The 69,263-nt window shown below is 39.7% G+C and overlaps 8 protein-coding genes across 9 annotated transcripts in view; 5 read left to right on the top strand and 3 right to left on the bottom strand.

Annotated features, from left to right (window-relative positions):
- Positions 1–120, bottom strand: part of ssh1b (slingshot protein phosphatase 1b) — a 15,685-nt gene extending 15,565 nt beyond the window's left edge. The window contains exon 1 of the mRNA XM_044012959.1: positions 1–120. This exon is cut by the window's left edge and continues 333 nt beyond it. The gene's annotated coding sequence lies outside the window, so the exon portion shown is untranslated.
- A 684-nt stretch (positions 121–804) lies between these two features.
- On the bottom strand, positions 805–8,769 carry svopb (SV2 related protein b). The gene is made up of 16 exons (XM_044011797.1): positions 8,639–8,769; positions 8,356–8,477; positions 7,426–7,511; positions 7,213–7,311; positions 7,055–7,126; positions 6,822–6,946; positions 5,834–5,897; positions 5,594–5,719; positions 5,383–5,511; positions 5,196–5,269; positions 4,489–4,565; positions 4,307–4,411; positions 2,782–2,893; positions 2,612–2,693; positions 2,297–2,386; positions 805–1,361 (listed from the first exon to the last, which is right to left on the bottom strand). The coding sequence occupies exons 1-16, from the start codon at positions 8,698–8,700 to the stop codon at positions 1,167–1,169; spliced, it is 1,620 nt and encodes a 539-aa protein (XP_043867732.1). The 5' UTR covers positions 8,701–8,769; the 3' UTR covers positions 805–1,166.
- Positions 8,770–15,114: 6,345 nt separating this feature from the next.
- On the top strand, positions 15,115–24,947 carry myo1hb (myosin IHb). The gene is made up of 32 exons (XM_044053535.1): positions 15,115–15,175; positions 16,167–16,328; positions 16,732–16,847; positions 16,960–17,158; positions 17,248–17,328; positions 17,429–17,608; positions 17,678–17,776; positions 17,870–17,983; positions 18,832–18,903; positions 18,983–19,102; positions 19,237–19,304; positions 19,401–19,506; positions 19,602–19,682; positions 19,764–19,855; positions 19,976–20,070; positions 20,272–20,318; positions 20,507–20,587; positions 20,678–20,783; positions 20,863–20,980; positions 21,086–21,199; positions 21,282–21,358; positions 21,441–21,509; positions 21,588–21,672; positions 21,746–21,908; positions 21,988–22,071; positions 22,234–22,327; positions 22,832–22,887; positions 22,984–23,119; positions 23,208–23,278; positions 24,161–24,258; positions 24,371–24,470; positions 24,547–24,947. Exons 2-32 carry the CDS (start codon positions 16,203–16,205, stop codon positions 24,574–24,576), a joined length of 3,078 nt encoding a protein of 1,025 aa, XP_043909470.1. The 5' UTR covers positions 15,115–15,175; positions 16,167–16,202; the 3' UTR covers positions 24,577–24,947.
- A 2,924-nt stretch (positions 24,948–27,871) lies between these two features.
- On the top strand, positions 27,872–36,400 carry LOC122787012 (sushi domain-containing protein 2-like). Its single transcript, XM_044053540.1, has 16 exons — positions 27,872–27,972; positions 28,621–28,819; positions 28,915–29,066; positions 29,159–29,326; positions 29,402–29,573; positions 30,364–30,565; positions 31,241–31,326; positions 32,229–32,497; positions 32,586–32,720; positions 32,806–32,961; positions 33,624–33,872; positions 34,316–34,499; positions 35,195–35,289; positions 35,371–35,550; positions 35,820–35,916; positions 35,994–36,400. The coding sequence occupies exons 1-16, from the start codon at positions 27,912–27,914 to the stop codon at positions 36,037–36,039; spliced, it is 2,451 nt and encodes an 816-aa protein (XP_043909475.1). The 5' UTR covers positions 27,872–27,911; the 3' UTR covers positions 36,040–36,400.
- Positions 36,401–37,513: 1,113 nt separating this feature from the next.
- LOC122758491 (heat shock protein beta-1-like) lies at positions 37,514–39,480 on the top strand. The gene is made up of 3 exons (XM_044012712.1): positions 37,514–38,161; positions 38,636–38,699; positions 38,974–39,480. Exons 1-3 carry the CDS (start codon positions 37,771–37,773, stop codon positions 39,134–39,136), a joined length of 618 nt encoding a protein of 205 aa, XP_043868647.1. The 5' UTR covers positions 37,514–37,770; the 3' UTR covers positions 39,137–39,480.
- A 2,195-nt stretch (positions 39,481–41,675) lies between these two features.
- taok3b (TAO kinase 3b) lies at positions 41,676–50,022 on the top strand. Of its 2 annotated transcripts, XM_044012872.1 has the most exons (8): positions 41,676–42,439; positions 43,712–43,948; positions 44,043–44,171; positions 44,280–44,483; positions 45,238–45,477; positions 45,929–46,141; positions 46,271–46,453; positions 48,058–50,022. In XM_044012872.1, the coding sequence occupies exons 2-8, from the start codon at positions 43,763–43,765 to the stop codon at positions 48,217–48,219; spliced, it is 1,317 nt and encodes a 438-aa protein (XP_043868807.1). In that variant the 5' UTR covers positions 41,676–42,439; positions 43,712–43,762; the 3' UTR covers positions 48,220–50,022. The 2 variants fall into 2 exon arrangements, with proteins under 2 accessions (XP_043868807.1, XP_043868808.1); XM_044012873.1 differs by lacking the exon at positions 41,676–42,439 and having other exon boundaries at positions 42,685–43,948.
- Positions 50,023–52,380: 2,358 nt separating this feature from the next.
- On the top strand, positions 52,381–53,992 carry m17 (IL-6 subfamily cytokine M17). Its single transcript, XM_044012737.1, has 3 exons — positions 52,381–52,456; positions 52,941–53,089; positions 53,224–53,992. The coding sequence occupies exons 1-3, from the start codon at positions 52,402–52,404 to the stop codon at positions 53,686–53,688; spliced, it is 669 nt and encodes a 222-aa protein (XP_043868672.1). The 5' UTR covers positions 52,381–52,401; the 3' UTR covers positions 53,689–53,992.
- A 2,589-nt stretch (positions 53,993–56,581) lies between these two features.
- tescb (tescalcin b) lies at positions 56,582–60,649 on the bottom strand. Its single transcript, XM_044011771.1, has 8 exons — positions 60,366–60,649; positions 59,446–59,515; positions 59,211–59,291; positions 58,981–59,120; positions 58,848–58,909; positions 57,379–57,486; positions 57,246–57,293; positions 56,582–57,131 (listed from the first exon to the last, which is right to left on the bottom strand). Exons 1-8 carry the CDS (start codon positions 60,427–60,429, stop codon positions 57,054–57,056), a joined length of 651 nt encoding a protein of 216 aa, XP_043867706.1. The 5' UTR covers positions 60,430–60,649; the 3' UTR covers positions 56,582–57,053.
- Between the last annotated feature and the right edge of the window lie 8,614 nt (positions 60,650–69,263).

Raw genomic sequence — 69,263 nt, 5'->3', positions numbered from 1 at the left:
TCTGCGGTTCTAGTCCTCACGTGCGGGAGGTCACGACAGATTCCCTTCGCTTGTGCCGAGACAGAAGTAGCAGCTGCAGCAGCAACAGCAACGAAACAGTCGGGGATTTCATCACAGACAAACAAAACATCGGTGCAGGTTGGAAGCGGGGCAGAAATGACATGCAGCTCCAGCGGCTGCCTGTGATTGGCTGGCCTAGTTCAGTGTGCGCTGTCATTGGGCCAATGTTGTCAAGGTGACTGTGCCAGACTAGGAACTCCCAAATACAAATATGTTGATGAAATAATATTCATAGTCGTTATGAAACATAGAGACGATGACAAATATTCGACATTATTCAATAGAAGAAATTTGTAATTGTGGATTTATAAGATTACATTGGATTTTCTATCTATCTATCTATCTATCTATCTATCTATCTATCTATCTATCTATCTATCTATCTACCTATCTATCTATCTATCTATCTATCTATCTATCTATCTAAAATATAGTGATTAAATTGTCAAATTATAATTATTTACTCAAATGTGGGTATAAAAAAGATAAATCCAGTTTGTTCTTTGCCAAATAAATCTATCTATCTATCCATCTTTTACACACAGTATACATACATACATATATGGTATTTGGTAATAAAGTTCTTATTTTCATTCCTCTTGCTTTTGGTTTGTGTGGTTGAGAGAATAAAAGTCTCGCTGTGTCCTATTTGATAATTACTGTAACACATGCGTGACCTATAGAGAATGTTACCATCTAAAAAGAATCACACGTCTCTTTAAAAGAGAAATAAGACGAAGCCTATACAGCAGAACAAACCACTTTAATCATCAAAGGTGTTTGGGCTTCATATTTAATAAATAACAAAGTAAAACATTATAAAACATATATATAAAAAAAATGTAATTTTTCTATCTTGTCTGGGAAGTGCATTTTCCAAAAATATTCCCTATTTCCATTCTTAAATGGAAGAGAGGATAAACAAAACAAGCAGACGCAGGTTTTCTTCCACTCTCGTTGGACAGTCGTTGCTCCTCACCTATCTCCGCTCACATGACTGAGTCTGTCGTGAAGAGAAAACAGCAGCCGCACATAGGAGGTGATCATTCAATAAGTAAAACACTCCGTCCTTTCTCCCCCATGTTTGTTTCCGTTCCTCCTTCAGTCTAAACGGTTTTGCTGGACTGTGACCCCTCACTGGTCATGGCGGTTGTCTGACCTGTTGCCTCCTGGTTGACGCTGGACTCCTGCAGACCGCGGCCTAACGTCTCGATGGGCAGCAACAAGGACGCGACCCCGGCGAGCACGGAGCAGCCACAGTAGAGAGCAAGTGTCAGATTCACGGATGATCTGAGCATCACCTGAAACCAAACACAAACACACAGGAGTCAAAACCAGTGCTGCAAATGATTCTCCACAGCTATACAGGATCACAATAACAATACTGCTATTATCTATAAATATATACTGTGCTTAACAAATTTATGAGACTACCACCCAAAGCCACAGCTGTACTAAATTAACAACATTGGTAATAATACAAATAATTGTTCTGTTTCTGTAATGGTTAATACACCAGTATATAGAAGCTCTTTAACCAAAATGACATTTTTAATGCTAAAAATACAATGTTTATTGTTATCCATACATTTTGAAATGTAAAAAATAAATAGTAAAAAATAATGGTAAAGCACATTATTATTTCTTGATTAAGATGTCAAAATGTAGTGATGTACTTGCATTCCTGAACAGTAAAATTAGTTTTTGTGGTTTAATTAATAGGGCTTGATTCATTTCTGACTTCTCAGAGAAGAAGTCCAGTGAGTCCGGCTCAGATTTGGGTAAAAAAAAGATGAATTCAGTTTGTTATTTGCAAAATAAATAATAGAGTTTTTGGAAGATTTCTAAACTATTTATGTCTTCTCATTTTTATTGTGTAATATTTGCACATTGAATTTGCACATTGTACTGCACACTTTAAACTTGCACTGACAAGGAAAAAAACATAACAAAAAATATATACATTTACATGTACATTCGATGTTTTAAGTCATGTTTTAATGTTTTAATATTAAGAATTCCTATTCTTTTCATAAAACTAACACTCCTGCTGTAATCACTATGTGATCGAAAAAATACATTCTAATGTTCTTTTGACTGTTTTTTTTGTATTGCACTGATGTATGAAATTAAGCTAAAACCATTATACAAAAACTACAAAGAACCAGAACAGTAAAAGTTGAATTTTGCCATTTCTAATAGTCATTTCTCAGATATTGTATGTTTGACTTTGTACCTGTGCTATAAACGGTGTGATTAAAGCGCCGACCCTGGCCATCGTGCTGGCAATCCCCATCGCCAAGGCTCGGTTTTCTGTGGGAAACACCTGATGAACAATGAGGGGGTGAGAATATTTCATCGTTATTGAATCACATTATTTGTGATTTTGCTTTACGAGCAACTGCAGTGTGGGTAAATTAGAAACAATCCCCACTTAGCATCCATAATATAATAACGACACAAAACAACAACAACGTATGAACTATTAAAACACCCAAACTATTAAAACACACAATTAAAGTGCCAGATACTCAAAAATAGAAAAGCCTACCTCTGGTGTATACACAAAAACAACTTGGTATCCTCCAGCGATGAAGGCTCTGGCAATGAAGATGGAGATTGTAAGAGCCGTCCTATACGAGAACAAAAATATAATATATATAATATCATATCATGTTCTTCCAGTGTATGATGAAATGACGCACACAGGAAATAACTTACCTTCCAATACAAGCGTATAAGGGCAGGAGGAAGAGTGAAAACATGAGGAAACACAGAGCCATGCTCTTCTTCCTGCCAAGATACTCGATTGCAAAAATTATAACTAGGAGACCTGAAAAACACAGAAAATATACATAAAACACATGCAATCAACAGTTACAGTATAAAAATACAAATCAGACTATGTGTAGATGTGTAGATATTTGCGTTATAGATTCATGAGAACACTGAAGCACTGAGTGAACATACAGTTTAGTATTTTTACTTATTGGATTAATGGACATTGGATTATAGCTGTTGATCTGATATATAGATAATGGTCTGTATTTATATAGAGCTTTTCTAGTCCTGATGAGCTGCAACATGCTCAAGGACACATATAGACTATCAGAGCCAGGAATTGAACCCACAACCTTCCAGTTAAAAGACAACACACCCTGAGCTACCATGGCTCAATTTTAACTACTCACTTTTTAAATACTTTTAATTATAGAATTTAAGTACATATTATATCAGAAAATGACTTTTACTTACTTATTATACTTAAGGACAGTAAATGTCACATACTTGTACTTAAAGGGGACATATTATGTAAAATCAACTTTTTAACCATTTTAATACTTATATTTGGGACTCTGGAGGCCCTACCTGTCGCCAAAGTGTGGAAAAAGAATACTCAGTCATGTTTTCGTGGTCCCCCTTAGTGTAAGTATAGGCGATAAAACACTCGATGTTGAATTCCCTGCGCTTATGACGGCAGCATGCGCATTTCACCGCAAATGTTACCGCCCCACCAGTAAGTTTACTTTGAGAACAAACACACACATTGTTAAGAAAAGGTCACACGGAGCTCATAACTGACCATTCTGACACGTCCTAATTAAAAACGTTTGTTCAGTACGTCCTCCATGACCGGAGCACAGACTCAGTCTGATACAGTCACATACAGCAGCAGTTTATGCAGCTTGCCGCTGGCGATCAGCGGTGCTGCACTCTCTGTGAAAATCAATTAGGGGCATAGGGACAGCACCACTGATCGCCACCGCTGATCTCTTCCTGTGACGGCACTCTCACTGTTTTCTGCGCACGCTGCCATGTTGATATTGTCAGAGAACTAGTGGAGGGAGGGGGAGAGGAATAGAGCGGAGAGAACAGAAGCTGAACGAGAGCACTGTAAAGAGGACAAATCAGAAACCCCCTGGAAGAAGTGGGTGTGTGTTTGCCTGTGTCTCATTTGCATGTAAAGGGACCATGCACCAAAACCGAGCGTTCTGAAAGGGGCGGGTTTAGCAGAGTTATTGAACTACTATGATGCTTCATCCTTATGGTATTTTGACCAAAGCATGTCACTGACATGTTCATTAGGACACCAGGGAACTATTATAATAGGGGCAATAGGGTATAATATGTCCCCTTTAAGTAATATTGTAAAAAAAAAAGTGACTTCCAGTTCTACCAAAGTCATTTTCTGCTAAGATACTTGTACTTTTACGGCTCATAAATATTTTGATACACAGCCTCTCACCTGGGAATTCGGCCAGCGTCGTCCATAAAAGATCTTTGTAGTCAGCTGATGTCAAATATTTGCACTCCAGACTACAGCTCGGCTCGATCTTGGCCCCCTGGGTCGCTGCGAGTTTGAAGAGTTTGATTTTAAACATTTTGCTAAACGTGTGAAAAGGTTCAAAGCAGCTGTTGTCGTCTTACCCCCACACGAATCTCCAGCTTGGAACATTTCAGTTGTCAACAGGATGACTCCATAGTAGCAGAAGGCATTTGCAAACCTATGGATAATATTATTATAATAATTACATTATATGTCATTTAGCCGACACTTTTACTCAAAGCGACTTACAATGGAACTGAGTACAATCTGCCAGGGGTGGAGTCAAACTTTCGCACACAGGTTACCGGCTTTAACCACTGAGCCACTCCACCCCCTAATAATAATAATACAGTTATTCTCAAAGTGTAGTCATGCAGAAGTTTAAAGTAAAGAATTAAATGAACAATGTTTATTGTGCATTTCACTGAACACGAGATAATCTCAGAGTTACTTTACTTTTGAAACATCACTTTTCCCCCTGTGTTTGTGATTCAAAGAAATAAACATCATAAACTGAAAGAAAAAAACTCAATACAAAAACATTGTAACATGTAAATGCTCTTGTATAATATTATACCCCCCCCCAAAAAAAAAAACTGTTAAATGAAGCGCAATGAAGTGCACATTTTTAATTAAACCAATTTAAGTTCTGACTTATAAATGTTTATTTCCGTGGGGCAATCTTGTGTAACTTCAGCCATAGAAACATACATACAGGTCTATTCTCGAACCATTTTCCTGTTTGATTAATGCTTAAATAAATTAATCTGATCAAGTAGAAGGTAGAAAATGTGTCAGTTGACCTCACCATATAAACCACAGGAGAAGAGTGGTCCTGCAGTACTGAGGGCTGAAGAGGTCTCTGATCCGTCCACGGTTTTTCTGAAACATTACAAACAGGAGACGCACGTGTCAATCAATCTAAAGAAAAAAAAGCATGATATTGTTATATTGGAGAAACACATTTTTGTTTTTTCACACGTTTTTCACGTCACCTGTTTATGGACGATCAGCGTCCCTCGAGGCATGACCGTGCCGTTCTGTTTGGCGATGGATCTTAAAGTCGCCTCAGCTTTGTCTCTTCTCCCCATCAGCACGTCAAAGCGAGGACTCTCCGGCAGCCACTGTGTGACACAGAACGTTCAGCTTCAAGCTGCTGGTTTTTCTTTTGACAGTCGCTATTAAAAAGCACAGTCGACTACGTACAAAGCAAAAGCAGAGAAAGAGGACCATGGGTAGAGTGGACAAGCCGAGCAGCCACCTCCAGCCGAGTATGGGCATTATCCACAGAGCCAGGAGGACCTCGAACATGGCACCGATTGCCCAGAATGACTGAAACACACAAACAGACCAAATGAGAGCTGGTTATTAATGAGCACAGGTTCCTGGATCAGATTAAATAATCCATAATATGTAATGCATTAACAACAAAAATCATCACAGTACCGCAATCAGCATGATGCAGATACCTCTTGCCTTCGCTGGGAGAAACTCGGAGTAGAGTGTCACCCTGAAAAAGAGACAAGTCATTTGACATTAAAACTGCAGTATGTAGCTTTGTAATACAAGAAAAGTTGTGGTTGGAAGAGTTCACATAGACACAACTCTGTACAGTGGTGATCTGATCTCTTGTTGGGCGACATTCCAGTCGGGTTTGATAGTGTTGCATAATCAAAAACCTGTGACCAAAAGTTACGCACTGTAGCTTTAACAAATCAGGCAGAGTTCACATAGACACGTGGGTTAGCACAGCGGTGATTAGGTCTCTTGTTGGGCAGCGTTGTAATGTAACAAAGTACAAATACTTTGTTAACGTATTTAAGTACAAAATTCACACATCCGTACTTCACTTTGTTATTTATGTTTAACTTTTACTTTTACTCCACTACATTTCCTCTCACTATCTTTGTTTCTTGTTGCTACCAAGTGACCTGAAAGGCGCTTTTAAATTAAATGTATTATTATTATTATTATAAAATCAGAAGAAGAAGAGTTGGCACATTCACACGCTGCAACATTGGGTTAAGCGTCTTGCTCAAGGACACATATAGACCAGGAATTAAACCCTCAACCTTACCGCTGAAAGACAACTCACCCTACCACTGAGCCACTATGGCTCAATCCTAACTCCTTGTGTTCTTTTATACTTTTACTTCTAAAACTTAAGTACATTTTATTTCATAAAATTACTTTTGATACTTACGTACGGTAAATGTCAAATACTTTAAGACTTTCACTTATATTACAAAAAGTGACTTCAACTTCTACCAAAGTCATTTTCTGGTGAGATACTTGTACTTTTACTCAAGTATCCCTTATACAAGACCAAGATCAGGGACGCAGCAACACAAACTACCAAAGGTTACGCACTGCAGCTTTAATCAGTCAGTAATCAGGAGTCTCATTATGTAAGAGAGAGCAGCGGTGAACTTACGCCTGCGGCGCTCCTCCGATGCCGAATCCTACGAGGCCCCGCAAGACCAGCAGCCAGCCGTACACTGGAGTGAAGGCACTCAACACACCGTAGTACAGAGTCCAGCTCATACAGATAAACAGACCCTGTTATCAAAGTGTTCAATGTGAGATAATGTACAAAAATCACACTCAGACTATATAAATATATATATATATATATATAGGCTATATATATGATAAACCAAGACTCACAGTTTTCCTGCCATACTTGTCAGACAAATTCCCCCATGCAGATGAGCTGAGGCCCATCCCGACAAACACGACCTGAGGCAAAATGGAGAAGCGGTCTGTCTAAGTATGAGCCCGAACAAACAAAGAATCCCAAAAGTACTGCAAAAAGGAGACGTTACCGATGTGATGAGAGCCGTCTGATAGCTGGGCAGCCTCCACTCACAGTGCAGCTCAGGCCCCAAGATGCTGAGGATCATCATCTCCATGGCGTCGGCTACCTGCACTCAGAGAGAGGGAGAGAGAGAGAGCGGCAAGGCGTTACATGACAGACACAGAGTAACTCGCAGTAGATGTTACTGTTTCCTCCCTCCTGTTTGTTTCTGGAGTCTCACCCATGACAGTCCAGTGATGAGAGACATCTTCCACTGGAATATCCCAAAACCAATGGCGTCCAGTGCAGCTTCCACAGTGAAGGTTTCTGAAAGAGATGTGACAGTTGCTGTAATCCACACACAGAAGAATAAATGCAATTACAGTGTATATACAGTATGTTACTATACTTTATATATAATACACAAAGGATGAGTGAGTCCTGCTCTAACTATTTTGATAATGGATCAACATTACAAGTTCTTTGTGAATGTTTTCACAAACTGAAATTAACAAAACGAGAGACAAACAACCGACTAAATTCAGGTCATCATTTCCATGGACCAAACAACTAATCCATTCATCGTAAAAGAATAAATAAAATAACAAATCAGCTGATTGGCCGACAATAAAGAGGCCTTTCTGCATGGAGTTGCATGCTCTCCCTGTGTTTCCCACGGTACAAAAACACACAGATTTGGGGATTGTAGGTAAGTTGGACACTCTAAATTGACTGTAGGTGTGAGAGTGCACGGTTGTTTGTCTCCATATGTGTCCCTATGATGGACTGGGTTAGGGTTAGGACCTGTCCACAGTTTACCTTTCACACTATGTCAGCTGGGATTGGCAACAGCGACCCTCATGCAGAGGATAAAGTGGTTTAAGATGAATGAATGAAAAATAATTGTTACTTCTGACAAGTAACAATTAACATAATACTTCTACTTCTACTGTATCCAACTACTACATTTCACAGAAATATGATGTAGTTTTCCATTTTTTAAACACACATCTCATTCACAGTGAAAGGATAGCACAGTATTATATACTATTCAAGTAGATAAAGATAAAGATAAAGGAACTGATATGAGTGCAAACACGCTTAATACTTTCAATCAAACGAAAAACCTGTAAAGACACTAAATATGAAGAAAGCACAGCTGACGTTAAACCTTCAGTGTCTGTGGCGTCATGGCCCGGTGCAGACCGTGTGATCCTCGGTGAGGTGATGGTGCAGATCTCAGTGTCCGTGGACTGCGACTCATCGCTGTGACCCGTTAGATCCACCTCGCCCCTAAATGCCAGGACACAGACACAAACTGGAAATGTCATCTAAGGAAGGGCAATGCCTTCATGATGACAACACCGTGTCAGAGCACGACCAGCCGGACAGGTTATCTCCACCGACCAGAGTCAGAACAAATATAACATCATGTCAGTGTTTTGGTTTTTTACCGTCGCCCTGGATTTGTCCATCTGCTGTAAGTGACCGACGATGGACTGACGAAGTGATTCATCCCAGCTTCAGTGTCAGTGACAGACTAAGGACAGTCAGAACACAACACAACACAACACAACAGCGTGACTGCGTCTATGAAGGATTTTGGGATTGGTTACCTTTCTCTCCAGGTCAAACAATGTAACCCACTAAACCTGCTTTTTTGGTTTCAGGTTTCAGCAAGACATCCAATTAGAGAATAAAGTACCTGTAGGTAAAGGGGAGGAGTCACACAACAATGTGATCAACAACACAGATCACATTCACACCTGTAAAGATGTGAGACTTTGTCTCTGGGGGGGTGAAAGTGTATTTGTGTCTCTGTGTAAATAGTTACCGTGTTTCTTAGTTAGTTGTTTGGCTGAATCGTGGGGGAAGGTCTATAAAAGCAGTGTTTTCTGTTTGTTTTTTTAAGATTACAGTGAACACAGATCTCATAAGAAATCACGATGAGCGTTCATTCCAAAAGATAATCATGTGTCATTTCGGTGACACCTGATTTTATTTTGAACGGGTAAACAAGCCAGATAATAAAGGTCACTCAAGGTCACTTTACACCTTAAATAAGAAGATAAATCAAACAGACGGTACGGTAAGATCAAATAAAACGAACAATATACATGTTGTATATATATTTATATTGAATATAAATCTTCAGGATCAGTCTGCAATGTATTTGACCCAACACTAAAATCTCCAGGGGCCCATCTGTGTGTTCCAACCCAGTCTGTGTTCACTGAACTACAGGGAAAAAAAGTAGATGACCATTTTAGCTTCAAGTACAGGATATAAAAAGGTTGTGATATAGACTGGATATTCTGTCTAGAGGGTCGTTATGTTAAACAACACATGTCGTTCACCCTCTTAATGTACCCAGCTTCGGGTTGTTAGTTTCACCCGATGCGAAGGTGTGAAAGAGAGATTTCAGCCTTAACAGCCAAAGAAAATAGGTTAAGATGCAGCAAAGGAAATACACAGGCAAGCACTTCAGCTGAAATACAAATAAATAAATAAATAAATAAATAAATAAATAAATAAATAAATAAAATGCATTGAAACTTAACTAGTATCAGTATCCCACACAGAGAAACTGTAAAACACAAGGATACAAGAACAGAAAGGCGTCCTGTCTTATTACAGGTGCAATCAAATGTTCAGTTTGCCGTGAAGACATGAAACTCATTTTAATGTTTTAATGTGTTTAAATGATAATATTACAGGTTACTTATCCCACAGGGCAATATACTTTACATAAGTGCAGTACACATATACAATATCTCATGTTCAATCCTTGTTTATACTGTAAATATCAACTGTCTATAATGTACTTTCTATTCTAACTTTTTATAGTTAATACAAAGTCTGTTCTGTATTGTTCATATCCTCCCATATTGTACTTTCACACATGTGGAAATGCACGTTTATTATTTATTATCTAGGAAGAGGAAGAGGAGGAGGAGGAAGACGGGCAGTGTCACAGCAGCTGTGTGGCTGCAGGGCTGTTATAGCATGTAGCTGTCAGCAGGCTGTGCCCTCAGACTGTTGTTGGTGCAGAGAAATCTCCTTTTTACTGTCTGTTGTGAGCGGCAACACTTCTTCACAGGTGTGTGTCTGGCTGCTGTGTCCAGTGTCTTCATTGGTAATCTCATAAGAGACTTTATGGAGACGTTTTTTTTTGGTTTAACTGAAAGGTTTGAAATCTTTGCAAACTGAGATAAAGTGAAATTTGGGGGAGTGTTACAGTGGTACAGTGACATAAGACGTACTCCGATCCTTTACTTACATAAATGTACAGAATTTTGCTTTCAACATCATGTGACGTTCTGTTTTCCACAGTTGAAATGTCTGTGGCGACAGTTTTATTCATGAGTCAATGTGGATTTAGTTAGAAACAGTGGTAGAGCGTCCCTGCAGGCGCTTGAAAGATGACAAACAGGATCTGCTGGAAGCAACTTATCCTGCTTCCCTTGCCTTTGTTCAAATAAAGCAACAACTGTAAAAGTGTAAGTTTTATAGATTTAAAATGTAAATACATATCTGATAAATCATGTAGCACCGTGTTTTCCTCAGACATGTGATGGGGGAAACAAAAGTGACTGTGTTTCAATGCCGCAAGATTATATGACTGATAACATGTAACCTGTAACCCTTATCTTTGTTAAGAATCTTTGTTTAGCTGTTGGTGTCTTTCAAACCTCTGTCTGCACAGTTTTTAATTGAATAAGGTCGATATTAAAAAAAGTAGGACAGAGAGCGAGGACATGCTGAGGCTGCTGCATTATGGGACAGTCATAAATACACATATACTGTACAGCCTCTCGTCCTCATCCTCCGGTCACATCAGCTGCTGGGACAGAACACAGAAGAATACAGAACTCCAGCACAGCTTTACATCAAGAACATGGACTCACAGGTCAGTTTTTGACATGCACATGCTTAAAAACTAAGAGCCCTTGTTAGCAGCTACATTTTCATTCCGGGCAATGTAATGTCTTTGCACAGTGAACGGTTTGTGGAAATCAGTGAAACCCTTGGCTCCGGTGAATGCTCTGCTTCTGAAACTAATACAGCAGTCGTTCTCCTGCAACAGCAATCTGTTTGCTCACATGAATAAAGGATCAGTGGGAAGTTTAGTTGTTTTGGACTAATTGAGCCTGTGAATATTTATTTGGACAAGCATCGAGGACACTTGGTCTTCACTAACCTACTGCAGGAGGCCACGTTGTTTAACTCTTATTGGAAGTGTGTGGAGGCTCGGATGTGTGGGTCTCCTTTGAAGAAGAAGCTTTTCACAATAAAACCCACTGAAAATGAATATAGAAAATAAAGGGATATAATTCAAGAAGCTTAATTGACAGAAAATAAGCTGTCGCCAAAGCATTTCATCAACACCACAAAAGTTACCAAGGACTGAAGCTTGTCCACCACCAAGTGCTTAAGGAAGTTACTATTTTATATTTTATGTATTGATTAATGCTCAGATTCTTTGTCTTCTTGACTGTCATTGATTTCAAAAAGCAAAATGTAATTTTGAATAGGCTTTCATTTGGGATCCAGCTGTAGCACTTTTTCCTGTCTGAAAGTGTTTGCGAAAAAATAACACTTTATCTGTAACTGAAATAATTTTCATTTTGCAGAAATTGAAGATAAAATAATTGTTTAGTCTTTTGTTAGTTTACTAGTTGTATGTATTGTATGAATTGTTGTTTTTCATAACCACAAGACGGGTCTTTTATACATATTACAATACAAACAAGTGAAGGTTACATAAGTTCTCCAGTACAGTTTTAAAGGAAGGTTTGGATGAGGTGAGGTTATTCTGCTGCAATATGACACATTTTAGCTCATATGATCACGGCAGCAACATTCTTACAGCCTGTGCTTTGTGAAGTATTTATGTGATATTTAGGGTTTTATGTTTTGCTTTAGCTTTGATCACATGTTGATTTCAAATTTCATTGAACAATTGCATGCTGTCTTGTTATTGGATAGAGTCTGTAGAATAAGTGGTGTGGACAAAAAAAAAACAATGGATGTAAGAGGTTTGTATATTAATTTCAGTGAGGACATACAGGATGTTAATGCACTCACTAATTTGACATAATATCAGACAATTTTTACCAACCCAATTGGGCTAGTAGGTTTTCTGCATTCCCAAAATGTTGTGCCAGATTTAACAATAATTGTCAAACATTCACACGTCTTTATACGCACGCATACGTGAGAGCCCAGATGACAATACTCGCATGGACACTTAGGTTTTCCAGTGGTGCACTGTACTGTAATCCAATAACATGTCACCATTGTCTCCTGTAAGTGTGCGGCCGTACGTTGTGTTGCGTCCCAAATCTGAGAGCAGAGGTCATCTTTAAAGATTCTATACAGAAAATCCTCCTCCCCACGTATTTGCATAATGGATTACATTATGTTAATTCCTGGGGTTTTTTTTCCCCAGCATCTTATGTCACCGTGTGTTTCGGCCAGTCTTCAGGCAGTAACGTAAGATGCCTTTGTTTATACCTACAGGAAGCGCAATGTTAAAATTTAAACAGAAGGAATTTGAGGGCATCATTAAGTTGCCTGCTGGCCTATAGCTGTCACTGCTTCACCAAAACAAAAAGATGTGCAGAAAAGCAGCACTATGTGACTTTGATGATACTATTATATAGCTTTGAATAAAAGTTAAAAGGTTTCATCAATTTAATTTTTGACTTTGTGACAACTGATATAATGTTTAAAATATTTGGTTTACTGTAACGGGACAAAAAAAAAAATCCAATTCTACCACAATCTATACTTTTTTATTTGACATTTAATCAAAGAGATTCACGGTAATTACAGAGGGTTATTTGTGTAAGTCTGTAAGTCATTGTGTGATTGATGATCTGATCCCCGTGGCTCTAATGAGCAGTTAGTAATTAGTTTGAAATGCATCTGCCTAATCAAAGATCAGTAATCGAATACCTGCGCAGTAATTTTGTGGGGAGGAGGGAGAGGAGGGGTCCCTGTGAAGATAGAGTTACCTCATCCTTGTATTACATACCTGCACACACACACACACACACACACATCCTTCCGTAAACACACAGTGTAGCTGTTCAACACTCAGGTGGAGCGCTGGATGAAGGTTTGCTGCCTGGGCTCCATGAATGTTTAACCAGCTCAGTGTTCTACAGAGACAGAAGGGACAGCAGTACCATCCTCCTCCTCCTCCTCCTCCTCCTCCTCTGCCTCCCCAGCCTCTCTGTCCCAGGTGTGGTTCTGGACCTGGTGTGAGCCGGTGTTTGAATCAGGGACTAATGCAAACCTGAGAGACACAGGACAGAGAGAAGACTCGGAGTTATGGCGGGACTTGTCGCTCACTGAACCCTGCAGTTAAAGGCTGTGTCTGTTTGAGAATTTTAACAGAAGACTCAGCGTTTATAGAAGTTTGGATTCATCAGAATCATCCTCACACGGGACTGAATCGACCATGACACACATGGCTTTGGAAGTGAAGGAGGTAATGACATGGATATGGCTTCACATGAACATGATCTCGGTTTCTGTTTTGTTGTTATATTCTCCAACTCTGATTATAGAATCTTCCAATATAGCTGGCTTTATTTCAGCTCAAATTACTGGGTGAAATATCTCCAGAGCACGATCACCTCAGCTCTGTCTGCTCTCTGATTTTGGATTGTTGTCATCATTATCTTCTTCTTCTTCTTCTTTTCATCGTCTCAGTAAAGAGCTCAAATGCAAAGTGGAAAAGAAACACAGCAAAAATGAAGGTTAATTCTGTTCTGACTGACTAGTGGAAAAGTCCAGGTATTTGGATTGTAAAGGGGGTTATTTTTTCCCACGGGAATTGAAGAAGAGGTGAAACGTCTTCAATCTGATTAAAGCAAGTCCAACCATTTATATCCAACTCCTGAAGATTACAATGACCTGGATCACAAGAACCTTCACTTTCCGCTTATTCCACTGCCAAGTGTCCAAAACATAATTAATGTTGGTTTTATTTGATTCCCATTGCCATGGTGTGTGTGGCATGGATATGTCAAGCAGTTCAGTGTGAAACTGTAGCGACACAGGAGGTTCTATAGTGGACCAGAGCGATGGAGGCCCTGTTGACGGTCAGGTTTCTCTGGACACCTGGAGCCCCCGAAATGTGTGTTGCCCTGGGCGATGTGTGGTGTCAGTCAATGGCCCATGAGGAGTGCTATCTCTTTCAAGAGCCTAACTGCCACTTTGTGGCTCCGTAACAGGATCCTGCACACATACTGGATAGACGGGGACAATGGAGCGCCCGGTCTGCTAGTCAGATAGACTTTCCTGTTCCGATGTTGACATTGACATCAAAATTTGATGTTTTACGGTTGGTTTTTTTTTATAATTTTTTTTGTGTTATCTTATACACATGACAGTGTTGTGTTGATCTGGGGTAATGTTTCCCTCTAACCCCTGAAGGTTTCTTCCACAGTTAATTCAAAAGGTAAACAAAAAAATTGCTCTTTGCTTTTTCACAAAATTGTCCGTGTGTATTCAGTAGAGGTCACATTTCAGAAAATCTCTGCCTCACGCTCTCAGCTACAGTGAGCAACAACAACACAGGACAGACGAGCTGTACTTTACTTTAATTTGACCACAAATAAATCAACATTTTCAACCTCTGTGATGAAGTAAGAAACAGTTTCAGAATTTGGTTTCTTGTGTTATCACTACAAAGACCATGTCTGGCAAGGCTCTCAGATTTAAAAGTCCTCCTCCTCCTCAGTCTGTACTCATTTGATAAACTACAGAATTGAGATGTTCTTCCTCTTGTGGACAGGCACCACCTTATTGATGGTTTCCCATTGAAGGAAGTGAGGGCTGTGATCTATCTGGGTTTCCTGTCATGCTACTGTCCACCCCCCCTTCCCCCTCTCAATAAAACCCCACATTGAGTTCAGAAAAACTGAGGCAGTGACACTGACACACACACGCACAAACATCAGGGACCTTCAGGACAGGTAACTTTTCACACTTTTTTCCAGGTGTTGAACAGGTTAATTATTTTTTACTTATTGTGACATTTCTGGCTCGGCTCGTTTTTGTCAGTTGCTCAGACTTGGTGACAGGCCAACAGTGGTTGGCAGTGACGAGAGTCAAACGACTGAAGCCTAATACTGGGCACCTTTCATAGCTCCGTAATTAAAATGCGTGATGTCACATTTGCTGATTATTTCACTTATTCTGTCGGGAATTAAGTAACGGAGCAAATCCTGTTCATAGATTAATAATCCCCATTTGGATCATGCTTGATTAAGTCAAATGTTGTATTTTATGTTTTAGTCATTGTTTGAAGCCCATATGGAATTGTCATACACATGATGGAGTGTTTTGGTGTTTGTGTTGTCCCTTGCTATGATCATGACATACGGTTCTTCAGAGAGCACAGATTAGATAGTGGTCGGCTGAATTTAGATTTGTCATGGGCATAAAGGATGCAGTCAAGGCCGCTAACAGCTCCGACTGGAAGTCAGTGATATATGGACAGACAGACAGGATGTTAGTCATTATTTCTGTGGGAAATATACAGTAAATCAGTGTGTGTGGTTGAGTTCTTGAGTGACAGCTTCCACAGAACACAGATAACTTCTGACGAAAGCATGGGATGGGACATGATGAATGGAAATAATATATGTAGGTACATTTTGTTAAAGAAGGCACATTTTGAGATATTTTAATAATTTTTTGTTGTTAACTGTTGTTTTATGTCATCTTTGCAACATTAAAGTAACACTGTGTTACTTTAACAATATTCCAGAGTGTATTGTGATAATTTAACTCTGCAAAATGTGCTGTGTATATGATCTGTATTTGTATATGATGTGGATTCTATAGGATCCATTCAAAGAGGTTCACCTCAATAATAATAATGTCATGTTATACACAATAGTTCTTTCCTTGTGATGCCCAGTTTCCCTGAAATGTCACTGATGTGCTCTTGATTTGGCGTAGAGCCTGGATGTGCGGTGTAACCAGATCCTGAGGAACATGGAGGCCTCGCTGACAGCTCGGGATCGCGTGGGCATACAGGATTTTGTTCTTTTGGACGCCTACACGAGTGAGAGTGCCTTCCTGGACAACCTGAGGAAGCGCTTCCATGAGAATCTCATTTACGTGAGTGTTTCCTGTGTACGTTTCATTTTGGAGAACCAGGCTGCGCTATTCCTCCTTCTCCCGCGCTCTAATTAAGCTTTATGGCCTCCACCTTTGATCCCCACAAGGTCCTGATGCTGCGTTGTCTTCTGCTAAATCTGGCACCTTGTGTTGCTGACACAGTAGCTCCTGTCCTTTCCTTCGCAGAGTCAGCACTATAAAGGTCACTGCTGTTTGTGAGGTTACAAAAAATGATCAGCCAAATTTATTGCTTTTGATAAGAGGAACAAACGTACTTATCAGTCGAATGACGCACAGTCACCACACTGTTGAAGGACTTTTAATGTGAGAAAAACAATTGTCTCCATTATTAAATGTGCAAACGTTGCAGACTATGACTTCCTCTCCTTGTCTCGCTTTGCAGACCTACATCGGGACTCTGCTGGTGTCGGTCAATCCGTACAAAGATTTAGACATCTACAGCAAGAAGCAAATGGACACCTACATGGGCGTTAACTTCTTTGAGCTGCCACCTCATATGTAAGACGTTCCTTTATTCCGGAGCAGAAATGTCTTTCTGAAATGTCTGATTGTGCAGCATGAAATACTCCAATAGCAAATGTCTATGACTGAACCGTCACTGTCCTCACAGTTATGCTCTGGCAGACAACGTCTTCCGCACGATGCTGTCCGAGTACAACAACCACTTCATCCTGATCTCCGGGGAAAGCGGGGCCGGCAAGACCGAGGCCTCCAAGAAAATCCTCCAGTACTACGCTGTCAGCTGCCCGAGTACCAGACTCCTGAACAATGTTCGAGACCGGCTTCTTCTCTCCAATCCAGTGCTCGAGGTCAGTGAGCTGTGTGTGCATTTATTGATGTGATATTGTGTTTAAGATCAGTCATTTTTGATGACACTTGTGTGTTTTGTATCTTCCAGGCTTTTGGAAATGCCAAAACTCTGAAGAACGACAACTCGAGCCGCTTTGGAAAATATATGGACATCCAGTTTGATCATCAGGTGGAATAAAATCAGAACCAGATGTTGATGCATTTTTACAGTGTAACTGTAACACAGCAATGTAAAGACCTTTAGGTTAAAGATAACCTTCTTTCCTCAGGGCGGTGCAGTTGGCGGTCACATCCTAAGCTACCTGTTGGAGAAGTCCCGTGTGGTCCACCAGAATCACGGAGAGAGGAATTTTCACATCTTCTATCAGCTGGTGGAAGGAGGGGAGGAAGATCTGCTCCGCTGGCTCGGCCTACAGAGAAACTGCCAGCACTACAGTTATCTGGTGCAGGTCAGCATTCAAAGAAAACACTTTATTGATCTGCTTTGTTTCATGTCTCTAATCCTTTGTCTTCCACAGGGTGAATGTGCCAAAGTTAGCTCTATCAACGATAAAAGTGATTGGAGGAGGGTGCGAAAGGCCCTCTCTGTCATAGAGTTCAGTGAGAGCGATATTGAGGTGAGGAAGCGCACTTCATTACTTTACAAATTTAAGCTGGAATAAATGATATAAAACCACGTGTGATCGTTTTTCTCTTTGGGTGTAATGCAGAGCCTGTTTGGGATTATTGCTAGTGTGCTCCACCTGGGTAACATCAAGTTTGAAGCAGATACTCGAGGATACGCCACTCTCAACAACAACCAGGAAATGCACTGGGTGTCAAAGGTGAGGATTTAACCTAACCTTTAATTTAAAGGTTCTGATGTATGTATGCCATGTTAAAAGTTATTAAATCTGTGGTGTGTAACGTTTTGGTGATTTCTTTAGTGAAAAGAAAGGATGCCACATTATTTGTATGCCTTGTTCTTCATTTGAAAACAAGATCTGTCAACCAAATACTATCAGACTCAGGGAGCATCTTCTTTGTGCGTAAACTGGCAGTGCTGGGCTGGGTGGGGGCAGGACACCTTTACCCCTTTAAACCGCTGAACGACTTATTTAGTACATTTACACAGTTTAATCGAACTAAGGCTGTAGTCCGACTAAGACAGGCAGTCAGACAACTCGCCGAGTCGGAGTATACATGTGCAGGAGAAAATCGATGATTTATTGGTCACGTACGTGTAACTCTGCCCCGTAGGTGGCGGCATATCTCTCTATAAGCTAGTGCGTATTGAATCTGTTGAATTCCGTATGTTTCGCACCTGCTGTTCATGTTAATCGTGACGCAAATTTGATGGAGCATGGCTCTTGTGGTTGCGGTGCTGTCCGAAGAAAGACTCCGCTGCCACATGATTTCCGTTTATACTTGCGGGTCAAAGACCAAGGTGCATGTGTTTTTTGAGCAATTAAATTCACTTGAAACTTTTCTTGGGCTCTTCTTTATTATAGATGCACTCCAACCTGTCCCAAATTTGTAGTGCTATTTAGCGTTAATGTCTGTCTGTTTGAGGTAGGGAATGAAACAAAATGCTGATACTCAGAAACACAGAGAGAGTTCAATGTTTGAATTAACAAAAATCATTTTTTTGACTTTTGACTACAAATATCAATTTCTTTCCTTTGCTGTGCAGTTGCTGGGGATTCCTGCTGATGTTCTACAACAGGGCTTAACCCACAAGAAGATTGAAGCCAAAACAGAGGAGGTGATTTTAGGCTTTGAGTATGTTTACATGTTGTTTGCAACATTTATTCTACATCATAACCCATACTGTGATGTTTCAGGTGTTCAGTCCCTTCTCTGTGGACCATGCAGTATATGCCAGGGATGCCCTTGCCAAAGCCATCTATGGCCGCACGTTCACCTGGTTGGTCAACAAGATCAACGAATCTTTAGCTAACAAGGTGTGTAAATGAGAAAAATATCAATGAAATATATCAAAAAATATCAATGTGAGAAAATGGATGAAATAAGATTCTAACTAAGCGAATAAGAAAACAAAATCAAAAGCATAACTTTGTGTTTGTGTTAAATCAAGGATTCCTCCAGAAAGACAGTGATTGGCTTGTTGGACATCTACGGGTTTGAGGTTTTCAGCGTGAACAGGTAAAAACCACAGCAGCAACAAATCTGATTATTCTTCAACAGCAAATGTGTGAAATTACATATCACCCTTTTTAAAAAATAAAATAAAAATTACAGCTTTGAGCAGTTTTGCATCAACTATTGCAACGAGAAGCTGCAGCAGCTTTTCATCCAACTGACCCTCAAATCCGAGCAGGAGGAGTACGAGATGGAGGGAATTGAAGTAACGACACAACTCCTCCTTGTATTTTCCTCATATAAGTGACACGCACTGCTACAAATGTGGTTTCTGAATGTATTTTTTTGTCCTATGCACAGTGGGAACCAGTGCCATATTTCAACAATAAGATCATATGTGACCTTGTGGAGGAGAAATACAGAGGAATCATCTCACTGTTGGTAATGCTGTGACCGATTTATGGTCCTTTTGACAATATTATGGCACGTGGTTGACTGACTCATGATCGTTCTGTCACATAGGATGAGGAATGTTTACTTCCGGGAGAAGCAACTGATCTAACTTTCCTGGACAAGATGGAGGAAAAGATTGGTGGCCACCCTCATTTTGTCACGTGAGTGAAACACTTATGCTACACAGGAAATACAGCATGGATCAGGTATATGACTAAGCCAACCTATCCTAAATCTCTAAATATCATGATAACCAATAATGACTCTTCCCTATCGTGTAGACATAAACTAGCAGACCAAAAGACGAGGAAAACCATGGACAGAGGGGATTTCCGACTGCTGCACTACGCTGGGGAAGTGACCTATTGTGTTGTTGGTGAGAGATTAAATATTCCTTTAGAATTTCTTACTTATCTGCAAATGCCTTTCTTTCATAAAATACCATTAAATGAGCCTATTTAGAAGTGATCAGAGGATGCTTACAAATTGAATTTTCTGTTTGTAATGAGGTGGAGTATTTGGAAAATGTTGTTTTGAAAACATACCTAATCTTCGTCTTTCTTCTGAATACGGTCAGGATTCTTGGACAAAAACAATGATTTGTTGTATCGCAATGGAAAAGAGGTAAACTCACTAAATTTGTATCCTTTGAGACCGAGTGATACTTAGATTTGTTGGTGATTATATTTGAAAATGTACCCAAATATATGGAATTCAGTGTACTACACAAAGACACCATATTCCATAAAGAGACATTTGTTTGACTTGTTGGGTGACGACACAGGTTTCCTGTTCTTCTTCTTCATCTTTAGGTCATGCGACAGTCCAAAAATGCTATCATCAAGCTCTGTTTTCCATCGACTGAGCCGGACAGCAAGAGGAGACCTGAGACTGTGAGAAGTGCTTCTGGACCGCTGTTCTATTATAAAATAAAATATTACTCCTCGTATCTAATTCTCGTCTAATGTGCTTTAACGCGACAGGTGGTGACTCAGTTTAAGAGCAGCCTGGTGGGACTGACAGAGATCTTGATGTCCAAAGAGCCTTGGTACGTCCGCTGCATTAAACCCAATGAAGCCAAGCAGCCAGGTGAGCCGAACAAGTGTTGAACAACAAGTAAGGACCGGACACTTTTGACGCATGACCTCTTATGCTGTGTCTCCTGCAGGACGCTTTGATGACGTGCTGGTGAGACATCAGGTTAAGTACCTGGGGCTGATGGAGCACTTAAGGGTCAGGCGCGCTGGATTTGCTTACCGCCGTAAATATGAGATCTTCCTCCAGAGGTATATGAGCACACGCTGCTCCCACTTTCATTCACGTTTTGCTATGTCCTCATTTTTCCATGGTGCACTGCAGTGTGTGAGTGTGTTGCATTTGTCCGTGCTCAGGTATAAGCCTCTGTGTCCCGACACCTGGCCCAACTGGAAGGGGACAGCAGCAGAGGGTGTGCACCGCCTCATCAAACACCTGGGCTACAAATCTAACGAGTACAAGATGGGCAGGTAAGCGTAGACTGTCTTCGGTGGACACTGGTTTACAAGGAAGGAAATTCAGAACTGACTGTCTGAACTGTCTCCCCTGAAGGACAAAAATTTTCATCCGCCATCCAAGAACTCTGTTTGCCACAGAAGACGCCTTTCAGGAGTGCAAACACAAGCTCGGTAAGATGTAGTTGTTGTAAATCAATTTGTATTTTAGGCATCAAAAACATCACATTTACACATTTATGTGTTACTGTTGCAGCAACACGGATTCAGGCCAAGTACAAGGGTTACAGAGTCAAAGGAGACTTCCAGAAGCAGAGAGAAGCTGGTAAGAGGTGCACAAGTTGTCATTCAGGCACAAACACTTTGAACACAAATTATTATAATGATAATATGATATTTTCAGCCACTAAAATTGAGACTTGCTGGAGAGGACTCAGGGCCAGAAAGGAGCGAGAAAAGAGATCGTGGGCTGTCAAGGTCATCAAGAAGTAAGTGGATGAAGTCTTAATTTGAGGTTTGCTGAGATGAGATGTCGTCACCTGCCTGTTGATTCTGTTCTAGGTTCATTAAAGGTTTCATGACCAGACATCACCCAGCGTGCGTTGACAACAGCGAGTACCTGGCGTATGTGCGGCAGAACTACCTGACGCGACTGAAGGAGAACCTTCCACAAACAGTACTGCACAAAGACTTCTGGCTCACACCTCCACCTATAATGCAGGAGGTAAGTGGTTCTTCAGAGGTCTTCACCTGTGGTCAAATTAAGCAGCTTATGAACCACTTTGCTTTTATTTCAAATGAAGGTGTCCCAAGTCTTGAAGCAGGTCTACATTCGCCACATGGTACGGAAGTACATTAGTGGAATCACTCCACAGAGGAAAGCACAGGTAGTCTATAATGTTCAGTCTATGAGATATTGAGATAAATTACTAATGCAGAGTGTATGTGTATGTATTTCTATCTAAAGTTCACACTATATATTATAATTACTGCATATTCTTTTTTTTACTTCATGTAATCATTCTTTAATATTATGTTCCTGTTTCCAGCTCATGTTAAAATTACAGGCTAGCTCCATGTTTAAAGGAAAGAAAGAAAACTATCCCTTCAGTGTGTGCAGACCGTTCCTGGACACCAGGATAGGTATGACGGCAGAACCTTTTATTTTTTATTTTTTGTACTTTATTGTACTGGTATGGTGCTGCAGTGCTGTACATTAGATTAGATGTGTAGTGTTTAGAAATACTTTCAGGAGTGGGAAGAAGTTGAAACCTATCAGGTCCCACCACTTCTCTCTGCACCAAGAGTTTATATAGCTATTTCAGTTTTTATATATTACATTATACATTATACAAGTATCATTGTCATTATCACCATATACACAAAATCTGATCATCATGAATAACAAAAGTAATATAATGCTTATAATATTAGTAATATTATGATTTTCATTATATTATCATTAATGGTAATATTTTAATTATCACTGGTGAAAATACTATACCCCCACCACGATCACAATAACAACAATATTAATTACAGAATACTGCTGAACAATATTAATCACTGATTGTGAATAAATATTTTATTTTTTTACTTAATAATATTTAAGGGATTGTTATTAGTATCTCCTTTTTTTTTTTAAAGGCACAGACGACATCAACATCAAAGTGCTTCAGATGATAAGACACGAGCAAATTAAGGTAAAGGAACATTAAACTAAAGGAACATGGCTTTAACTTGTACTGATCCATGCTGACGTGTATCCACTCTGACCCGGTGTGTGTCTGTGCCCACAGTACAGCGTGCCGGTGGTCAAGTACGACAGGAACGGCTTCAGACCTCGTCCTCGGCAGCTCATCTTTACCCTGGAGGCCGCCTACCTCGCAGAAGAGGCCAAGGTCAAGCAGAGGATAGATTACAGTGCTCTGAAAGGTGACATGGGAGGAGACAAAACAAGCATCGTTCTCATAAAAATGTTATATAATGTTATATTTTATACATGCATGATTTTTCTTTATAGGTGTGTCAGTGAGCAACCTGAGCGACAACTTCCTGATCCTTCATGTTACATGCGATGATGTCAAGAAAAAGGTACAGTAGGACTGGTGCTGATGGCAACTGTACCTACAGAAGGGCAAAACAAACAAATACAACAAACGCTATGTAGACAAACAAAGAAACAAAATACACAGACATGCGTTTGGTTATTTCGAATACATGCGATTATCAGTGTCATACATCAGACCCAAGGTATTCTATTTTACCACAGGTGGAAATAGTGGTGAAATATTTTACTCAGGTGAAAGTGCCACTGTTTTGACAACATTTTACTTCAGTACAAGTAAAAGTACTGGTCTAAAAAAAAGAATTACCTAGAAGTTACTTAGTTACTTTTTTTTGAACAAGGTTGGGATTCTTTCTTGTCTCGTGCTAAAAAAGGACAAGGGGACACAAAATACTGAACTCCCAAAATGTGTGACTGTTTCCTGATTCCGTTATTTGTGTGCATTGTTTTAAATGTCAACCTTGACATTGTGATTTCCAACAATAACTGACAAATAGGGATGGGACGATACCACTTTTTGTGACTGATGACCAAACTCGATATCAGTCCGATACAGTCATTTTTAGACCATTTATGAACTATGAAGTGAGTCATTTCAAAGACATTCTCCAGCTGTGTCACAAATATTGTTCTCCCCAAAAAAGAAGAAATAAACAGCAAACATGACTCAGCTAAAATGCTTTTTATTTACATTTTCACAATCTGTGCATAGTGAAGCATTGTATTGGATTTTTATCCAGTGATTTTGGCAGATATTGGACTGATATCGATCCCCATCCCTCACTGAAAACCTTGTTATTGTCCATGATGAAGGCTGAGCTGCAGTAAACTGATGCAGACACTAGATCAGCTCACACAGTCTTCATGGGATGTAACATCTGACTGACTGGAGGCCTTTGTTCTTCCAGGGTGATCTGGTCCTGCAGTGTGATCACCTGTTTGAGGCCCTGACCAAACTGAGTGTTATTGCCAACAAGCAGAACTGCATCCATGTGGTCCAGGGCAGGTACAGGATTGATGTTGTAGTTTTCATTTTAAAGATAGAACATGTAAATGGTAAAAAACACCAAGTCAAAGACTTTGTCTAATTTATGTGAACTTCTTTTGTCCACCTGCAGCGTGCGATTTGACATTCAGCCGGGCAGAGAGGGATTTGTGGACTTCAAGAGTGGTCAGGAGTCCACTGTCTACAGGGCAAAGAATGGCCATTTGATGGTGGTCAGTACACAGAGTTTCAGACAATGTTAAATGATGTTACCAACATGTGACTGAGCTCCGTTTGCTTCTGTTTTAGGAATCAACAAGAACCAAGTCAAGATTGTGATGCACATGACGTGACGGGACACTGTTGCTCCTCTGAGTCTTGAATCAACAGCCATGATTGTTCTATAATCCTGCTCCATGGTTGTTTCATTTAACAGCTGAACATATACTGTCAGCATCTTTATGGAAATACAACAAAGTACTGTAGATGTTATTATCTCGCATATACTGCCAATTCAGTAAAAGAGAGGCAAAAAGAGAACAAAACATGCCGATAACAGAGCCTGACTAGAATAGAAATGACTCGGATTGTTTTTTATTTGTATTATTTTAAAATGATCTTTGAGGCACAAAATAAATAGCGTATATCTCTACAATTACAAGCTCTATGTGAATTATCTTGGTATCAAAATAAAGATAATACTTGTGAAATTGCATCACATCATTGTATATACCACTGTGTTAGAGTAAATGTAGATGGAACCCAGCATAAATTAAGGATTTGTTTTTTTAGGATTTGTCATTTTAAAGCAAAATGACCTTTGACCTTTCAAGGATATTGTGCAACAACATGTGGACATTAGCTGTGCAAAGACTGATGCTACTGAAGTGTAACATAGCAAAATGACTGCAGTTTTATTAAAGAGTTGCCTAGGCATTCTCCAATTCGGCACAGTTTGGCACCAGCTGTGCCATTTGAGATTTCTTCAGTACCAAATTATAAAACCAATCCATCTTGTATCACCTTATCCTCCACATGGGCTGAAAGGTGGGGGATAGGTCACAAGACCATCATAGGGTCATTTTATTTACGTGTCACTATTGGCCTAAAAGAATTATTACCCACAAATAAAACCATACAAAAGGATTATAGTCAAGTCAAGTGGGTTTTATTGTCAACAGTATCAAGCTCAGTTCACTAAATGCACATGATCAATCACTCCATTCTCCAATTAGCGCGTGAAAAGGACGCAATTTGACGAACATTCGCCCTCCTCCAATCAGAACGATCTAATGTTGCCCTGTAATGACCAATCACACCAGGGATAGTCCGCCCAAAGCATGCTGGGAGATGGAGTTCGTCATTCCAAGCGGTTTCAGTTTCATTCCGGTGGATTTAAGGTCTTTTGACAAACAGTAAAGGTAAGAAAACATTTCTGGGTTGTTGTTATGCTCTTATTTTGCGGCCGAATCAGTGAATCTAGGTTGTAAAGTGATAAAAAAAAGGTATGTGGAGTCTCTGCTGTCCAAGAGACACGTGTTTCTCCAGTGCAGCTAATCAATGTTTACACTGCACAGGTGTGTTCTACACCTGCTGTGTTTCACCGGCTGGTGTTTCATCTGTGTTTGGTGAACATAAGAATGGTTTTTAGGAGCCTTTGGCCGAGTTTTGGACCTTTCTGTGGGTATGCATATATTATTAAACTTTATGTCATGTTTGTTGCTGCGTGCTAGATGCCACCAGCTCTCATCCAAGTTTAGTTTATTAGTTTAGTTGCGGGGACCATGTTCAGAGCCAGGTCTATACCAGAGTTAGCTAAATAGCTAATTTGCATCTGTGGTCCCTGGGCAGGGAGTTAAAATTCAAGGTAATCACATATCCCTAAACAGTAATGCACCTGTTTTTTCAATTAATTGTATCTTAAATTGTATCTTAAATTTAAATATATATATATATATATGTATATATGTGTGTGTGTGTATATACATATATGTGTGTATATATGTATATATATGTGTGTGTATATATATATATATGTATATGTGTATATATATATATATACATATACATATATATATGTGTGTGTGTGTGTATATATATATATGTGTGTATATATATGTGTATATATGTGTGTGTATATATATGTATATATGTGTATGTATATATGTGTGTGTGTGTGTGTGTATATATGTGTGTGTATATATATATGTGTATATATGTATGTGTATGTATATATATGTATATGTGTATATATGTATATGTGTATATATATATATGTGTGTGTGTGTGTGTATTTATAATATTACATACAGTTTATATTTAGCCACAAATATGTATCTGTGTATATAAAACCTCACACATGCTGTACCTTTACATTAAAACATCTTAAAAACTGATTCTTGGTATGTAAATAACTGAAAAATGTTTTTTGTTTTTTTTATGGGTGCTTAAAATAATATTACCAGTAGCATATACTGTATGACACTGTGCTGAGGATTTCAGAGGCTGCAGCTCCACCTACTGGCAAATATAGTTACAATGTAAGTGGCCAGTGACGTGGCAAATATTTTCCTTCTTCAGAACATGAGGGCAAATTATTCAGAAAGAGTATAAAAAAATACTGGAAAGTCTAGTATATGACATCTACTGTCATTTTCTGATATTAAATGTAGTGAAGTTTTAGAAATAAATGTAAAAGTATTTAAAAAGTGAGGAGTTAGGATTGAGCCATGGTCATTCAGTGGTAGGGCAAGTTGTCTTGTAAACTGGAAGGTTGTGGATTCAATTCCTGGCCCCGCTAGTCTATATGTGTTCTTGAGCAAGAAACTTAACCCCATGTTGCAGCGTTTGATGTCAAAACTGTAGTAAAGCAGCTCATCAAGACCAGAAAAGCATTACCAACTCTTCTTCTTATGATTTTATTTGTTAACGAGTAATGTCGTGGAGTAAAAGTAAAAGTTGCTAGAAATGTAAATAACAAAGTAAAGTACACATATGTGAATTTTGTACCTAAATACACTAACAAAGTATTTGTACATTGTTATATTACAACACTATATATATATATTAGACATATATATGTTCTTACTTATACCGAAATCTGGCTCTGGGTCGGAGGAACCTCTAGAGTACATACTAAAAACAACAAAAACAAAAAGTCAAGGTAACGCCTAAAATAATTACATTCAATCCAAGTAAAGATAGCAAATTATACACATTTTTTTTTTAAACGTTTTATTTTTCAGTGCAGTTGGCTTGAAAGTATAGTGAAGGGAAAATCATCCCTGACTAACTATGGAGGAAGTTTACTACACACATGTACAATACTGTCATGTCATTTATTTTCTTCCCTGGCCTAATGAGGCCAAACTCTGCAGCCGTCATTACTGATAACCCCAACTGTAACTCACCATAAGTCAAACAAACAAATAAAGTTAAAATTATAGTCCCTTAGCGTTCTAAAGTCCAGTCACACATTAGGACTGAATCGAAAGATTGATCGTGAGCTGGTGACCTGTGGTCATGTGAATTTACAGTGCAGCTCAAACTGTGATCACACTGACTTCTGGCTGATGATTAACAGATGAAGGGAGGAGGTTAATAAAAATGCTGAGTGTACTGTATCTGCCAGAGTGAGTGGAGCAGAAACGTGGGCTGACAGAGTCACTGTCACGATGGAAAGATTGACAGCAATAATATTTGTCCTTCTCATTTCATGTATCTGCAGTATATCAGGTGAGTACCTAAAATACATGATTATATATCATCTCATTTAACTGTTTGCTCATGAGAGAGGATCAACGTGATTTATTTGAAGCAAAAATGTTAATGAATACGTATATTAAAAACATTTTTATTTTATTGTTAAGTTTTATGTTTAGTGAATCAAACCGGAGCAAGCTATGTCCTTATTTGATATCTTTTAGGCACAATTAAGTGTTACATACAGACATATTAATACACTTATATCCTGTCCAGCTGCCAAAAAGTTTTTTCAATCTTGATGACCACTCTGTCTTCGGGACAACTCTACACGTGGGGTTAAGTGTCTTGTCCAAGGACACATCAGCATGTAGACTAGAGCTAGAGCCGGGAACAAAATCCACAAGCTTTTGAGTTGAAAGACGACGCACTTCACCACTGAGCTACTGTTGCTGATCTGCCTTATCGTAACAAAGCTGTAGGTCTTGTGCACATAGGAATATGTAGTTGAACACATTATTGTGTGACAGCATGATAAACCTCTCACAATATTCAAAATATAGTGAAGAATGTTAGGGACCAACACTCAATACCGTCTACTCCCTGTAAGGAATTTCATACGCCTCTACTGACAAAAACAAGTGAACTAACCCTCTAAAATGTCTCTTTTTTCATGGACAGGACAGACATGTGAGGGAAACTGTGGAAGAAAACTCCACACATGTTCATGTCACCCCACGTGTACGTCTCTGAAGACGTGCTGCACAGACTATAAGGAGTACTGTGTGGACATCTCTCCGTACTCTGGGTCCGCTTTTGGAGGGACCGATTTCATTGTCCTCGATGCAACGTTCAATAAGACGTCCCATATTGTTTGCAGGTACTGTAAGACTTGTCAATCTTAGCTTGTCTTCTCCAGACAAAAACACTTTTATTTGTGTGTTTCAGTTAAAATATGATTTATTTTTTATTTAGGTTCAACCGAAATATCGACACTGTGGGGTACGTAGACGAAAACAACAGAGGCCATTGCATCTCTCCACTGCTCTATGAAACAGGATGGATTCCACTGCTCATCTCCTCAGACAATGGAATCACATTCAGCAGGAGTGGAGCCTGGCTCTCAGGTCTGCACATTTTAATTTATTAGAACTTATAGACACATTTATAAATGTTTAAACGCCGTTAATGCCTTTTGTATTCAAACGCTTTGCTTCAGTTCATACTGGCAAGTTGGATTCACGGTTCAAGGCGACTCTGGATAACGCAACAAAATGGCAGTACTACGGCACACCTAATGTCGGAGGCAGTCTCAACATGAGTTGGGATAAGTCTTTGGTGAGAGCTGACCGGGTCAACATAGAGCTGTGGGGATACAAGGAGACCGGTGAGTACAACTGTAACAACTTGTTGACCGATTGAACGTCTGCTGGGGGAAACCGCTGAATATGTTTCTCTGTAGGTGAACCGTATACAAACTCATGGCAGGGTCAGTGGCAGTATCTGTACTCACTTGCAAAGGATCGGGCAAACACTGGTTCCTTCAGCTTTGTGCCCAAACCGTCAGAGAAGTTTTCAAGTTGGGAACTCGGCGCCGTCAGAGTCAGTCCCAGTAACTATTCCGACGGCATGTGGTATGTACGAGAGATTTGATTTTATTGCTATTTTCTTATGGTTTGACCCTGCAAAAAATCTGCAAAAGTTCTTTAACAATAAAAACTATTGTTTAAGGGCCCAGTGTGCAGGGGATCTATCAACAGAAATGTAATAAAGTATAATCATATCTTGTGTTGAGACCTGTTGTGGGCCATTTGTAGAGCTGCTACTCGATTAATGTGTCGATTATTTTCACTTAATCGAGTAATCGTTTGGTCCATAAAACATCAGAAAACGTTAAAAAATGTTGATCAGTGTTTGTCAAACCTGGAAATGATGATGTTCTCGAATGTCTTGTTTTGACCACAAACCAAAACGTTTCAGTTTTAATGATTTCTTTGTTATATTGAGCAAAGAAATGAAGCTAAAACAATAGTAAATCTTGTTTTAATCATGAAAGAAGCTTCAAAGCGATTAATTGATTATCAAAATTGTGTAATAGACGATTCATTTAGTAATCGATTCGAGGAACTGTTTCAGCTCTAGCCATTTGTATAAAACAGGAGGTTTTTCTTCCACAAAGTCTGCCCATGTTTCTAGAGTAGCTCATTTCCGTGTTATTATGCCACATTAAGGCCGCGGCAGTGTCTTGTATACATACGTTTGTGAGGCAAAAGAGATCGAAATGATAGCGATAGTCAACTTCACCCCTGGATGCCACTAAATCTTGCACAACGGTCCTTTTTAATTAGGATATTGTGACTGAAATGTCAACTGAAAACAATTGGTACGGTAGATAAAAGCCGTATTTGTATTTGTCTCGTTCAGGAATGTGCAGGCTGCGTGGACGGAGGATCACGCTCTGGCTTGGCACCTGGAGGATAATTTTCGTCAGAACTCGGCAGTTTGGGCCGAGGGCAAATGTTTAGCGTGGGACCAGCTGGAAGACAATCTGCCCAACTTCCTGAGTGAGATCATAGACTGTCCCTGCACTCTGGCTCAGGCCAGAGCAGACACTGGCCGGTTTCATGTAAGTGTGAAGAAGAGAATGGTTAAGTTTAACTGTTGCCTCACAGCGAGAAGGTGCTGGGTTTTCGGGCACCTTTCTTTGTGGAGTGTTGGTTCACATCGGGGGCAAACACAGAACAGATGAAAAATTAATCAATTATTTTAATAATTTTAATTTCCAATGTATTTACTTGTCTTGCCTTTCCTTTAGTCCAACACATTTACGGGCAAAGCCATTTACTGCCTCGGCTACAGTGGCAGGTGAAAGACCAATTTACTCTTTATTCATTGTCCTACTCTGAATTACAGCTACAACTAAAACAATGACATTTATTATTTAACAGATAGGCAACCAGTATGGTCCAAGTCTTTTATCACCTACTGCGGGGGAAAAGTCCAGCTCCTCTCACTTCTGTTGACCTCCACCCATAACAAAAAAAGGCCCCGGGATCATTATTCTAATGACAATGCTTGTCACTGCGTTGACTCAGTCATATTTAAACAGGTGCACCATGTGCGAATCATATCTCTGTGTTAATAATTTGTGTGGTGCATGTTATTAACTGACTAATTATTTCCACTTAGCAAACATTTACATGTGAGTTAATCAAGGCCACAGTTTACAAGCTGGTTAAGTCAGTTAGTAAAACGTGTCTTACTGCTCACAGTCACTATCTCTCTCTCTCTCTTTCTTCAGACGGATTATGGCTGTGACATAGAGAAGGGGAGTGTTTGCACTTATCACCCTGGGTGCGTTCACTGTGTGAGGGCCATACAAGCCAGGTGAGTCCTTCACCGAGACCGTGAACCTGCCCTCAACATCATATTCCCAATGTTGTCATATTTGTCCCTGTGATATTCATATACTAGTTCATATACAACATGTATATGTACACATGTTTATATGATATTATCTTTTGTGGCTTAAAAAACAGACACATGACATGATGTTTTTGTTACAGTCCTGTCTTTAGTGGCATTTTTTCTTATCAGTAACTATTACGATCTCACCTTGATAATACTCTTTACACTCCTTTTACGACCTTGTTTTGAAGTCAATCGAAGCTTTTGGCAATATTTGATTAGAACATATTTATTTTATTATTTTCTTAAAGATAATATATATTATCTTTAATATATATTAATATATATTATATATATTAAAATATATTTTCTAATCTGGCCTTATCCTTTTAGTCAAATGCTTATTTGATTGTATTTTTTTTTTTTACCAGTTTTGTTTCAGTGAAAACCTTTTTATTTAACTTGCATTGTTTTAACTTCAGAGCACTTTGTAATATTGTCACGAAAAGTGCTCCATAAATAAGCTTGTTGATGAGTCGTACGTTCACTTTGAATCATCGAACATAAAACAGTAAAGTGTGCTGCATCTAAAAGCTGTAATATTCTATATTAATATAACGTTGATTAGTAATCATTGTTAATAAATATAAATATCTTTGTTCTGTATTGAATTATCTTTGAGATTTTCTTGTTTCATTTAATGAATTTAGTGACACTCAATCAAATGTATCCAATATTTTGGATTATGGGTTAATCCAGTGTATCACGTCTTACTTTTCACACTTAACATAACTCTGTCATGACAGTTCAGCCTCATAGATGTTTGGAATCTTTGGCTCCAGCAGAGTTTGCCTGACTTTGTTTTGTAACTGTCTCAACAGTCCTGAGTACGCAGCAGGACAACAGTGTTGTTACGACAGCACCGGTGCTCAAGTCCTGACTGGAGACTCCATGGGGGGAAGCACGCCAGACCGAGCGCACGACTGGGGCTCACCTCCCTTCACGAGACCCCCGAGGATCCCCGGACAGTCCCACTGGGTCTACGACGTCCTCAGCTTCTACTACTGCTGCCTGTGGTCGGACAACTGCCACTACTACTTCAAACACCGGCCGTCCAGTGACTGCAGACGTTACCATGTGCCCAGCTCAGGTAGCAGAGTGAACCGTTCACCTTCAAAATGTGTTTTTAAAGAGTTGTGTTCTTCCCTTGAGTCATGACTTTCTGTGTTTGACATCAGCTGTGGTGTTCGGAGATCCACACTTCATCACATTTGATGGCGTCAGCTATTCCTTCAACGGCAGAGGAGAGTACACGCTGGTGAATTCAGCAAAGAAAAGGCTGACAATCCAGGGAAGAACAGAACCCGTGAATAGTGAGTGACCGCAGGGACTGAGATGGTGACAAAACACATACACAAACACTTGCCCTTTCCTTCATGTCATTCATCTGCTTGTTAGGCACCATAAAGGCGACGCAGTTGACGGCAGTGGCTATGAGAGAAGCGTCCTCTGACATTATTGAGGTGCGGCTTGTCGCTAACCACACCGGTCTCGAGGTGCTGCAGAATCAAAAGTCTCTCTCCTTCGCTGAGCAGAGCTGGATGGACCTGCATGGTGAGACTTTTGACTTTTACTGACCCCCTGCTATAATCTTGAGAAAGTATATTCCCTTTGTTCTTTTTATTGGACAGCAAGTGTGAACTGTTGACTTTGTGAGTCATTACAGAGTGCAAACACAATGTATTTACATCATATTTTCAGTACAGCTATAGCTAAATGTATTATTTGAGTCAAAAACAAAACGCTGAGTAGTGTTACCCAGAAAACATGTTTCAACCAGCCTAATGTATCATCTCCTACACAGTATTATCTGAATTAGTAAAAATGTATTCAAACCCTCTTCCTTTCAAAATAAATGGCATTATCTTCCCCTCTTCATTGTGCCACACTGACAAACTCAATGTCAAATGGAAAACCATGAATCCATATAGTTTCACAGGTTTTACTGCTACTTCTATTAAAGAAATGGATTCTATCTAATTCCACAACAGTTCAACATGAGGAAACTGGGAGTTATTTTGTGGTTCCTATAGCTATAAATTATTTAAAATGTAAAATAATAATACTCTAACCCAGCCCAAACAGGCTTACAACACACTATTATTTAGAAATACAGTATGTCAGAGTAGAACCTGGGTAGCAAACTATTCTGTTCTGTCCTCATCAATGCTTAGGGAGGTGTTTGTTACAACTTTAACAGAATCTCTCTCTCGTAGGTGTGTTTGTGTTCTGTCCTACCCCAACAAACGTGACCGTAATGTTCCCCTCCGGAGCCGGGGTGGAGGTGCGACTGAGGGGGGGATCCATGACAACCACTGTGCTCCTGCCACCGGAGTTTATAAACGCCACACTCGGACTGTTGGGCAAGATGAACGGGGATGCCAGGGACGACCTGGTGCTCAGCCACGGCCAGCTCGTGCAGAACCTCAGCAATCCAGAGGAGTTGTTCAGTTTTGGGGCAAGCTGTAAGAAACCAGTGAATACGCTTAAGATTATTGGCCACAGTTCTTATGACGTCCTCAACTTCCTGTGAAGATGGGTTTATAAATGTGTTGTGAAACAGTATAATTTCAGTTTTATTGTGTGAGATAGCAACAGCTACAGTTTTATTTGAGACTATGACATTTACAAAGTAGGACTTCGGTCATGTTTTAGAATGCAATCTGAAGTCATAATGTAGTGCATTTATTATAGGTTATGTACTCTTTACTTTTCCATCACAATTTCTTTGCTACACTGCCTGATAAGGTTCTGTCCATTTCAGGTGTAATTCTCTCCATGTTTTTCATGCTCACACCAGCTTTTCAGCTTAAGAAAAAACAATTATCATTTTATGAAACAGGAACAGATACCATTTGTGCATTTACCTTAATTAATGTAATGGTGCATCTTTCTTTTTGTCTTGCAGGGGCTGTATACAACTCGTCCGCCTTGTTCACATATGACTCACAGTATCTTTTGGACACATATTACTATGTTCCAAGACATGACCACACTTTTATTCCAGTGTTCTCTGTCTCTGAGAATCCGGGTGATCCGTTAAATGAGCAGGCATCTGAGATTTGCTCTGGAGAGGGGTCCAAGTTCTGTAGGTAAGCAAAATGACTTTTACTATTTACATTATCAGAGTCAAAAGGTGAGGTGAGGTGGTGTATGAAAGAGAAATAGACACAAACCAGGCATTGAGTTGCTTAAAAAGAACAGTTTAGAGGAATTGTATTAAAAAGTATTTAGCATTTATAGATTTTGGCCTATAACCAGTGGGGTCACACACTTTGCTTCATGTTAAATAAAAGAAGTCAGGCCTGGACCACAAAAGCTTTTGGTTTATGTTTACATTCTAACCCTTAGAAACACAGAGCATTTAGGCTGCTTTTTTTCCCATTATTATGTTAAAACGAACAGTCTTTTCAGAGGCTATAAGAATGTGCACGATCGTGTCTGATATCCTTTTTTTCAGCACAACCCTGACAATTTGATAAAAAAAAAATATATAGACACCTGAGCAAAAAGTTTTAAAATCTCATTGGATTTGTGAAACTGGGAAACAGATCACAGATCAAAGTTATTTTATGAACAAAAATAAAAGAAAAACTGTCCAATTTGTGACTTCTGCACAATTATCGCTACTTTATACCACTACCAAAAAAATGCGATGTGTAAAACGAATCTCAACTTTGACTCAACGACACATAAGAAGTGCCGCGTGAGCAGGGTTAACACATATTACAATTTGTATTATCAGCAAAACAGCAGCTTAATCTTGACCATTTCCTCCGTTGTACAGGTACGACATCTTGGTTGGTCGGAATCCAAGCATGGGAAATGCTACGAGGGCGTCTTTCCAAAATCACGTTTCTCTTGTGGATAATCTAAAGCAAGGTACAAAGACAGAGAAACTCTCAGAAGGTTTATTGATTTAAATGTACATGTTGTGACTTACTGTCACACTGTGCTTTGCAGTGACCTCCTGTGGCTGGCTTTCACCTCCGAAAAAAGGGAAGAAAGAGGGGACCGTATACTTACAAGGAGCTACGGTGAAATTCTCCTGCTATGGCGATTACACTCTCAAAGGATCGGCAGAGCGTGTCTGCCAGGAGAACGGACAATGGTCTGGAGAGGAGACACATTGCCGCGTTCCAAGTATGGATGAATTATTAAATCACTCTCATCCAATAATCTCTAATGTTGTGTGGATTTACACTTTCAAGATCTCCAGTGTTTCCTGTATTAAATACTTGATTAAAAGTATCTGCTGACCTTTATATGATCTTAATGCCATCGAGTGGCTGCGTTTGTACAAGTGAAAATCATAAGAAAGTACTTTTTTCCTGTCTGGTACCTCATCATAGACGTTGGACCACAAAACAATCATGTGACTATAACAGTACGCTGTCTTTGTCCATTCTCAGTCAACGTTGCAGGAATAGTGGCCGGTTCAGTTGTGGGAGCAGTAGCACTGGTTGTAATTATAACAACAATTGTAATCGCCTCCAGGAAACACAAAAGGTCCGGTAAAGTATAAGAAAACCTGTTGTCAATTTGAGAATAATGAAAATGAACTTTCCGTTTTCTTTTTATTTCAGAAGAGCTGCACGTTCAAATGACACTGTGGCGAGTGACCACTTCTAATCCTCTTTTTCTCTCTCTCTCTCTCTCGTAAGTCTCATACTAAACTAAAACTGTTCATATGTTTGACCTAATACTGAAATAAATGGAGACAACTTGTTCATCAGTACATGTATCACAAGTTTGAGAAGGAATGGAAGAAAAGGTTTTGTTCTAACATCTATAGGTTGTAACTTTAGCCTGTGTTGTACTTTTGTTGTAAAGTTAGTACTTTGTTGATTTATGTTTGTTGGTTGGTTCACAAGTTAATTCTGCCAAACACTCCATTATTATCTATTTGAGCGACTGAACAAAACATGTTTTTTGTGTCTTTGTATTTGTGGAAAACAGGAATAAAAACTATAAAACAAACTAAACTCGTGTTGTCTCACAGTAACAAGGTCACCAGTCCGGATCCTGGTTTGATCGAGGGCCTTCCTGTGTGTGTATATTCCCTGTGTTTGTGTGTGTGTGCGTTCTACAGTTACTCCTTCCTCCCACAGTGCAAAAAAACCCTGCAAAATGGGAATTAGGTTAATTTTACACTAAAACGTGAGAGTGAACAGTTGTTGACTCCGCCAAGTGCCACTGACAATTCTCATGTGGAAGATAAAGCTGTAGAAACTGTTTGGATGAAGTGCTGCATGTATTAAACATACCAAAAGTTACTATTTACTTTTCATATTTTGAGAGCGTACGTATTATTTTTCACGCTCAGAAGTGTCACACGATGAATCTGAGTTGTCGTCGGACATTTAGCAGGAGGGAAACAAATATTTTTATTAACCATTTCCTGTTATATATACACATATTTAAATATAATATAACATCTGTTTCTGTTATTACATGCAGTATGGGCCCAGCCTCGTGTACTCATGTCCAAACACCATCAATCTCATCAGCATTTCTCAGTATTTACCTGTTAATACCTTTGACCTAATGTTTTGGATGAAAGCTGACGGAAAGGTCACAGATATTGCCTCATTATTAAATATCATTCCCCTCGGATAGCAAACAGCTCACTGATTTATCCCCTTGTTTCATTATTTGGACAACATAGCGCTCATGAGGACGCTCTACATGTAAAATTCCTCACCACCTCTTGACCGCGTCAGACTGCCAGCCCGTCACATTGAGCCGAACATACAGTAAACACACGCTTTTCATTATAGTATACTGTATATATATAGAGAGATAGAGCTATTTGACCTACACGCCAATGTGTGTTTGTTTGTTGTTGCATTCCCTTTTTTCCCGCTCTCCCTTCAGCCTGGAGCTTTAAGAAACTAACTGTGTTGTTGTTTTTAACTGTGGATGTTTGTGCCGTTGCCTCACATCACACAAGGCTGTGACTCCTATGGACAAAGAGCACCAGTATGTGACGAGACTGCAGAGGCCACGGCTGAATAAACGCTCCACAGTCATTCACCAACAACTTGCCACAGACACTCCAGAGATATAAATACAAATAATTTGCATTATCCAGGGCAACAGAGGACTGACATGTCAACCGATGACATACCAAGATGTCCTCATCACTTAGGTCACACTCGCTGTTAGATAAGTGTTAAAGTGAGTCAACGGGGTATAAATGCCAAATCAAACCCCCCCCTCACAACTGCAACTCACTCTCTGTTTGCATTTGAGGATAAATTTACAGCTGCTCTGTTGTTTAGTAGTTTTTCTTCAGGGTGGAGCTACAAGCTTTGCACTTTCAACATCCCTCTCCTTGATTCTGAGCTTATTTTCTTAGACATGGGGGAACAAAATAAAATATTACCCCGTCCTATTTTCCGCCGAGATGCCTCCTGGGAGCCTTTCCCAAACTGGACACAGCCGAGCCGCGTCTTTTCCCAGGATTTTGGCCTTCCTCCATTCCTGGAGCCAGGCGATGTGGACTGGATTACCTGGGCAAAGAAGAGACTGGGGAATTTCTCCTGGCCTACGTACACACAGACATCGCTTCTGCCTCCCGTCAGTGGTCAGCAAACTGTGGAGGTGGACGGAAAGGGCCTCAGACAACTGACGGGTGGAGTGTCAGAGATCCGCACGGGACAGGACAGTTGGAAGATCAACCTGGACGTCAATCACTTTTCCCCTGAGGAGATTACAATCACGACCAAGGAGGGATACCTGCAAATATCAGGTGCTGCTGAGCCTCTGTAAATGCTTGATACTTGAGTTAAAGTACAAGTATGTGACCAGAAAATGACTTTGGTAGAAGTTGAAGTCACTGTTTTTATAATATTCCTTAAGTAAAAGTCTTAACGTTTATGACATTTACTGTACTTTAGTTAGGATGAAGCCATTTATCTGTGTCCTTGAGCAAGACACTTAACTCCATGTTGCAGCGTGCGAATGGCAAAACTATAGTGTAAAGCAGCTCATTAAGACTAGAAAAGCTCTATATAAATACAGACCATTACCGACTCTTCTTCCTCTGATGTTATTTGATACTAACGAGTCACAAAGATAGAGGAAATGTAGCCGAGTGACAGTTAATGTTGCTGGATATATAAATAGTAAAATACAGAATGTGAATGTTGCACTTAAGCATTTTTACTTTGTTACATTACAACACGGGTGTGGTTTGTAAATGTGCTGTTTTTGCTCCTGTTAGGAAATCACGAGGAAAGGCAAGATCAGCATGGAATGGTCTCAAGATGCTTCAGCCGCAAATACAAGTAGGTTATCGCTAAAGGAATTCGATTTCCGACACCATATGTTGTATTACCAACTGTTTTTAAGGGGGACAAATGTGCAACACGTACAAGAGCCACTAAAACATGTGATGATAAGGTGAGCGGCTGCAACATGTGCCGCGTGTTATCACTGGCCTGTCAAAAGAGAATTATACACCCAGTGGAGACAGAGAAACGTTTGCTCACCTGTGTACAATGAGTGTAATCTGCACTGGGTGACATGTTGCTTGCTGATAAAACTCACCATGTGTTCAAGGTTGCCGCAGGGCGTGGACCTGCAGCACATCAGTTCGTCCTTGTCGAGTGATGGAGTTCTGTCCGTGGAGGCTCCCGTCCCCGGGACACACGTCATCGACCCGGCCAATGAGCTGGTCATACCTGTGCAGACCAAACAGAGGCAGCAGGAGGGTGAGAAGTGAGCCACGTGAGCAGAACCTGACACTAAACTCCAGATGCAGTTGTGCATGGAACAAACTGTAGAATAATAACAAAAGATATTTGCAGCTTATTATTAAATGTGACTCATTGTTTTTATTTTTTTTCTTCCTGTCATGATACTACAGTAACGTTTGGTTTTAAAACTAAAGGCAAACTCAGTCAGTTAGTGTAGCTGAATAGAAACATTAATGTGTTTAATTTTTTGTTTGTACATATTAATAGTATGCGTTTTTTAATGAAACAGCCTCGTGAAGCTGTTCTGGTGTAATGTAAAACTTCAACGACTGCATTAAACAGCTCCTAATAAACACTGTCATTCCCTTCATTCCCTGCTGATGTGTTTCCTGGGAGATATTTTAGCGATAAGATTAGTATGAAAACTGTTTATTTCTGCGCTTATAAATGTGCAGGGAAATCCTATTTTTCCCACATTTACGTCACTCTTTCACATAAAATAACCACCTTCAGAAGTTCACTAAAAGTCTGGTGAAGACCAAATGATGAATAAAAAGTAAACAGTGACATCTAGTGTTTGAGTGCAGCATTGCACTTAGTGATAACCTTTTTTTTACAAGTTAGCATAGCTGTTTTGTATGCCATCTTGTGGATCACTGCAACAAATGACATATCTAGAATACACAAATATAACTGATTATGATCATTTGGTTGCTTTTTGTTGGATTTGTTCGACAATTCATCCGAGAGTTGGGTGCAAAAAGTAAATATTGTGAATCTGTCCAACTCAGTGAGTCATGTGAGTGCATAAGATTTAAATAGCTTCCTGTCCTTTGTCCATTAATCATTAACCTCACAGTCATCACCAACAATTGAAGTGTGTACACTACACGTTTGGTTACTGGACCTGAACATGAAACACAAGACACCAGCGAACACGACGTTTTATAAGTTCAGTTTCAAACAAACATACAGTGGATCACACAAGCTCACGGTGCAGTGAAGGGAGATAATCATCTAATTATAGTTATAATAACTGATCAATATTTCATGTTTGTTTCTCGGTGTCCTTGGTTCACCGTGTGTCATTGGAGGATTAGTTTCCCAGTTTCACCTTTATTGTCCCTCGAGGGGGACATTTGGGTTGCGGCAGTGGCTAAAGAGACATGAGACGTAAGGACACAAGACAGAACACTGAATACTGCGAGCAACCTGACAGAATTCAGCCACGAGAGTGTTTGTTTAAAGAAAAAAAGTCCACCGAAATATCAGCAACAATAAATAAATAAATACACAAATGTGTCACAGAGGATTTGGCTGATTGATTCAGTGCATGAATTGCACTTGGAACAAAAGAAAACGTGCAACAACCCTAACCATAAAATGTAGGTTATAAATAAAATAAACTGCAATGATTGGCATAATTAAGTCAAAATTGTTGGACAGCACAGTGACGTCCACTGAGTATGACAGTCTCAGGGAATGATTGACAGCTACCCATCATGACTGTTAGTGAGGATATTAATGGAAAATGGCATTATGGCATGAAAAGGAAATGATCCTAGTGGGGTTAAGGGGTTAAGGGTCAGGAATCTCTTGACTTGACTTGACTATACAGTTGTGGCATGGCGCAGTCACGACTCTACTTGTTTTTTTCTTTTGCTTTTCCATTAGCGATACAACCTGGTACTTTAGTACCTGCACTGGTGAGGTTCCAAGTGAACTGAGCTGATACTAAATGTGATGTTGTCAGACTCCCGACCACTGATTGGTCAGAGCGTGTCGTCACTGGAAGAGTCATGAGCGTGATGTCCGACACAGGAATCAAACCGAACAATGCCGAACTATAGATCAGTTAAAAAAGACTTAAAAAATCCTGAAAACATGCGTTAATCTCCAACATGTGGCAAGGACATTTCTAAAATCTCAATATTTAACAGAGGAGTCTGGTGTATTTAGCGACAGCACTGCTGAAAGACCACAATTGTGAGCCACATCACAATCCATTCAGCCGTATATTAATTTGGTGTCAGACGGAGTCCGTGCTCAGGTCATGCAGGAAGTACTGAAATAATCTTTTAAATGGACTGATGCTAATGATTCAGTCACACCGAAAACAACTGCTTTTCTCATCACTAGTTTGTGTGTTTGTGTTGCGTACAAAGCGACGTCACGGCTGAGTTTCGTGCCGCTGCACTATGACAACTCTGCCCACATTGAGTCGGTGCTATAGTGATGGAAAACGACCCCAAACCGTGTAGAGTTGAGCCGTGCCGTGCTACAAATGTATAGTGGAAAAGCTCCACTAGTTTGGCAAACTAGGGCCCCCCCAAACAGCATCTTACACAGGGCCCCAACAAAGCTAGAAACGGCCCTGAAAGAATAATGATATATATATTTTAGGTTTTCTTTTTAATGTGAGAGGACCTCATTATTGATGATTTTCTAAAATATATCTATATTGTGATATAGTGCGTAATGCCAAACGACTTTGGTGTAGCTGATGTGTGGCTGTAGTATTGCGGTGTCTCTTTAAAGGAAGGGGGAGTGTGTAGAAGAGGGACAGAGGAAAGAGATGAATAGAAGGCACCAGAACCACCTACCATGACCAAGTGCGCTGTAAATGTAGGACAGAAACCGGAGTGGAATACTAACGGATCAGCCGGCGACTTCTTGAAGGGAAAATCATGTTTGGATGTGCCTTATCATCTGATTCCAGTATTCTTTTTAAACACGGCAACACATGCGACCATGGGAGCACAGGAAAAGTATTTTTCCTCGCAAACATTTCTTGCATTTTGAAACGGAAAAGAAGAGTGGCAGTAGAATACATCTCTGTGCCATCCTCCTCCAAATATCAATGGTAGGCATTGCATAATTCACCCTTAACCACCGGAGCCATTTGGTTCCTCCTCTTTGGGAAGAGGGGGACGCCAGAAAAAAAAGAAAAAAAGAGAAAAAGAAACGACTACATCCTGTAGCTGCTTTTTGGTGCTGCCTGCAATTGTTTGGCAATGCCCTTTTCTCTCCTAGGAAGGACTTGCAGACAGTAGCAGGGGAATGATGCTTTTGACGCTGGATGTATGCTGCATTCAGGGAGATTCGGCAGAAACAGCGGCTCTAGCAGAAGCAGCGAGTGCGGAGGGCCTGGGAAGCACCCAGCCCCACTATCTCCTCCTTTTCCTCCCCCCCTGCAGGACCATGCTTGCGTGAGGGATGAGGCTGTGCACAGGGACACCAGGCCAGAGCTGCGGCCTACTTCTCACAAGAACCGGTCTCTCAACTGCAAGACCTGTGAACACATTGCCACCATCAAATCAGCATCTTTGGTACGGGCGCACCTCCCGCTCTCCTCATCCGTTTGCATTAAAAATAGGCTGCGTGCGTGCGTGCGTGTGTGTGCGTGCGCGCGTGTGTGTGGATGTGTGCGTGCGTGCGTGCGTGCTGGCGGCGGCAGTGGGGGTGTGGAGTTGGAGGGAAGGGGTGTCTGTGTTCTCAGCTGTACATCTGTAGTCATGGCAACCACATCCTGTTAATGGATGTCATTTTTTTCTATCCTCAGCTTCCCTCTCTCTCTTCCCGCTGCCGCCGCCGCTGCTGCTGCTGCGTGTGTGTGCGCGCGCGCATCACATTCATATGTATTTCACGCAGAAATGTCTCCGTGTCACTAATGAGATGTAGTTTTATGTCATAGATCGTCAGGGGGGGAGAACAAAGCTGTATCTTTTCACATTAGTCGTCTTTTGATTGACGTGTCACAGGCCGGACTCGAACCCACTCCATGACATCATCTAGATGTGGTGTCTAATGTAAACGACGTGATGCTTATTGTAAATTAAATGATGTTTATTGTGAAGGATGTGCCTTTTGTAAAGGATATCGGAGTGACTCATTCATCCTTTGATGCAGAATTATCTTTTTACATTTGGTGGGTTTTCCATCTACTTGTTTTTATGCTCATTACAAAAAAAAGAAACCTGACACACACACACACACACACACACACACACAAACAAAATATAACAAATAAAAATAGTTTTAGGTGGAAAAGTCAGCGTATGGTTAAAATGTAAATAAGAGCAAATGATTTAGCGAATAAAGGATGAAAATCACATCAGTGAGACATTAGTGTCTTGAAAATGCTGTGTCGCTCACCACCATACAGTTCTAGTGATTTATTTAGAAGTTTGAAGGGGAGACTGCATCTCTCCAGTCATGCCAGGACCTTGATTCTTGCTTTCAACTTGAAAAGGTTCACTTAAAAATAAGTATCCTTTGTTACGTGTTTGTTTGTTTTTTTGTAACACTTTTGGTGACATCTGTGATGTTTTTTTGTAGCTTTAGTTCTTAACTGTTTTCTCTTTCATGAGAAACAAATCATGGGTGTAGATGAGAATTCTCTACCTGTTTACATTTAGGAATAAAGCAAAAAAGAGATATTAAAACATAAAGTATCTGCGCTGTATGTGGTCCTGTTTTTAGGCCATAGTCTTTTACTTGTGAGCTGTCTTTTTCCTTCCTTCCCATCCCCACCACGGCAGTTGTTTCTCCCTGCCCGCTCTGTGTCTTTTACTTCCCGCCTCCTGTGTTCCTCTGTCTAGGTCATCAGGTAGATCCAGGAGCATGAGCAGGACTTTGAGCTGCGGGAGCAGATGTCTGGGTATAAGCGCATGCGGCGGCAGCACCAGAAGCAGCTGATCGCCCTGGAGAACAGGCTAAAGGCCGAGATGGATGAGCATAGGCTCCGACTGCAGAAGGAATTAGAAACACATGCGAACAACACTTACATTGAGCTGGAAAGACTGGCCAAGCGGCACGCTGCTCAAACCGACAAAGAGGTAGAGCTTCTATGGCATGGATGAGGTGGAAACTCCACAGTGATGTCAATGCATTCCAGGTGATATTTTCTGATATTATACTGTCCCCTCACAGATTAAGTCCATTGCAGCAGAAGAGAGGAGGATCCAGCAACAGATTGTTGCTCAGCAAAAGAAAGAGTTGACTACTTTCCTCGAGAACCAGAAGAAGGAGTACCGGCTCTGCCGAGACAAAATCAAAGACGTAAATATCACAAATAAACATTTATGGACTTCTATATTCCACCTGTCATATTCCGTAACATGATTTCATGAATTTAAACTCTTTACTTTGTGTCTAATACATGCTAAGGAGATGAATGAGGACCTTTACTCACCCAAGGAGGAGAAGCAGGAGCGTCTGTCCCGGCACAAAGAAACAATGCAGCGCTCTCAGGCTGAGGAGGAAGCTCATCTGCTGGCCCAGCAGAGGCTGGTCTACGACCGCAGCTGCAGGGCCCTCAAACGTCGGAGTCTGGTCAGGAAGCATGAGTTTGAACAAGAGCAACTCAGAGAGGTAACTCCAACTAACTACGTGTCAAAAAAGAAGCCAGATATCACAGTGTTTTGGAACTATTATTAGTTATTGAGTATTTGAAGTAAGAAATGAGGGTAAAGCGGTGGACAATGAATGAATGAAATGAGCTTTTCAAAGATGAAACTTACTTTCCGGACGTATCTATCTATGTAAAACATCCTCCCTTTGTTACAGCCTTCAGATTCACCATTAGATGTCACTAATTCTTAAACATTGGACTTTTTATTTGCCAATGTGGACATTTATCATTCCTAATACCATTGCAGCTACACAGTATATATGTAATTGTTGAATAGGTGTAGCAGGCGTATAAAACACTAAATTACAAGCATGTAGAATACATGGTGTTCTACATGCAAGAACACCATGTATTATAATATAGTTTTCTTCATTATCAAAGTTTATACACATTGAGACACAAGACATAATTGCTGTGAAGGTTCTGCCTCAAATTTGCGTTGGTGTGTTAATGTGTTTTTTTGTTTTCTGTCGATAAGACAGAGAAAGAATTATCAAAACCACAACTAACTGGTTTCCTCTACTTTTTTCTAACTAACTTGAATTGAATTCAACCGAATTGAACTCATTTGTATTTATAATGATAATGCTTTAATGCATTTAATCTAAAGTTAAATTATATCTGCTGCCCAACAATATCAGAAGCAACCACTGTGTTTATGGGAGTCGTGCTCCCATGAAGTTTGTTCACATTCAAACACCTTTGTTGTCCCAGGAGCTGAACAAGAAGAGGACCCAAAAAGAGATGGAGCATGCCCTGATGATCCGGCAGGACGAGTCTACCCAGGATATGGAGCGCAGGCAGCTGCACATGCTGCAGAAGCTGCGCGTGGAACTCATGCGGCTACAGCATCAGACAGAGCTTGAGAACCAGGAGGAGTACAACAGCCGGCGGCAGAGAGAACTACACAGGAAACATAGTCTGGAGAAGCGGCAGCAGCCCAGAAACCTTAAGGTGCCCACAGTGTTTTCTTTTACCACTGTGAGTTATTTCACTGCACCCAAAGAAAGGGTTTGCGTATGAAGGTAAAAAGGAACTTTTATCGATTCATTGACAGGGGTTTAGACTGTCTGAAGGCTAAATGCATAGAAGTTGTTGTGATGAACTCGGGGCAGCCAACGGCCAACTTGAAAGGGAACTTGGCTGTAACCAGTGGGTCGCCAGTTTAAGTGCACCCCCAGGTCAAAGAGCAGGGCTACCCTGGAGCAAGGTACCCAACCCCTATTTATCCCTGGACGCTGCTCAGTGGCTGCCCACTGCTCCTAATTTGAGGAGTATTTCTAGTAGACGATGGGTTAAATGCAGAAAAGGAATTCCCCTATGGGATTAATAATAAAAGTACAAAAAAGTATTTTTGTGCCATAGTTCTGTTGAGTTACATTAAATGTTTTTCCTTTTTTTACAGACACTGGAGATGCAGATCAAGAAACAGTTTCAGGACACTTGCAAGGTGCAGAACAAGCAGTACAAAGCTCTGAGGAACCATCAACTGGAGGTCTCCCCCAAAGGCGACCATAAGTCCATCCTAAAAAGCCTGAAAGAGGAGCAGACCCGCAAACTGGCTATTCTGGCTGAGCAATACGAGCAGAGCATCAACGAGATGATGGCGTCGCAAGCGGTACGGAGATCCTCAAGCATTTCAAGTCACCGGTTTCCAAAGTGGAAGCTTTTACCGTTGAGAAATGAGGCCTGAGCGAGTCTTGTTGTGACTATGATTTTGTCTGCTTCTGTCTCACCGGCTCTTCAGATGCGATTAGAAGCGGAGCAGGAAGCCGAGTGCCAAGCGCTGAAGCAGCAGCTGAAGCAGGAGATGGAGCTCCTGGACGCCTACCAGAGAAAAACCCAGTCACAGATGGAGGCCCAACATGAGCGAGAGCAGCAGAAACTCGAGCAGAAGGTCTCCATACGCAGAGCGCACCTTGAACAGAAGGTTGGACATTTTTCTGGATTACTTTGGGGGGGGAGAAAGTAGCATGTTTTACCAAACTGAAGGCACATGGATAACTCTGTTACTGTTGTGGCAGGTGAAGATTTTACAGTGTGATGCCCCAAACGGCCCCTAGAGGCTGCAGAGTTCATTACAATCCCAAACCCTAACCCAATTTATGTTCAGGGATAGAGTTAATAAACAATTTTTAATGCTTTTATCCAGGGTAAAGGTAGGGTATTGGACATATAATGTCGTTTCCAGGTAGTTGTTAACTGGAATATCTGTTTATTTATCATTAAAATCAACTGATAAATGTCTGGAAACCTTATTTTTAGGCCTACTGTGACATTAGAGAAGAGTTAAAGCTACATGTGTATCGTAAAGTAACAGTAGTATGGTCGCGTGCTGATATTCTATAGTTGAAAGGTCATTGAAACGTCGTCGTGTGGTGGCTCAGTCTGCAACTTTTGCACTTCACATTATTGAATAATGGGGCAGTAAGGCCAACTAAAGCTCCAGGAGACATTGTTAAGTTGTATTTTCTTTTTGTTCTGCTTAAGAAATAAGGATGAGAATATATCGATTATCACAAACTCAGAGTATCTATTGATATCGATATTAGTCCGATCCAGTCATTTTATGAACAACACATTTGTGCTGAGTCATTTCAAAGACATCATTCTCCGGCAGACATTGTGTAACAGATGTGTTACACAATGGGATTGTTCTCCCCAAATGAAGAAATAAACAGCCCAAACATGACTCAGCTAAAATGTTTTTGCTGATTTTTATAAACAGCTTTAACAATTCTGCGCATACGGAAGCATGTGATATGTAAGATTTTTGGATTGTGTCACATTTCAAGTTTTCATCTGTCCGTTATCTGATCCAGTGATTTTGACCTGATACTGATTCCCATCCCTACTTAAAAAAAAATTAATTTGAATCAATGATATAAGTGGCTGCAGAATTCTTGTCATTGTCAAATCATTTCAGCTGTGAAAGTGTTGAGTTTCTGGTCATAGCAAATCAAATACAGCGTCCATCAAGGATTTTTCATTAGTTTTAGTATTTATTTAGTTTTTACTTTTAGTTTTTTAAAATGTGTTCGTTTTAAATCGTTTTTAGAGTGGGTTTGCTAGTTTTTGTTAGTTTTTTTGTAAAGGCTTAGTTTAATATTTGCCAGGTGCCAGGTGCAAAAAGGTCATAATAAGTATTGTGTCATAAAAACCCAACAAACGATGTATTAGGACAGATGATAAACAACCATCCCTGTCTACAAGACAGGGATTCTTGTAGACTGTGTACAGTCTACAAGAAAGTGGAGTGAAGTGCAAATGAGGTGCATCATAGTGCTGAGGTTGGATGCCGTTAGTATGAAAGGTAAAAATCAAATAGCCAGCAGACTAAAGACACACATGAACGGCTTGAAGGCTTATGTATGAAATCAATAAGCACATTTTTGCTACAGTTTTGTTAGTTTTGTAAACACACAATTCAGTTTCAGTTAGTTGTCGGGTTTTTTAAACTCTTAATTTCCATTATTTTGTCAGTTTCCGTTAACGACAATAACCCTGGTGTCCTGTTTTTTTGCTTTGCGTCAGATTGAGGAGGAGTTGGCCGCACTTCAGAAGGAACGCAGTGAAAAGATCAAGCACTTGTTGGAGCGTCAGGACCGTGAGAGTAACAGTTTTGACACAGAGAGCAGAAGTCTCGGCTTTGGAAGCCTGGGATCTCTGGACTTCCCCAAAGAAGACAACAGATGAAAGTGGAATTATCTCTAGAGGACAACATATCCGTGCCCTTTTCACGTCCACTCGACCGTTTGCCACGTCCGTGGCGACAAAAGCTGGATAACCTTCTCTCTTTGCTTTTCTTCTATCTTAGATATTGCATCTTCGAAATCGAGGTGTTTAACGTGCAATGAGGACTTCTTTTGTGAAACTTGAAGGGGGAAAGTAAAACAAAAGAATCAACAACAACAACAACAACAACAACAACAACAATATGTCAATAAAAACCTAGTCAGTGTAACTCCAAACTTATGTGTTAAAAATAACAGACTCTTTTTTCCTCCATGCCATTTTTCTCTTTTTTGGTATGAAATGAATAAAATCAGGAAATTTTAGTAAAATGGGCACTTTGATATGTTTAAGTAGAAAACCCATCATGTTCATATGATGCTAAATGTGTGTGTTACATGGAGGGACATTGTGGAATGTGAGCTGCGGACTTCCCCCGTGGCGTTAAGCTGCTTTGTCTTTTTTTTTTTTTTCAAATACGTTGATTTCGTTCTGTTTGGTTTATTTTATGCTCTGAATGTGAATATTACTGTATGGGGGTCACTGGATAAAGTCAGAGTTTATTCATTTTTTTTCTAAATTTCCTTTCTTCATATTTCCATATTGTGCTTATGCATACAGTATACTGTGGTCCCTCACTTACTTATTTTTTTAGGCAACAGATCTTTTTAATTATTATTATTATTATTATTATTATTATTTGATATGTAGGATCAATTGGCATCGGCTTGATCAACCCGTTTATCTTAACACAATTCAAGATCCCACTTGGTAAAAACTGCTTATTATTGCATGCACTTTAAGGACAAATTCAGGTTGTGAAGTGAAGCATGAATCTGTCAGAGATTTTAGCTGTTTGTAAATAAAAGTGGTCATAGCATTTTTATTTTTATTTTTTTGTTTAAAGCCTATGGATACTGGACATAAGCTCCATATTTGATGATAATTTCACAAATGCCTTTATTTAAGTTGTGCCTGAAGCAGACTTTAGTTCCGTGTTTGTTATTTATATTTGATTTACTGAGGCCGGCACCATTTTTCTTTTATTTATTTTTTTGAATTGTTTTTGGTTTCATCTTAACTCGTGAATCATTTAATGTTCACTAATCAAATTTCTTGTAAAGGAAATGGTGCGAATTGTGCTGTATAACTTTTGATATCAATATTTGTACATGAGAATATAGCTAGAACACACAGAGACACTGGTCTATTACTGATAACAGAGCTTAAATGTGAAAAAGAGTTTTGCTTCATTTTTGTTTCATGACATACGAATATGGTCAAACAATAGCTCAATATATTGGTAAGTCACTCTCAGATTGTATAAATGCTGGCGAATGGAACCACAGACTTCTTTTAATGTCATCCGATAATCTTTGATTGATCTGCGTAAAACAAACAAATGTGTGGATCCAGTTTGCATTTTAGTGTCCAATGATCAGATTTACATCTTTTTTTTGTTCATTATGGTCATTGAACAGGTTGCACAATGTTTCCATTTATATTGAATGGGAAGATAATTGTTTGGTGCTTAATTTCTAATACCACCTTTAGCCTTGTAGTTTTTTGTCTTGGTAGAGACGATTGATTTTTACCAAAATGTGAACACAAAGCATTTTGAAACCTCCTCTGAGTCAAAACACTACTAAGATTTTCACACACACACACACACACACTCATGACATATTTAGAGTACCCCATGCAGTGAAACCCTCTAAAAATGAAGTATATGTATAAAAAAAATAAATACTATTTTATCACGGGTCAGTTTTTGAAACATTGTTTAATGTGGTGGTCTTGAATGCAGCCCAGGTGTTTTGTGACCTGTTTCTTTTCATTTCACGGCCACAAACTTGTATTAATGTGCAGACGTTATTCCTCACAGGTCTGGAAGGTGGACGACGTTTAAAATCCACAGTGTATTTCAAACAGAGGAATATATTGACCGATGCATCGTTTCTGATGGGAATTCAACGCAAATGCTCGTTTTTTTCCCCCCTCACATAAAAACATACATTCTGAAGCTGTTATGTTTGACCAAAATGTGTTCAGAAGTTGAGCGGCTCCTCCAGATTTTTCTGCCTTTTACATTTTCATAAACTTTTTGAAAATTTGATGAAAAAGTTTCTCATCTGCAGTAAGGCCTTCTTCTGTCTGGTCACATTATAACCGAAAGCCTTGTGGGAGGGGGGAAGGGTTTGCCCGAGGGCTTCAGAAATTTGTGTGAAATCGAAGGTACTACAAAGATGTATTTAGCTAGAATAAAGGGGACTTTCCTGAGCCACCTTATTCACCGTTTCCTGTGCAGTTAAAAGACAAAATAAAAGAGATTCTGTTGAAAAGAAGAAGAAAAGAGTCTCTCTCAACATCCTGCATCTTATGACAGTGCATTTCTTTTTGTTTGTGGTTGAGTTTCCCTGTAATGCTTTCATGTGGCCTTGAACTTCTCACTTTTACTTTCCTTGGGTGCCATGTAACCACTTTGACCCACATTGTGTTTAAATGTTGTTCATTATAATTTACTGTAGATCTATAAACAAACACGCACAGCTCAAAGAAACGCTGCGAGAGCTTTGAGAAGAGAACTGGAGGTGAGAGGGAAGTTAAAGTGCAGGCCATCCCCGTCCTTATACACTGCCGGGTAAACGTGCTTGATTTAGGTGTCGATTGTTGGCTTTTTTTCTTCTTTTTTTTTGGCTTTACAGTATACACTGGCAGGAATCCAATTTGTAGTTTCCTTGAACTGTTGACATGTGTGGCACCAACTGCAACATCTACCCCCCTCACCGCAACCTCACTATTATCCCCTGGGGCAACTGGAAAGCCCCGAGGACAGCAGCAGAGCGGTTAGCCTTTACCTGAAGTAGTGCTGACTGGGTTGTGGTGCGACGAGTTCCCCCTGTCTTTTCCCAAGCACTTAGATGTCTGATATCAATTCAGCATCGTGAGTGGACGCTTCAGACCGAGACATGATTAACACAATAGATATTATCTCAGTGCAAAGGAAACCAGTTGCTCATGCACAGACCATAATCACAGCGGACCAATAACACATCACACTGTGGCTTTTAAGCAGAAGTGCACACCATTCCTCGAGGTCAGTTATGGTTACTTTTACAATTTGTGTTATTTCCATGTTTCATACTGTATTTTTTTTTCCCCTCCAGTTCCTCCTCCCACAACCTACCGAGTCAGTGAGGATGCAGCAACCCTTTTATGCAACACAGTGATATCATTACGCGTGCAAACGTGGATCCAGGCCGTCAGAGGCGCACACACGTGGTGTGATGACTCTCACATAACGCCGACTTGAGCGAGGCAGCCCCGCTTCTTTACGCACATGTAAAAGTTTCTGATTGAGAAATGCATCCTGTGAGCGTGCAGCTTCCTGCACAGTGTCCACATGCAAAATAGACTGACATTTGCTTCATTATATTTGGTAAGATTCACACTCTGAACCAAAAAACAACAACAACAAGGTGGCATAAAAAAGAACTACATTCTACTTTTTTAGAGTCAGTTTTTTCTTTTTCTTTTTTAATAGAGCAATAGTAAGCTGACTTTGCTCAGTTAAAACTGGTGAACAGCAGATTTCCTGTTTTGCAGCGCATGAGAGCCGGCACATATGGTCGTAATGCAGAATGAAATCCAAGCAAACAAACAAACATGAAAACACAAAAAAGCCCCAAAGAATGAGTCAAAGAGTGAGTCAAAGAGTAGGCAGAGTTATTCTCATGCATGTCTGCCACTATTCTCTCATGTTAGCAGGTTCATGTACGTCATGCAATTTAAATACCTCAGATAGGTGCATGTCGTTCCAATGCCCAAATAAATTCCAAAAGTAAAGAGCTAATAAATGTTTTGCTTTGATGTTTTTTGCTTTGATGACCTCCACCTGGAATACTAATGTGATGCTAATGAGATAGATGCCTGAACATGCCCCACACAGTGCACCCAGGCTGACCACTGAGAGAAGACAAAAAAAATGCACATGTGAAAAAAAAGGAGGAAATTCTGGGAAATTTGGTTGCCTCACAAAGTGCACGTCATTTCCTCCTGTGACAAATGTGTGGTTTCTGTCTTAAGTTTTTAAAGCGGTGTGATTATGACAAGTCCACACAATTTGCCTGTGATACTGCGTGGAGAATGAATGGTCATGTAAAGAGCATGCACTGTCAAACTTTTAAGGACCTAGCAACAAGTAAGTTCTATTTACAACTGTGCTTTTTGTATTATTATTGAAATATCAAAGAGCAGTTAAATATAACAGCACCTTTTCCTGACTTTGGGCATGTTGTGAGTGTTGTGAGTGTTGTGGCTGTTATTTGTGTCTTAAACTCTGACAGTTTCATTTTTGAGTTAACATGTTAACATGTTTGAGTTTTGTTGCTGCATTAGTGAAATGAATGAGTTTGTAAATATGTAGAGGAATCTGGTCAGTTGTTTTTTTTTTTAGATTCAGGAGGAGAGAGAAGTGAGATAGATGAGATCTAAGCACATACAAAGTGTTCTGTAAAGTGTCTGAAATGGATAAAATAGCAGACTTGGGTTGTTCTTCTAATCTATTTTTACCGCTGCTCGCCACTTGTGGCTTTACAATGAAGTTCCACCTGACTGATGTGATGTAGGATAACTCTTAACTGACTGGTTCCTCTCTCTCTCTCTCTCTCTCTCTCTCTCCTCAGCGTTACTCTCTCTCTTGCTGGTTATGGCTGTTTATTCAACAAGAACTGTGGCAGCGAGCAGAAACCAGCAGTGTGGGAATTCTCTGCAGCAGACCGTGAGGCTCACCAGACTCGTACAGAAAGAATCTGTTGACCTCATCAAAACATATGTGAGTACAGGCACAAAAGTCCCCATGTGTTTGTTCAGTACTTTGTGTTGACATCACATAATGTGTGTTGTAAAAAAAAAGGGTTAATTCATGTTTCATGTCATTCTCGTTTGTTTGGTTTTTTTTTGTTGCAGAAAGCCTCTCAAGGTGAAATGTCAGAGCTCTTTTGCAAGGTGTCAGTCAACAACGTCCCTGACCCCAACATCTCCGGCCTGGAGTCCTCGGAGAGGATAGCGAGCGTCTACACACAGCTCCAAGCCTTCCTTGCACATTTCAAACGGGTGTACGAGCAGCAGACAGATTTGCAGCTCCCGATGAGTCCGCTGCTGACCGAGCTGACCACTGTCAGCGCACGCAGCAGGAACCTGGCCGCGCTCATCAACAGCTTCTATCAAAGCCTCTTCCCAAACCTGCCTCTACCTGAGCCGGCGGGGCCCACGACACTACCCCCACCCCAGAACGTGTTCCAGCAGAAGGTGTACGGCTGTGTGGTCCTGAAGACCTACAAAGAGTTCCTGTCAAACGTTACGCGAGAACTGAGAAATATCAAGAGCAAGGTTTGCAGGGGGAGGACACAAATGAACACACCCTTCTACTGAGGATGACCTAAGGCCGGCCTTAGTTAGTCAGTTTCCAACCATACTTATACTCCCAGGGTTTTGATATAAAGACTTAAAAAGAAAATCTGAAGGTGGCTGGTACATCACTGTAAAGAAGCCTATTTATGGTATTTAATATTTATTTTCTTGTGTTCTGGGTTCTGTTGAAAAGGAATCGTGTTGAAAGACTCGGGTCATGAAATTTATCTCTATGCAGGATATATGTATATTTAATATGTTCCGTAATGGTCTACTTTGCTGATCTAAACTATGCAGACTTATTAAAAGAAACTTTACAGCAGTACCCCTTTTGTCACATTTGATTGTCTTTTTTTTGTCTGCGCTTGAATCCATGATGTACAGTTAGAGCCAAAAAAGTGTCCAGAAAAAAGACAGTAGCTGACTGTAATGCTTCACACATGCATCGGTTAACAATGTCAAAAGATCTCTCCACTCTCAAAGCGCCATGTCGTGTTGTTTGCACAGTATCAGTATCAAAAAAGTAGTTAAAAGAAAATCAGGAAGCTGCTGAGACGCTGACTGAGCTGATATCAGCTCGGAATGACGCATGTGTTCAGCACAAGGCTGCATCAGATAGGAAAGATTTCATGACACTGGCGGCCCGTCTGGCCGGTCACAAGGTGCCAGTGGGTGTGGGTCAGATCACTGTATGTGGATTTAACGGCGCTGCATCTTCATGCAAATGGAAATGCAAGTCTGTGGAAGGTGAGCTGAGGGAAAAACACGAGGGAAGTTGGGAAATACGCAGATTGTTGTGTGCAAACACGGGCATTTATACAACCAGCAGCCACTTTTACAGGACATCTAATATGAAGTAGCAGGAGTAAGCTCGTCAAGTGTTTTGTGTTCAGAGTGTTCTGCAAACCTTGGTTGTAACAAGTGCTTATTTAAGTTGCTGTTGCCTTTCTATCATTTCAAACTAGTCTGGCCACTCGCCAATAACCATTTGGCCAGAGAACTGCCACTCACTGGAGAATTTCTTTCTCTTTCAGACCATTCACTGTAAAACCTAGAGCTGTTAATGCATGAAACTCCCGTTTGCGTCCGGTATCAACATCCATGCCACGTTCAAAGTCACTTAAAATCACCTGTCTTCTTCATGCTGATGCTTCAAAGTTTGAATATCAGCAGGTGAAGTCGACCACGTCTACGTCTTGTGTGCATCGTCTGCTGCTCATCACTTACAGCAAGGATTATCTGCATATTTTTTTCTAGCTTTCCCCACGCATATAACTGTCCTGTTTCTGTTGAAATGAAGTAATGCTTAACTAAACTTTCCTCAAATCACAAGCCCTCAGGAAACTGGAAGTAGAGAGGGGATTCATTCTAGGTCATGAATCAAGTTCCTTGTTATAACTTTATTTAAAGCACTAACACACAAGGGTATTTTAGGACAAAAGCAATTCTTCAGTCCACATTATTTTCTTTTTTTTTCTCTTCTTCTCACTTCACCCACTTGCTTTACAGAGGGCTGAGGTCTGATCATCTCGGAGCAGGTGTGAGTTCATAATAATGTGTAGTTTCATCGTGGAAAAAAACACGTAAACACCATGAGAACTAGACCAGGCTGGAGACTCACCAGTAAACCACTGGTCCATTTATCATCAGTACAGGTTTTAAAGGACATTAAATACAGTATGAACTGCTTCCAAGGTCAGTAACATGTTCTTCTTTTGCATTGGATGCACTGAAATATGTTGCATATATATGTACAGTATATATATATATATATATATATATATATATATATATATATATATATATATATATATATATATATATATATATATATATGTATATATGTATATATATACATATATACATATATATAGCAGCTTAATTTACATTGTTAAAGACAGGACAATATTAACCGAAATGTTCAAAAGCTGGGAATATTTGAATTCAAAACCTGACACCATTTCCTCATTCGTGGTTTCCCACAGTTTAAACATAAAATGATGTAATATAATGGACCGAATATGCGGCGAATCTAGTTTTTCAAACGCATGAGCACCCGTTAAAGAATTATCCAACATAAACCATGTAAAGAATAATGCATCCTTCATTTTTACATGTCCAAGGAACCAGGTACAGCTTCATTTTCCTAAACATGCTGTATTATGTTTTGATCTGTAGATGGCAGTATACACCCATGGCTGAAGATACGGAAAGAAGTCAGTGAATCTAAAGAGCACAACAAATCAACATTCATCACTTGGTATGTGCAGGGAATGTTGAGGTTTGTGTGAAGTTTTAGTACAAGATTTATTACAAGTCTGTACAAGATACATCTTTTTTAATGGAGTGAGAGAAATCATAGGACTGGAGAATTGCTTCTAACTGCTCATTGATAAACAAATTTCAAATTGATTTTTGTCTCCAGTTGAAGATTTTGAGCCTTTTAGAACAAGATTACAGCTCGAAAAGTGGGACAATTTATAAGACTGATGATTGCTGATGTGGTGACGATGTAAAGGCTTTCAAACTCAAATTATATATCGTAATAAATAGGGCCTGTTGGTTTAAGTTCATCTATCAGGCATCGGTTATCTCGTGACTGTATATGTTAAGTAATATTTAAAGTGGTCAAAAATTTATATAAAAGGGATGATATAGTTGTAACTTGTTTTATTATTTCATTACATACCATATATCTTACATTTAGCAACTAGATTTCTTAAGGGTATACTGATATCTTACTGATATTTTTTTTTGTATGGTGAAACATCTGGGAAATGAAACGTATAGTATGATTTACAGTATATATCTCTTCCTCTAACCCTTAAAATGAATCAAATTTTAGCCTTTAAGCTATTAATCTTGCACGGCAGCACTCCCATTTCCCTTTTCCCCAGAAACGCACATCATTAACTAAAGTCCGACCTGTTTCAGGCTTTTATTGTGCAAATGTAACGTGCAGATCAGGAACCATGTCATATCTGCTGCACAGTGTCAAAGTGAAGGCATTTTAGATGATTACACTTCGTGGATACATTTCAATACAAACTCTCATTATCCCTGATTAATATAGTTGTTCGTTTATGACAATTACATTTGTAAAAGTTCATCTAGCATCCATAATTGCATATATATATATATATAGACACACTGTCTGTTACTTTGGACGTCGATATTTGATTATTGCTGTGTCCGACGACTAGCTGGCTGGTTATTATATCACTTATGGTGTCATATTATTGCAGAAATAGACTATTATACATACACAAAAACAAAATATATGTTCTTTGGATCTGCATAGAAAGTTGGTGAAGGAAAAAAAAGCAGCGGTTGCTGTTCTTACACCTTTCCTTATTCAAGGAATAGTGTGATGTCATGCACCGACCTCACTTACACAGAGTTGACGTGTCCATGTTCCAAAAGTGAATGTTCATTTTGGATTCAATTTCAAAGCCTTTCAGCAACTGCAAGAGAGTTTCACTTCAGTTTAAAACTTAAACTCCCGACCATTTTAACTATACTATTATAGAAATGTAAGTAAATGTGAGTATATTATAGTGAATATTGTGATCACCCACCTTAAAGAAATGCTCAAATGTAATTCCTTCATAGAATTCGTCAGGTTCCTGTGTAAGACAGACTGAGTTTACGGATATTTTCTGGACAAACGGTGATAAAAATCTTGAGATAACTGTACTGTAGCTTACGTACCATGTGGCCCATTGAAATACTGGCCACCTCCAACATGGCTGCATCCGCAATGCTTTTGGCTGTTTCCTTTCCCAAAGCACCGCTACGGGATAACAGCTCCTCAACCACCTATAGACAGACACCATGAATATGAGTTTAAAATATAATGATATTACTCCAGTGAGTGACTGTATGACTCTGATCTCCAGGGACGGGGACATGTCTCTTCTTCTTCCTCATTATTGCCAATTAAGTGTGTTGCAGGAAGGAAGCAGAGATGCCCCAGTATGCAGAAAAACACAGAGATAACTTGAAGACAATCCATTGGGAGGATCAGTGCTCCCTCGTGTATTTCCCTTGGAATTATTTAACTCTTAACTGGTTGATTATAGAGAAATCTATTAATTATTATAGTTCCTATAGTATACATTCATTTTTTGATTGTTTTACTTCTGAAGCTTTTGGTAAAATAGTCAAATGTCTGTACTTAAATAGCACTTTTCTAATCATGGGGACAACCATGAGGGGCTCAATGTAAGGATTTTATAGTATTATACATGTTTTATGATCAGAGGTTAAGGAGACACGTCCGTCTGAACTACTGGCAACAATGCTACAGCCAGTTTATTCACAATTTGAAATTCAATTTACAGCCTGCAAAACTTGTTTATGTTTATTTTGTAGAAAAGGGGGTACAAGAGTAGCTTCTCATTAGATCTGTTTTTGGTTCATGTGGGATTGTTTCCTCAAACTACATGCCAACTTCAAGTCTCTGGGGAGGAATGGGGGGAGATTGTGGTATTTGATTTAAGCTCTCGTTGCATATCTTAAATAAAAAAAAAAAAATCCTATCACACATTCACACACCTGGCACAGCAACCAGGAGCAATTTGACAATTGTGTCTTGCTCTGATTGTATCCCAACCTTCAGGTTGGAAAACAAGCCCCTGTACCACTGATCAAAAGCTGTCCCTTGTTGTAAAAGAGAAACAATATAGGCTTATACAGAGCTCCAAAAGCTTGTGTGGTCCAGTTTGTTTACACTGGCATGGTGACAGGAAAAACGCATGCAAAGATGAACAGCACCAGAGTTCACTGTGCACTTTTAAATCAACGAAGAGCAAGCGAAGTATTGAACTTGACGGAATGTGCAGTAACTGACCTTTATAATGCCCCAGAGTGCTTTTCATGAGTATGAAAACAGCTAAAGTGGACATTATTCAGGTATACATTATAGACATTATTCAAGTATTCTGACATATTCAACTTCCTGGTAAACGCTCCCTCAAACTACTCCAGAGAGACACTTAAACTTAGCAGTAAAAGCATGTGAAATAACCAACATGTTAAAGTTATTAAGTGTACCATTTTGTACCTATTATGAAATGATCAGAACACAAGTGGAATCCGTTTCTTTCTCTCCCTTTACCTTTTACTAATCTTCCCCAGTTATGAGTACATTGAAAGAAACTGCCAGAGCAGAGGCTTACATGTCTGTATTCCTCCAGGGTTATTGTCCCATCGTTGTCTGTGTCGTGCATGTTGAATAAAACTGCAGCGAGAAAAAGTGTCAGTAAAGATAATGTAAAGCTCAGGATCACAAGAATTGATTTAAATACACACATCTCAGTTTCTCCCTCCTGACGTTGTCACGTTGCTCCTCTGTCAGGTGCAGAGACGGGGGCCTGAAATGGGACATGACCACCAGGAAATTCTCAAAGTCTATCTCCTCAACCGTCCCCTCGCTATTCTGACGATAGTTTCTACAGAAATAAACAACAACCACATCAGAGTTCGTCACATACCGAGAAATTAAACAGATACGTGTGTTTGCAGAACTAATGTCACTGTACCTCCTGTCAAAGAAGGCCCCTATTATCTGTGCACGGATGGGATTGCATGCAAGATCTGGGATTTCATTGAAGTGATCTCTCCTGAGGGAGTATAAAGGATCGGAGAGAAGTGTTACATTGTGCCACAACAGAAATAACTCCTGTTACAAACCATTTGTGCCATCGTGGAGCCTGTTGAACAGGTTTATACCATGGACCATCACATATGACTGAGAAAAAATACAACAAATCTTACCGCAGAGTTTCTTCATCGTGGCTCAGCTGCTTGAATCTTTTATGTAAGACTCCGATCTGTTCAAAGGAAACTGAAAGAGGAAGCATTAACTATTGATTTGCAATACGGCACAGATAATGCAAGAAAAAAAAAAAAGTTGACATAAAAGTAAAACATATTGACATTTTTATTAAGCAACTGCTCTTTTTACTTCATGCTTTACTGCATGGCCTTTGGAGGGAGTAAATATTCATATATTATGTAAAACTGGTTTGCTGTTGTCAGCCTCTGTGCAGCTACTACACTCAATGAAACGTACACCTCTTCGCCTAAATTATTCATTAAGAGGGTAGTTTCACTTGGACGCAAATGAGACGAGATAGATAGATAGATAGATAGATAGATAGATAGATAGATACATAGATACATAGATATAGTACTTGTTTGAGCCGTAAAATGCTGAAAGATGTCGATCAGTGTTTACCAAACCTGAAAATTATGATGTTCTTGAATGTCTTGTTTTGTCCACAAACCAACACATTTACTAAAACCGATTATAACCATGGTCGACAATTAACTGAGTAATTGGTAATATTCAATTAAACGTTTCAGCCCTAATGATGGTTTAAAAACCTGTGTACATGTGTCAGTGTGTCTGAGGCCACTGAAGTGTAATTGAAAACAGTAAGTAAAATAACAATAAACATCTTTCTGGTTTTGACAGTTGATGGACATTGATCATCATCATCATCATCATCTGGTAGACATTACAGATTTCCCCTTTAAGATAAAGACTGCAGTAAAACGAAGACTGAATTAGATTATGATTCCAACACAGTGAGGTCATGTTATGACACATTTCCTATGTTTGTTTTTTATGACACATTTCCTATGTGTCATAGCTGTTTTCAAAAGAAAAGCAAACAAGAATAACTACTCACATCCAGTCTTTTGTGCCAGATCAACGTATTCATGATGATCAGATTGAGACTGCAGCGCACCCATTCTTAAAAATAACGAATACCGCACACCTGACAGAGCCAGTAACAACAGGACGTGAGAGCGAAAAGTGTTAGGAGTTGAAGCGGACTGTGTTAGAGGACTGTGTTTTTACGATCCTCCATCTCTGTCCGAGAGTCCGTCCGTGTCCCTGTCCCACATCCACATCCAGTGAGCGCAGCTGTCACGGCTCCTGCGCGGTCGCCAGGTTTCATCAAACGTATGCAAACACCGCCGGCCACTTCCGCAACAACCGTCCGATGACGACACACTTTTCTGGCACAACAGGCGGCTTTGATTTATTCATTCAGACTTGTATCTAATTATTTATTTATTTTTTAAAGTATGTGTTCTCACGCCAGTTGACCCGTTTGTTTACTGTTAACTACAGGAAACACAGGACACATAATACATACAAATAGCAGTGGTGTGGACTCGAGTCTGACAAATTTGTGACTTGAGACTTACTTTATTTACGCTGGTTAAATTAGAATTGACACTCATGACTTCAGACTCGACTTAGATTTGAGTAAAAATGACTTTTTATTTGACGGAATATTTGTTTTTGTTTTTTTTTAAAAAAACACTGGGTGCCTGCTTTTCGGAAGGCCTTGCGTACAAACCTGGCAACCGAGCGACACCACCACTACGTGAAATTTCATTCGAGACTTCAAATTCCGCAGAGAAAGGTAAGACAGGAAGTCAGTTGGTTGCTAATGTAAGCTAACGCTAGTTAACGTTATCCATGGTTTAATGTAATTGTTTACGTTTTGGGCTATACACCTTTATTAAATTAAGGTTTGTTCAATTAATAATTTGTTTTTGATGCAGTCCTTACAATGGGTGAATAATACATTTGACTAGCAGTACAAAGTGACTGTCTTTTTTATATTTAAATGTTGAATATGTGGAAAAATCATAGTTGCTTGAGACGTGAAAGTTCAGACTTCTGACTTGCAAATGTGTGACTTACTCTCCATCTCTGACAAATAGATCTAAAATTTCTCAACACTAGCTCAAATGATGAAAATGTAAATTTAAAATTGATTTTCCGTCTACATAAACCATGCTTCTTCTCATCTTTGTCCATTTCACCATGAATTATAATCAACCAGTTATACAGCAAACCAGCGACTGAAACAAAAATTATTCATATAAAATATTCAGTAATCATATAGTGTGGTTGTGGCTCGTCCAGAGTAGAATGTTAAAAGAGAGTTATATTTTATTCACAAGGAAATATACTGTCAAACACTTGTTATGAACGGTGCGGCACTTTGCAACTTTATATAACTAATGATTCATTTATCTACTTCACTTGATTAGTGCTGATTATTTATTAATATTACAAGATTTCCACAGTAATCATACATGTCAAGCTGATACTATATGCTGTGTTATTTTAATTGATATAAGGTCATATTGTATTAGAATTTAAACACAATACACAATATATAATAATATATAATATATAATAAAAATAATATAGACAGTTCTGGAGTTGTTTTTAGTAGTATATATTAGTATTAGTTGTGAATGTTTATTTAGAATGTAGGTGTAGAATGTTTTCTTACTGTTATTGCATGGCAGTTCATTGATGCATACATTATAAAACATGTCATCACATGCTTTAGTACTTGAGCTTGTTGGCTGCAAAACAACTTTTAAATTGACCCAGTTTCCAGTGAGGAAAGCTTCACTTGCAGAAGTTTGTAAAATACAGTCTAGTGTTCCAGACAAACTGGCGGAGCGTGATATTTTACAACATAGCCAGAAGTTGAAATATTTGTGGTAGTTATCAGAAGTTGTACGTTTAAACTCCTGACCTCTGCTTCTGTATTCATGAATTAACTTGTGAGCTACTAAGGCAAACGGTATACGATACGGTCAATCTACTCAGACTGGCTTAGCTTCTGCATTTACTACTGTTTTAAACAGCAGTACTTGGCACAAGCATACATTATATCTCTGATGGGAATGTGAAAGAAGATAAACCATACAATAAGGCTAGTCTTTTACCAGTCAAGTCAGCATTTGCTGCAGTCAGCATGAGCAAACACAACATGACTGCATGAGGAAACAATCAATTTAAAATGATGTAGTACTACTATAGACCACACAGTGGCAGTATTTCATCAACAACTGGGTTGAACTTAGTCCTAACTCCAAAAAACAATCAATTATATTTATCGTCAGCTTTTTGTTTGTTTGTTTTGTGCTTGTTTGACGTGTATAGTTTGTTGACTCTCAGGCACATGAGGGGAGGGAGCACTTGTGGTTCTCTATTGTTACCTGTAGATTTACAGTTATCATTCATTCATCTTCTACTGCTTTATCTATCCTCCACATGAAGGTCACAGGGGGGCGCTGGTGCCAATCCCAGCTGACATGCGAGCGAATGGCGGGGTACACCGGGTCGCCAGTCCATCACAGGGCCGCATAGAGATAAACAACCATCTACAGGTATCAGACAACAAAACTATTCAGATTTAATTTTTTAAAATAAAAGTGTTATATAAACTCTCACTTTCCACTGAAACTGTTACAGTGTTAGGTCATTTGTGTGAAAATTATGCGGGAATCTCAAAAGCCCATTATTCACAGTAGTTTGGGTCACATCAGCCATTTTGACAGATTACTGTGGGGAAAATCACAGGTGTAAATAATTAAAGGTAATTATTCTCCACTAAAATGTGTCAAAAGGGCTGCTGTGCAAAGGAACAATTATGAATTATGTTAAGGTGCAGTAAGAATTAGACAGTTTCCTATGGCTTTTCCCACTTGTTTTTAATATAATTTTGCTAATTATGGCCCTGCCTCAAGCTACAGTCATCAGCACGTGAGAGCTTTTTGTGTACTCTGTGCCAGGATTGTGTGATGCTAATGAGATGGAGTTTCCATCAAAGCATTAGTCCTTGAACCGTGGCCAGATTAGGCCCTTGCTGCCAACGCATCCCCCACATCCTCATACATGGGGACTCAAAGGTTACTCTTATGTTGGAGTACAGACCCCATGTTTTCTGCCCAACATCTGTCGCCAATGACATTGGCTTAGGCTTTGCTTTCATGTAATACCAGGGAATACATTTGCAAAACATAAAACCTCAAGATCCGAATCTGCATTTTGATATAATATCTAGTAGACTTTGTGGACTTGTCTAGTGCGACAAAAATAAATCTAAATATAAAATGACTCAAATTTGACTCTAACCAGTCACTTTATGAGGTACACTGGACCCCTAATCAAGTGTCAGGAGTGGCGCCTGGTGTGGTCTTTGCTGCTGAAGGCCATCTGCTTCAAGAGTCAACGTGATATGAATTCAGAGATGGTCTCCTGCACACCTTGGCCTTCTGTAATTATGAACCTGTGTGGTCATTCTCCTCTGAGATGCTTGTGTGTGACCATCCCAGTGGATGAGCAGTTTGTGATATACTCAGATATGTCCATCTGGCACTTAAGACACCTTTCTTCCTCGTCCTGATGCTCAGGTTTGACCTCAGCAGATGTCCAAATGCTCTTTGTTACCATGTTATCATCTAGTGTCCTTTTCTTGTGACCAGTCCAAGGCACACTTGTGCAGTAATCATGCTCTTTAATCAGCATCTTGATATGTCTCACCTGTCAGGTGGATTCTTGTCATAAATGTGTCGAGCTCACTAAAACAGATTTGAACAATTTTTTAAACCAAAGTTGAGAGACTTTTATTTGCGTATAGGAGATTTGACATCTATTACTTCAGTTTGTGGAAAATAGGAGTAAAATGTGTTGCTTTTCTATTTATATTTTTATGTATTTGCATTAAGCAGTTGAATATGAGTACCCAATAAAGCATACATGTGGTCATAACACAAGCCCCTTATGTCAACCCTTCAAACAACATGTCCAGCTGTTGATCTGTAATGATCTGGTGAAATTTGTAAGCCTGGTGCACTTGCTGGAGATTCTTCTTTGTGTCCATCACTGTTAGTAAGGGGCCCCACAGCGCCTCCATCAGTGTCTAACAATAGCACAAGTTAACTTTCTGGATCCACACTCTGTCAGTCTGCCCGTGCAACTAGGTTTACAAGTGTCTTCAGGGAGAAGACTACTTCCAACAATAACAGCATATATCACTGGACCTGACGAGCGCTGCATGACAGCAGGAATCCATTTAGGACCACAGGAGTAGTTTCAGTATGTGCTGAGACACTAATCTCAACAGTGGACTCTGGTTGTAGCTACCAAACTTAAGATTTAGAAAGAAACTTTCACCCTTGTCACACCAGTGTGGATTTGTGTTATGACTTAAATATTCTGTCAGCACCGATATGGCATTTCTTTGAGTGACATGCGCCCAAGCTTTAACCTGCAGGAGGCAGGAGCGCTGGGAAAATAATTGATTGTTGAGTTTTTATCCACAGGTTGTTAAAATACTCAGAGATACTGTACTTCTGGGATTGTGGCTTTCTTGCCCTGACCTTATCTCATTAGTTGAGCACGGACAGACTCAATCTTTCTCTAGACGTGACTGATGACTTCAGGCAGTCTCTCTCTGTCCCGGAAACTCTGAGCCAATAGTGACATGTTTTATTGTGCTGATTGTCTGACAGTCTTGCTGACTTCTAGAATTATTTTGAGGTTTCTTTGAAACATAGGGCAATTATGTTGGTGTGGTTGAACAGCCAATAGGAGTGCAGGCTCTCTCTCTCTCTCTGAACTGTGTGTATATAATACACTTTACTGAGGTGTTGCACCTGAATTAAAAATGATGCACTGATAATTACTATGTCTGATGAATCAAAGTCCAAGTCAGACTTGCAGATGCACAATATAAGTCTATATAAGTTTATGAGTCAATTCACTGTCAATTAACTTTGAACGCATCAGTGCTCAAAAACATGTTCCCCCTGAAACACCTGACTAGACAAGAAAGGTTCCTATATAAAAGACAAATGACTCCTAATTACTCATGAGACTAACACTAAATAAAAAATAAAAAAATACACAAATAATTTGTGCTACAGAGTCCAAAGTAGGTGCAGAAGTTTTGTTCTCTCTCAAATGTCTTAATTATTATGGAATCATTGATCAATCACTGAAAATAAAGTGTGCCTTTATCAATTATGGAGGCTTGCCCCCTGTTGTTGGTTGATAGGTCAATACCACTGTTTTGGTGTCAGATATGATACCATTATCACAACCTTGAATTTCCACCAGTGTCAGTCCAACACAGTCCTGCACCTCAATTACACAACCCTAGCTGTTAATATCACATTTGTATTCCAATGCCTTTACTATCCAGCTATAACCACTCCAGCCATTTAAAAAACAACAAAAAACCCATAATGCTCCATCATTGTGGTTGACATGTGCAGCCCTCACTCACATGGCAGTAGTGGCAGATTTCCCAGCATGTGGCTCATTTCTGTGACATTTCAGGTGCATGGATTTGCATTGGATGTCACACTTGTCATTCACTTTCTGATGCCTGACTGGTACCGATATTTAGTATCGTATTGGCTCATTTCTACCCATTAGAACCAGGCTCCATTGTTTTTCACTAGAAAACAAGGCAAGTCAATGTATTATTTACCTTTTAACATTAAAAGGTAAATAATATCGATTAATGATAATAGTAATCAGTGTGAAACTTCAGACTATTTTTCCCTATGTCACAGAACTGATGCATCTTATTGTATGGAATAATATATGTGCGTTTATTTGTCAGTCTCTGCCCTTGAAATGTTCTCTCTCACGAAATTGTCTCACTTGCCTGCGTGCTGTGACTGTGTGTGTGCTGTTACTATTACCGGGCCCAATATGTTTGAAGGCTGCGAATTGATTTGAACGAAGGCTCTGCTTCAGAGAGCGAGCGGAGAGTAAATAAGGAGGTGCCTGTTATATACGGAGACAAAAAGGGGGGCAGAAAAGCGTGGCCAAGGAGAGAGGGCAGCGTGAGCCTGTTTTGCATGCATGGAGGCTTGTGTGTGAGAGGGAGTTGACAGGGCGCCGCAGTGCTGCCTTCAGCTCTCAGACAACAGCTGCTCAGAAAGAGGAGACGTCCTGAGGGTGCTGTGACATGTCTCGCTCTTTCTCCATCTCTCTTTTCACCTGTCTGCCTCTCGCTTTTATCAAAAACATACGCGAGACACTCACTGTCTTCCCTACGTTCACACAGACACACACACACAGAGTCTGGTTTTGGTGACTTCAGAGGACATTACATTTCCTCCACAACTACTATATTGGCCTAACCCTAATCTCATTTTAACATGGCTTCACATTATTTTTGTCACTATAAGAAAGACAAGCCCTTCCCCCAATGTGACAGTGTACACAGATTTAGGTCCCCACAACATGAGTAATACCTTCAACACACAAATGCACACATCTCATCCTCAGCGACACACGCACACACCAGGGCATGTGGGTTATGAGATTCATAAGAAATTGGCATGCTGTCTGTGATCAAACAAAACACTGGAAATAAACCAGGCTGAATTTTGATGGAATCTGTTGTTTGTTCTCCTTACTTGAAAAAAGCTGTTTATGAAGAATAATTATCAAAACCTTTAATGGAAATGGAATGAAATATTCTCCCCGCACTCCTTTTCAAGCTGCTGATGACAGATTTTTGAGTAAGCTCTTGTACTGACATCATAAATACATTCATTCATTTATTTATTTTATTTTGCAGTGTGATGTGGTTAATAATGAATTTGGTGCAGTGGCTTTTGATGAATTTCTTCATGTAAAGAATAGAAAACCAGTGACACACGCCACACAATTTATGAGACTGATAAATCAAATATTACAATAACATCTTACTGTGTTTAAAGTGACAGTGCGAATGCTTTATTACGACTGATGAAACTTTGTACTTTGGCAGACAAAACCCATGACATAAAGAATTCCCAGTGTCAATGTGTGTTCTTGATCTACAACAGAGGGGAAACATGCCATCTCAAATTAATCCCAAATTAACTCGCGAAAGAGTGCAAGGCATTTTACTGTAAATACTTATCATCCTAACAGAGTCGGAATATGGTTTATTTGTTATTACTTGCATCAGTTTATAAGTGAAGGGGGCAACCGAGATGCTAAGAAATAATTTCTGCCGCTAAAAACTTTTTAAAGTTTGCTTTTGTATCAATATCATAATATAAGAACAAACCTTTCTTAAATTTATTTTTATGCCCTTGGTTTGTCAATACAACAGAGGGGAAATGACTGTAGAGGCACAGACAGGACATGATTTGAACTACAGATGGGGGAAGAAAAAAAAATCAATTTTGGAGTACAACAAATCCAGAGATGCACAAAGACAAAGCTAGGTTACATTATAAGACACACACACACAAAGGTGTAAAAGTTTAGAGACAGCAGCAGTAATAATAAATTACAGCCAGGGAAGATATACAATCCATCAAAACCATCTGGTGGTACAAACTGTCAATTCTCCATCACCTATCTCACACTCCCGTGGGGGTTCCTCAGCTCACTCAGGCCATATGGGAAATATAATCCCTCTGGTGTGTCTCGGTCTGTTCTGGGGGTGTCGTTCCTACTTAGTCTTGCCTCAGGACACCTCACAACAGACCATAGCATTTTCATGAGACGTCTGAAGCACTTCAGCTGGCTGCTCACGTTGTGAAGGAGCAATGGTTCAAAGCAGAGGTTTAACAGAATAACTGAGCTCCGTTTAACATGGAGCAGCGATCGGCCGACCGTCGCAGAAAACTCATTAAAGTGTCTTATACCGGTAATCTCATTTTTTCCTGTCACTACTCACAAAGTCCGTGAGAAATGTGAATGAGAACAGACAGATGAATTAAGAGTTTTACTTTAAAACTCTGAACCCGACTTCACCACTACATTCTGATGCAAAGGCTTCCAGCCAACGTCATTAGCGGACCATCAATCTCACGGTCCCCCCTTTTATTGCTATGTCACCGTTGCATCTGTGGCAGCTGCTCCCTCCTTGGAATTTCACCCTCCTCTGCACCAAATCTCTGCATGGATCAGAACCTGAGTTCACCAATCGATGAAGACAAACCTGTATCAATAAATCAGAGTTTGGTAAACTGAGTACAATCTTGACATTGCACCTCTTCTCATTTAAGGCTTCAGCAAAGTAATATACTGTCTATGCCGCTGTGGCCCAGAGAAAATGTTCTTTTTTTTAAAAAAATATACTGTCTTTGTTTTATAGCAGTTGCTTTGCTTGAGAACGGGCAATAATTGTATTTTCTGATGTAGACATTGCCCTTGAAATTCAGGTTACAACAGCAAGGACAACCTCCTTCTCTAAAGTTACACAAAAGCAAGTAGAAACTGAGATTTCCAATAATTGTTTTTTACTTTTGCCAGTCATAAAACTGTGTCCAGGTGCATTGGCTGATATGTCATCGAAATCTTTGTTTGTCAAAGGTCATGTTGGCCGTGCTGTTAAGCAAACATCGTGTATTGTTTTTCATAATTCCCTGAATAGCAAATGCAGAGAATGTACCTTTTTACGCCCTGCATTGTTCCCTAAGTGTTTCCAGAGAAGGGAATAGTAATAATGACCGAGAAAGGTCATAGACTATGCGGGAAATCTAATATCCATATTGTTCCACGTGTAGCAGTTGCAGATCTCAAGGATTCATGACCACTGCTCTGACCTTATATGTAATCAAAGTCTATAACTGAAGAGTTTATGACCTTTGGACTCTGAATGTCAACATATTAACTACTTTAAGGAGACATTTATAAACATAGATGCTTTAACCCGCAGTATAAACCTGCAGCGGATCCATTACGAATTCAAACCATGCACTCAAACTTTGTGCGAGAACGGTGAGAAGTGTGAAAACATAAT

The sequence above is a fragment of the Solea senegalensis genome, linkage group LG21 (assembly GCF_019176455.1).
Source record: "Solea senegalensis isolate Sse05_10M linkage group LG21, IFAPA_SoseM_1, whole genome shotgun sequence".
Lineage (NCBI taxonomy): Eukaryota > Metazoa > Chordata > Actinopteri > Pleuronectiformes > Soleidae > Solea > Solea senegalensis.
The sequence above is the reverse complement of the archived record's forward strand: the minus strand, read 5'-3'. Positions and strand labels throughout refer to the sequence as shown.

Excerpts from the sequence above, each read along its gene's own strand:
- myo1hb (XM_044053535.1), top strand. The coding sequence starts at position 16,203 with ATGGAGGCCTCGCTGACAGCTCGGGATCGCGTGGGCATACAGGATTTT. Across the intron at positions 20,588-20,677 it reads GCAAGAGGAGACCTGAGACT|GTGGTGACTCAGTTTAAGAG; the intron begins GTGAGAAGTGCT and ends TTAACGCGACAG. Across the intron at positions 24,259-24,370 it reads ATCCATGTGGTCCAGGGCAG|CGTGCGATTTGACATTCAGC; the intron begins GTACAGGATTGA and ends GTCCACCTGCAG.
- svopb (XM_044011797.1), bottom strand. The coding sequence starts at position 8,700 with ATGAATCACTTCGTCAGTCCATCGTCGGTCACTTACAGCAGATGGACA. Across the intron at positions 8,478-8,638 it reads TGGACAAATCCAGGGCGACG|GGGCGAGGTGGATCTAACGG; the intron begins GTAAAAAACCAA and ends CCTGGCATTTAG. Across the intron at positions 4,566-5,195 it reads CTTCTCCTGTGGTTTATATG|GTTTGCAAATGCCTTCTGCT; the intron begins GTGAGGTCAACT and ends TATTATCCATAG.
- LOC122787012 (XM_044053540.1), top strand. The coding sequence starts at position 27,912 with ATGGAAAGATTGACAGCAATAATATTTGTCCTTCTCATTTCATGTATC. Across the intron at positions 28,820-28,914 it reads ACGTCCCATATTGTTTGCAG|GTTCAACCGAAATATCGACA; the intron begins GTACTGTAAGAC and ends TTTTTTATTTAG. Across the intron at positions 34,500-35,194 it reads GAGGGGTCCAAGTTCTGTAG|GTACGACATCTTGGTTGGTC; the intron begins GTAAGCAAAATG and ends TCCGTTGTACAG.
- taok3b (XM_044012872.1), top strand. The coding sequence starts at position 43,763 with ATGTCTGGGTATAAGCGCATGCGGCGGCAGCACCAGAAGCAGCTGATC. Across the intron at positions 44,172-44,279 it reads GCCGAGACAAAATCAAAGAC|GAGATGAATGAGGACCTTTA; the intron begins GTAAATATCACA and ends ATACATGCTAAG. Across the intron at positions 45,478-45,928 it reads AGCAGCCCAGAAACCTTAAG|ACACTGGAGATGCAGATCAA; the intron begins GTGCCCACAGTG and ends CTTTTTTTACAG.
- m17 (XM_044012737.1), top strand. The coding sequence starts at position 52,402 with ATGAATGGTCATGTAAAGAGCATGCACTGTCAAACTTTTAAGGACCTA. Across the intron at positions 52,457-52,940 it reads TTTTAAGGACCTAGCAACAA|CGTTACTCTCTCTCTTGCTG; the intron begins GTAAGTTCTATT and ends CTCTCTCCTCAG. Across the intron at positions 53,090-53,223 it reads TTGACCTCATCAAAACATAT|AAAGCCTCTCAAGGTGAAAT; the intron begins GTGAGTACAGGC and ends TTTTTGTTGCAG.
- tescb (XM_044011771.1), bottom strand. The coding sequence starts at position 60,429 with ATGGGTGCGCTGCAGTCTCAATCTGATCATCATGAATACGTTGATCTG. Across the intron at positions 59,516-60,365 it reads TCTGGCACAAAAGACTGGAT|TTTCCTTTGAACAGATCGGA; the intron begins GTGAGTAGTTAT and ends TTCCTCTTTCAG. Across the intron at positions 57,132-57,245 it reads CATTTGAGCATTTCTTTAAG|TTGCTGAAAGGCTTTGAAAT; the intron begins GTGGGTGATCAC and ends ACTCTCTTGCAG.
- LOC122758491 (XM_044012712.1), top strand. The coding sequence starts at position 37,771 with ATGGGGGAACAAAATAAAATATTACCCCGTCCTATTTTCCGCCGAGAT. Across the intron at positions 38,162-38,635 it reads GGGATACCTGCAAATATCAG|GAAATCACGAGGAAAGGCAA; the intron begins GTGCTGCTGAGC and ends TGCTCCTGTTAG. Across the intron at positions 38,700-38,973 it reads TGCTTCAGCCGCAAATACAA|GTTGCCGCAGGGCGTGGACC; the intron begins GTAGGTTATCGC and ends CATGTGTTCAAG.